The sequence below is a fragment of the Thalia democratica genome, chromosome 9 (assembly GCF_965202585.1).
Source record: "Thalia democratica chromosome 9, ktThaDemo2.hap1.1, whole genome shotgun sequence".
NCBI classification, from domain to species: domain Eukaryota; kingdom Metazoa; phylum Chordata; class Thaliacea; order Salpida; family Salpidae; genus Thalia; species Thalia democratica.
In genome coordinates this window covers 26,994,976-27,067,064 of record NC_139173.1, presented here as the reverse complement: position 1 = coordinate 27,067,064, position 72,089 = coordinate 26,994,976, and the positions used below count along the sequence as shown (strand labels likewise).

The 72,089-nt window shown below is 29.2% G+C and overlaps 2 protein-coding genes across 3 annotated transcripts; one reads left to right on the top strand and one right to left on the bottom strand.

Moving 5' to 3' along the window:
- Positions 1-10,760: 10,760 nt before the first annotated feature.
- On the top strand, positions 10,761-12,903 carry LOC145845137 (carboxypeptidase inhibitor SmCI-like). Its single transcript, XM_082952559.1, has 3 exons — positions 10,761-10,827; positions 11,733-12,293; positions 12,611-12,903. The coding sequence occupies exons 1-3, from the start codon at positions 10,761-10,763 to the stop codon at positions 12,901-12,903; spliced, it is 921 nt and encodes a 306-aa protein (XP_082808685.1).
- A 12,523-nt stretch (positions 12,904-25,426) lies between these two features.
- On the bottom strand, positions 25,427-71,804 carry LOC145843780 (rho GTPase-activating protein 7-like). Of its 2 annotated transcripts, none has more exons than XM_082951005.1 (19): positions 71,026-71,804; positions 67,395-67,847; positions 63,303-63,452; positions 61,905-62,015; positions 61,312-61,339; positions 53,486-53,557; positions 51,435-51,516; positions 44,159-44,216; positions 34,133-34,357; positions 33,527-33,874; positions 32,690-33,217; positions 32,340-32,410; positions 31,554-31,745; positions 30,952-31,310; positions 30,435-30,654; positions 29,104-29,233; positions 28,586-28,837; positions 28,052-28,272; positions 25,427-26,526 (listed from the first exon to the last, which is right to left on the bottom strand). In XM_082951005.1, the coding sequence occupies exons 1-19, from the start codon at positions 71,773-71,775 to the stop codon at positions 26,211-26,213; spliced, it is 4,566 nt and encodes a 1,521-aa protein (XP_082807131.1). In that variant the 5' UTR covers positions 71,776-71,804; the 3' UTR covers positions 25,427-26,210. The 2 variants fall into 2 exon arrangements, with proteins under 2 accessions (XP_082807131.1, XP_082807132.1); XM_082951006.1 differs by having other exon boundaries at positions 31,554-31,742.
- Positions 71,805-72,089: the final 285 nt, after the last annotated feature.

Below are 72,089 nucleotides of genomic sequence, written 5' to 3'. Positions count from 1 at the left end.
GCTTTATTTTTTTATATTTTTACTCAAAATTTACCAGCTTTTTTAACAGTTTTTATCTACAAAAATTGCCAAAATTAGTTAGTTTTCATATCTTTAAAACTTTAAAACTGTATGATTTAACTATAATATTTTTCAAAATATACAAAATCACTTATACAGTGGATGTACTAAGAAATTGATAAAATCTGTACCTAAAAAAGTAAATTTAAAATTTAACTAAATAAAAAATATAATTAAGTTATCAAATAATTTAAAGACATTGTTAAAACTTTCAACTTATGATTTTAATATTTTAAACCAACCTTTTTATTCAAGTATTTGCTTCTTAGTTCATCAACATAGGGATCATCTGACTAAATTATAACAAAAAAATTATCAGATGTTTGTTTGAAATAGTATTTACTTATTTAAAATAAAATTACCGAAGTATAAAAAAATTATAATACTTAACAAACAATTTAATTGGAGTGGGTAGTTTTTAGGTTGGTAGGCCAGATTTAAAACAAAAAAACTTTTTACAGGCAGGACTTGTTTAAAAGATCTAATGTCCAGTGATTTTTATAATTATAATCATAATAAAAAAAAAGGACTAAAATTAAATTTGCAACAAACCAATCATTAAATAAGCTAAAACTTGAGATTAAATCAAACTTAAAGCAAATTTAAATTGTTATTAAAAGGCCAAGTTTAATTTGATTACCACAAGAACTTTTCCATCAAAAATTTACATTGCTAAAAATATGCAACCTTTCTTAGCAAGCTGTACATTGCCAATTCCTAATATACTATAAAAGATATATCAATTTATTTATCGAGTTATCTTAAATACTTATTTCATATTGTGGTTTTAAAATTCTTTTGGATTATGTCATTTTCAAAGACAAAAGTATGACTTTTTTTAATAATCTTTATTTCTTTGACTTTAACATTTTTGCGTTTTAACAACTTGCATTTTTTTTTTAATTTTTCTTTATTTTAGTTTTTAAATAATTTCCAACTTATTATGTGTCCTTGTACTTATTTAACATTCTAAACAAAAGCAAGCAAGATTTTACTAGCTGTAAATTGTATTAGGAAATGAAAACACAAGATACAATTTTGTATCAAAATTAATTTGTACTTTATTTTTGACCAGTATAGCAGAATTTTCAGCATTTGATAACTAATAGATCACATTGATATTTTATATCTTTGATTACTTAACTACATACATGCTTAAGACTTAATGAGCATATGAAAATAATTATAAAATTTTAATTTATGTTGCAGTAATGTATTTTGAGATGTCAATTTATAAGTATAATTTTAGAAAGTTTTTTAAACTGTCACAACCACATCTTGTGTATATATTTATGAACTATTCTAAATATTTATTGCTTTTTATAAGAATTTAATTTAAAGACTTATTAATACTTTATATCCAAAGGATAAATTAGACTTCTTAAATCTAAAACAGCACTTACTTCTAAAAATAACTTTAATATTTTGTTATACCTTGTGTGCTATATAAGTATAAAAGTTTACTATTTTTTAGCTTCATGTTACTAACTTTTTAAAGAAAAAGTCCCAAGTAATTAGGTACTTACTAAAAAAAAAGTCTCAGTATGTGGCAACTATCTTTTTAACTTTTAAGTATATATTTTTTCAAGGTAGGAAACATAAGCTTTAAAACACATTATCATACAAGAGATGGCTAAATTTAAACTATCTTTTAGTAAATTTAATTTAATTTAAAATATTTTCTGAACTTACCTCAGAATCAACAGTTTCATATTGGTGATTTGTTGTACTTTGCAAAACGTTATTATTTTCTTTATCCAAACCAAAACTCACTACTTTACTAGATCCTTTATAGTTCATAATTTCTAAAACAAAACTAAATTATACTATGTTTTTACTATTAAGAAAAAAACTTGTTGGTTGAAAATATATACTTATAGAAATTTCAAGTAGTAGTAAAACTCTTTCTCAGGGTAATTACATCAGGGTGGTAAACTGCAGTCTTGTGCTGCACTCAATTTTTTTATTTCAGTTAGTTAAATATTATTTTATTTGAATAAACTATTTTAATTAGTTAAGTCACTACTTTACTACATCCTTTATAGTTCATAATTTCTAAAACAAAACTAAATTATACTATGTTTTCACTATTAAGAAAAAAACTTGTTGGTTGAAAATATATACTTATAGAAATTTCAAGTAGTAGTAAAACTCTTTCTCAGGGTATTACATCAGGGTGGTAAACTGCAGTGTTGTGCTGCACTCAAATTTTTTATTTCAGTTAGTTTAAATATTATTTTATTTGAATAAACTATTTTAATAAGTTTGTTTTTAAACTTTTTATAGACAGAGTTATTATGTAGAAGTGATTCATTTCTTTTTTTCAACAAAAAAAAGTGTTTTTAAATCATAATAAAATTGCTCTTGCCCTCTGTACTAAATGATATATTTAACTCTTTAACGGAAAAGTTAAAACTAAAACATGTATAATTAGAAGCTTAACATTAGTAATACTGATCTGACAGAATATTTTCAAGATATACCAAAAGTTTATTAAAAAATTAAAATAAGCTATTACTGAAAACAAAAATAGTTTACTGGAAGTTTTGACAATGTCAATTTGCTTTAAACTTTATTAACTTTTTTGTTGGAAAAACATACTAAATTTATTCTAAAAATCAATTAGTAAACAGTACTTTGTTATACAAAATATTTCCTTAATAGCAAAAAATTAGATTATCATAGAGGCTTAAGTCTCAAAAAGTGGAAATAGCACAAAGTAGAATAAAAAAAGGGGTCAAGTGGTTATTTACTTTTTGGTGACTAAAAATCAGTATACATATAGGTGTTATGCATAGTTGATTTAAAGGAATTTACTGTTTTTAAAAGTGATTTTGTTTCTTTTCTCCCTGAAGAATTTCAAGAGTTATGTATGTCTAAATCAGGGTTTCCCTTATTTCAGCTAAGGGAATTAACTAGTAGGACAGCACAAAAGTAAATAGGTAACTAATTAGTTAACAGAATATCTAAAAAAATAAATTTTAAGCACAAAATTTTCAGGTTTTTATTTTATGTAGTTGAAAGAAAGAACAGTTTGATTGTTCACAGCTATGGTCGATGGAACAGTGTAAATAAGACTTTTAGGTCATTTAGCTACACACCACTGCTTGTGAACAATGTTAGTAGTATTTATCAATTGGTAGTAACAAAATAAAAACTTTGAGCTGTTTTATTAACTAATCAACTAAAAAATTAAAAGTTAAAAATATTAAGCAGTTTTTTCAAATCATCTACCGTCAATATTGACTAGAGAAACAAGAGTCTGCAATAGACATTACACTTTCTTCTACCTAAAGTTTCAACCTTTATATCATTTAAATTTTAATTTTCTTGTTGCACTTTATACAGGAGCAATCACAGAGATTTGTTGCAGGCTTAAATTTTAGCATAATCTTTAACAAAATAAAAATACTGGTTGTATTTAAAATTACATAACTTTTAAAATTTGAAACTTCAAAAATAACACATATTTGACATGAAAAAACCTAGCTGTCCAATAAACATAACACTTAGTTTAATATTTTTGTTAACAATATATGTCAAATTCCAGCCTGCTAGCCAACTGTGAAATACCAACAATTCAAATGTACAATAAACTACAGTAGACTACCACACAAATTGAACCCAACCAAAAAGTGTGTACTTAGCACGGGTAGTGCGTACTTTTTGACGACATATTATAACATGAAATTTAGTTGTTTGTTTTCTTTCTTACAACTAGCCACCAAATAAAAACTAGCCACCACTAAAGCCAAATAAACAAGTCTTTTTTTTTTAAATAACATTTAATACATAATTAATCTGCAAATTTTTTTAATAGATTTTAAAATGAATTATTTTTTCTATAAAAAGTTTCTATATAATTAATACATACATTAAATGATGCTCATTATTTTTCTTAACTTTAGTTTTTTGTTGTTGTTGTTGTTGTTTCTTTTTATATGTTTATTTTGACTTTATAAAATTTGTAACTAGTTTTTGTGGTTAACTAGTTTTATAATATGTCACATTAAAATTAGCCTTTCTTTTGCAGATATTCTGAAAGATTTTGAATAAAAAAAAATTAAGAAATTTTAGAAAAATTTAGAGAAATTTAGAAAAATGGATGGAAAGTGTCAGAAAATGACTCTATGGAACAAGTCTTAGGATAAAAGTAAAGTTGCACCACCAAAGCCAACATATGTCTCCCGTGATAATATGAGGGAACTTCTTAGGATTTTCAATGCTGAAGTGAGAATGGATTCTTGATTTTGTCTTTCTGGATAAGTGCGTACTTAAGGCGGGTACGTCTAAAAAAAAAGTGCGTACTTAAGCGGTAGTCTACTGTACTATCAAACACTTGTCAAAAAAAACTGTGGGATTAAGTTTGTTAAATTGATATAGTTTTACCATGAAAAATCAAGACCAGTACATCAAGTTATAAGCTGATTTATCAATTCACTGGTTTTGTGAGCTTAAATGATATTAGCTTCTGAACAACCGCTTTTGAATAAAAATGGGCTTTTTTGATGTGTAACAATTTGTTCAGAAATTTTTAAAGTGAAACATATAATACATATTGTTTCTTGAACGACAAAAAACGCTCAAAAAGTTTGGTCTTAGGACCTGGTGCACGAAATAACCTTTCGGTTATCAAGTCATACACCAGAACAGTTTAACGTCTTGTACAAAGACAATACTTGAAATTTAATTTACAAATACTGTATAAATTATAAAAATAAACCCTAAAACTATTTTTAATTCTCCTCTTATAAAATATCAAGGACAGTTGTAAGTTGTTTAAGGGTAGCTTCAGATTTCCAGTACTGTTTTTGAGTAGCTTGAAAATCATGCAAACAGTTTGAATATTTGCTGAGTCAGCAATATATCTTTAAAGCTTATTTTAATTTTTTTTAATACTTATACCCTTATCCCTACCCTAACCCACCTTACCCAAACATTAAAAATAATAAATCAAAAAATGAAATTTTATTATTAATTAAAAAAAAATAAAAAATTAAAATGGCTGACTTAGCAAATATGCAAATGGTTTGCATGATTTTTAAGCTACTCCAAAAAAGTAGTGGAAATCCGAAGCCACCCGTTGTTTAGTACAATGATAAAGCTTACTGTTGTTTATTGAACGACAAAAGTAAAATCGGTCAAAAAATTCGGTACTGGGACCTGGTGCACGAAAAAACCTTTCGGTTATCGAGTCCTACACCACTCGGATACCTTTTAACGTCTTGTCCAGGACAATAAAGTCAAACGCAGATAATTTAGCAGCTAAAGTAGCTATAAATTTTGAGAAACTAGTCAAGTTATAATAATAGCATGATTTTTTTTTGAATTTATTATAATGAAACTTAATTACGTAATGTACATCGTATCTGATTAGAATTTTAGCTCTTTCTAAAAATTTATTTTAACCATGACGCAGTGTTTTATAGTGTGTTTATTCATGCTCCTTCATTGCCAAAACGAGTTATTTTTGTAAAGCTACTATTACATAAATTCAATTCAGAGACAACGGCCAAAAATATCTCAGAAAACACTAGTGCCTCTGTTAGTATTTTTAATAAGAAGTTATACTTATTGTTAACAGCAATAAACAATATAAAATATAAAAAGTTTGAACTTATTTATAGCTATAGTCTTAAATAGTGTTTAAGTTTTGTTTTGTATTTTATGACATTGTTATTTCTTTTTTGGAATTATACCCAGAGCTTTTAGCTAAATTCTGTTTGTAAAGATAAATTGATTCAAAGTATTTTGTCAGTAACTAAAGTTTTTGAATAAAAAGTTTTGTCTCTATCATCTTTGTTTTGTCAAACTAAACATGCAACCTAACGTTAACAGTAAAAACAAAACTATGGTACACTACACACCTATGTAAGGTTTACAATTATCCTAAAAAACAAGTTGGATTAAACATCAAAAAAGAAGTTTTATTTAGCAAATTAAAATGAAAGAAAGAAATTATAATCTAAAAATTATGTAAATAAAACATTACTATTTTTGAATCTATTAACTATTAATTTATGTAGCATAGGTCGTATTTTGAGGAACTTAAAGAAGTATTAGCATTAATTGTCATGATAAGTAAAAATTTTTCACATTACTATAATTAACGCATTTCTTGAAAAGTACTTTTTTGTAGCTTATCGATATCCTTATTGTGTTCTAGAGTTCAATTATTCTTTATCTTCTGTAAAAACGCTATTTTTATTAGAAGGTGAACTGTAAAAAAATTCTTAATTAAACAAAATAAAAAGTGCCTAACAGAAGTTATGGTTTAAAAAAAAATTTCGGCACAATCAAACAACTTTAAAAAATTAAAAATATTTTGACATCTAAAAAATGTTTACTACAGTAATCAGTAGTTTAACTGAAATTAATAGAAAATTATAGATGAATATTGCTATATACTATATATATATACTTAATGACTTATTAAACACGGTAAAAATATGGCCAAAAAGGACTTAAACATAGTAATGAATTTAAGTTATCGTTCTAAGTAAATACTGTTTACTTTCTATGTTTTTAGTAAGATAAAGAATAACTGTTCAGTATAAAAATCTTAAATAAATAATAGTAATGTTAAAGAAAAGCACAATATTATTATTAGGTCAATCTTACATAATATAAAAAAAAAGCAAATATTTTTGAAATAGTATAAAATTGTGCGTTTTGTAATGTCTCATGCGCATTAAATTAATAAAAATTCTCAAACAAAGACATAATTGTAAAACTTAGAATCTATGTATTTTTCATAGAAAAAGTGATCTCCATCTAATTTGAGCTTTAAATAAAAAAAAACATCTATGGTTATTAATTTACTATAACAAGATAAACCATATACCTTTAACAAGGGTAGCTGTCAAATGTGAACGAGCGTACAAAATTAAACGAGGGCACAAAACTGCACGAAGATACTTTTACACGAAGATACTTTTGCACGATGGGACATTTTTGCACGGGTTGAATTTTTTTTTATAACTTTTTTATTAAATTAAATATTTTATTTTAAATCACTTTTACCCCTTACCCTTAGTCGGTAACTTATCTTATTTGAATAGTGACTTTCTTTTATAATTAATTGTTTATCTTTTTAAATATCACTGCTACCGCTAACCCTTACCCTTGGTCAGTATTTTTTTTTGTTTTTTTATTAATTTATCTCTTTGTTTTTTTTCTGTTTTTATTTTGTATATACACATATATATTTTTACTCTCGTGCAAAAATAACCTTTCAATTAATTGACCCTTGGTGCAAAATTATCATCGTGCAATTTTGTCCTCTCATGCAAATTTTTCTTCGTGCAATTTAGTTACCTCGTGTAATTTAGTCTTCGTGCAATTTCGACCCGTTCCCCTTTAACAGACACAAAAAAAAAGAAAAACTCAAACTTTATGCATTTAAACTTATTTTTAAACAAATTGTTGTTAAAAATTAGCTTAACTTAAAAAATATCAATGTTTTCAAAATTTATTAGTATTTGTTCATTTTTTGCTTAAATTTTTTTTTTTTAATTATTAATAATCTTAGACTATTTGATGTTTAGTTAATGATCTAATTATGGTTTAACTTGTAGTTCAGAATCAAAGTTGAAAAAGTGAATGTTGTTCTGTAATATGTTTGAAGTTAATTATTTGTTTATAAACCGGTCTTTCTGATTTTGAAAGGAGTTGATAAAAACAAAATAGAGAATATAATTTTTACATTATATGAAATTTTGGGACTTAAAATTTTCTATAAAAATGAATAAAAACATGTATAGCTGACAATGTTAATTTTAAGAATTTTAAACTAATGCAATCAACATGTTAATACATTTTTTCTGGTTTCTATCAGGAGGCGTGTCTAGACTTTTTTCAGTTGGGTTCGCACAATTTTTTGTTCAATAACAGAGTATTTTGTGTAGAAGCTTTTAATGATGCGCATTAGATGATAATATGGTTTTAAGCTAGATAACTGTCTAAAATTTCTCAGGTACATGAAAATGTTTAAAATCTAAACAAATAGAAAAAAACTTAAAAACAGAATGCAAAAACAGAATATAGTTTTTTAGCTTTTAGTAAACAAAAACCTAAATAAAACGCTAATCCTGTTTTTATTGACAACGTGAAAATGTTTCTTATACATAATGAAGTTAACATGAATAACAAAATATCATATACATAGAAACTTAAAACAAAGTAGTAATTAAAATTAGTAACTAATTTGTCTTAATAATAGAAAAAAATGTTTAATGATATGTAAAAAAATACTAAGTTAAACAGTTCCAGTTAAAACAATTTAGCTAAAAACTCAATTTAAATCAAAAACCAAGTATATTTTTAAAACAAACTAATAATAGACGTGAACCATTATTTTATCTTTTGATATAAAATAAATAAATTATAAAAGTACGTTTTTTTTATGTTCTAAAAATGAAAACAACATGTGATTTCGTCAAAAGTTTTTAAAGTTAAAAATGAAACCCTTCGAGTTATATAGTCATTCAAATAAATTTTTTAAAGACACTTGATTGGCTAATTTTTAATAACGAGTTTAATTTTTCAAATTGTGTAATTTTCGTAGTTATAATTTTTTTTGTATAGTTTATTGTTTTTACAAAAAAAAATATACCATTACGTAATTTTGACGTAGTTCTTTTAAAGAAATAAATTAAACTTTACTTAAAATAAAAAATGTTAATACGAATTTTTAGCAAAAAAAAAAAAAACAATATTTAATCGCTTTTAATAAACGCTTTTATTTTCTAAATTTATAGGGGGTGCACAGGAAACAAAAAACCAGGCAAAACACGTCCCTGGTTTCTACTAAGTAAACTCAATTTAAAGCAAGTAGTTAAGAACTATAAATATAATTAAAGCTATTTAAGATCACGAAAACTATAATTTTATTAATAAAGCAAGTAACTTTTCTTTTTTATTAAAGTTAAAATAAACATCAAACCCGAGCACTCCATTTCTGCCTAAAAACTTTTAACATAGTAAAATGATTAAAGTTGCCGAACTTTGTTTAACGTTGTCGAAAAACTAAATTCAGAGTTTTAATGTAAGAAATAAGTACATAAAAAGATACAAAAAGTTTATAAAGATTGACTCATTAGATGACATTAAAATAAAGTTTTGTTTTCGATCTACGAAAAATCTTATTTGTTTTTCAAAAAAACAACAAACTATTAGTAAAATAAAACTTAATAAATTCGATATTAAATTTGTCAAAACAAATGCTAAAACTTTTTATTATAGGCTTAATCTGTAAAACATCATTGAGTTTTGTTAACAGTATGCAAAAGTTATAGGTATTTAAAAAATTCCATTTCTGTTTGCTTTATTAGAAAATGTTACTGGTCAAAAAAAAAAATTAAAAACCTGTTTTTTTTTAAAAAGCAACGTTAAATAAATTGTATTTGGAGAGATTGTTGCATTAAGTGCCGGTGGCCGTGAGAGAAATAACCAGTTTTGTTATTAAGATTGAAAACAAAAAGCTTTTAACTAAAAGTTCACGTGCTTTTTGTGTAACAGTACTTATCTGAAACAATTTAAATTTTTTATTTATTTACTTTCAATGATTGCTAACACTTATGTTAGAATCAGGTTTTAAGTTTTCACTATAGTTTATAAGAGTAGTAACTACATTTAGTTTAATCAGAAACTATAATTTAGTATATCAAAAACAATTTTTCGTATTAAAAATGTCATTTAAGTTTTCTTTTATTTTTTTGTTTGTTTCTTTCAGAAACTTTTTTTTTAATTCTTTTATTAAAATTTAAGCTTATTTAAATTTAGAAACAAAGAACTAGTTTTTTACCACAAAATTTGAGAGCTTTAAATGAACATTGCTTTTGTTGCATATCAATTAATTATCCATAATTAATGTAATCTAGCTTTCACTATTCATTAAAACTTTCAATGAACACTTTAAAAAAAACTTGTGTTTATGTTAAGTACTATGTTAAAATGGTTTACGTATAGTATTATAAAATAATGAGTAGATTTAAAACCAGTTTCCTAGTGCACATTGATGTAGCTTATTACTTAAAAAAAAGCACAAAAGTCATTAAAACTGGTAAATTAAAACGCAAGATTGTTTGGTTTAATAGATAAGAGTAGGCTTTTTCGTTTGCTGTTTAAGAAAACGTATTAAATACGTTTGAGTTATTGGGAGTTACATATTCTGATAAAATAATAACAAGTGAGTGACTTTTTCAAGGTTTTATAAAAAGAAAGTTATTTAAAGCTTTTTTCACTAGTAATTTTCGTTTATTGCATATGTGTACTATCGAGATTTAGTTAAGGTATTTAGATAATTCAAGTTGTTTTTATCAAACATCTTAATGCAACGTAACATCGCATGTTTATAAAAAAGAATCTTACTAGTACTACTCTGCACACGAGAAAAAAATCTGTATCAACAGTTTAGTGATTGTTTTTTGACAAAACGTAGACGTTAGTTTAAAAAAAAAAGCTTTTATATATTTTTTTTTGATAGCTTAATTCAACATGATTTAATTAAACTTGAAGAAATTACATTGTAATGTTGGAAAAATTTTGGTACAAGCTGCTTAAGTTTCTTTTTTATATTGTTGTTAATGTTACTAAATGTCTTTGTTTGAGGTTTTTCTTTACGTTTTAAATATACCAAACAAGCAATCTAGCAAACATTTTACACAGAAAATTTATAAATCTAAATCAGTAAAAATCAGATGAAAAGCGGCTTTATTGTATTTTTGGTCTTCTTATCATTGTACTCTTACAGCGACTGTGCTCATGGTAAGTATATTTATTTCTAAAACATTTTCACAATAAGTTCAAATTTAGTGAAACTTCAATACGTAAGTTCGAAAACGATAAGTAATTAAACTGTTATTAAAAGTTAATCGATTTCCTGTTCAAATGCAGTAAGCAGCTTTAACAGTAAATCATGTTCTTATAGACTAACAAGTTTATTTTTTTAATCTTATTTTAAGCAGAAGACACTAGTTTAATCTTAAGGCATGTAAAAAATAAGTTTTGCTTTTAATATGATTTTTTTAAGATAATTTAGATGAATAAAATCCACTTTCTTTGAATTACATCTTTTAAACTAGCTAATTTACTTTTTTATTTTTTTACGAGACTAAAATCGCCCTTTAACTATGTTACTATTAATAGAATAATAATATAAGACGAAAAAAAAAACAGTTGCATTTGATAATAAACAAATGTTAATACTAATATATAGAACTTTTTTCAAATTGTTACGAACATTATAAAACTAGTACTTATATAAAATAATCCTTACTAGATTTTATTTGTTAATTTTAATTAAAAACATAAAACTAAATAAAATAATTATAATTTTTATAATTTTCAACATAAAATTGGTGTCTATACATAAAACGCAAAACAAAATTGCAAGATTTAAGTATTGCTCACTATTGTGTCCAACTATTACTTCTTAGCATTAGGTTGTTTCGGCTTTAAAAACATACATATCAAATAAAAAATTCTAAACAAATTCACTACTTTTATTTGAAGTTTTACGTCTCAACGAGCAAATTCAAACTAAAGTTCCGGCTAAAATTTATGCAGGCTCAAATAAATAAACATAATTTAAACTAGTTTAACTGCTTTTGTAGGATTGTTTCAGCAATTTTTTTTCTTTTTAACAATTTAGTACTTTCACAAATTTACAGCGATCAACTGGGATTGCTTGCTGGAAAGAACCCAAGAAAACTGCAGCCAATCAGAAACGAGATTTTACTACGACCCGGATAAAAACGAGTGCTCGAGTTTCACGTACACCGGTTGCCATGGAAACAAAAACAATTTTTTGAACGAATCAGCTTGCTTAAACACGTGCTTGGTTGATTCAAATTTCAGCATCAGTGACGTCACAACCACTGGTGATAACTCAAACGAGAATGCCACAAGCGACGCTTACGACTACGGAAACGACGACTACGCCAGCGACGACTATTATTACGTAAACGGTACAAGTGACGGATATGACGTAGAAAAACTTGATGAGATAAGAAAGAGAGCTTGCGGACTCCCCTTCAAGCAGAACAAGACTGAATGCAGCGAGCCTCCTCAGGCTCTCTACTACTTCGATGCGGATAGAAATAATTGCACTGTGGTTGAGGCGCACTGCGTTCGAAGCTACAATTTCTACTGGAGTGTCAGCGAGTGTGAAAATATATGTGGTGGTGGAAATGTGGGCAATGCAACTGTTCCTGATGGTACTGTTAACGAAGGTTGGTTTGAATTGCGAAAAAATGTAATAATTAACATAAGAAATATCAAAATTTTAGCGACTACGGGTCGTTGTAGCAAAGCAAGTTTTAAAACTACTCAATGCAGCTACACAAAACTTAAAAAAAAATTTCAAATACTTGCAAAAAGTTTTAGTTTTAAATCTATTTTGTTATAGTGAAGCAGCATTTTTTCGCTGAAAATCTTTATTAAAATTTTGTTTGTAAAATTTCAATAAAGTTGATTAAAAAAAACGACAATGTTTGAGAAACAACTTTTTTAACTTTTTTTCAACATTCACACACTCTTTTTACACCAGAAAAATCAAAAAGCAAAGCGGACTGCAGCCTGCCTCCCGACACCGGAGATTGCAGGGGAAGCCACTCCAGGTACTTCTACAACAAAAAATCCGGAAGTTGCGAGCTGTTCGTGTACGGCGGTTGCGGCGGCAACGCGAACAGGTTTCACAGCAGGGAATTTTGCGAGCAAGCGTGCTACGAAGCGCACAACGTCAAGTACATAGTCATATTGTCTCTGTGCGCGTTCTTGCTCTGCTTCATCGTCGCGTTTGTGGGCTACAAGATGTGCAGACCGAACCGTACTGTGACGTAATAATAGAGTACATAAGGTTCTGATGTCGTCTAAGCTGGCTTGTTGGTTTCCATGGAAGGGTTATAATAATATGAAAATTTTGTACTATTTTTATGTTTTTTTAAAGCTTCTGTGAAACTAAAAGTAATTCTGTACCGACCGACTTTAAATAGCAAATGTTACGAACCTGTTGATTAATCAAATTAAATTAAAAAGATAAGTTCAATCATTAAAAAATATAATATGATAATCACTATAATTTGTAAATAAAACTAAATTAAATTTAAAATAAAGTTATTTTTAAGAAGTTTATCATAAATTATTTTTAATGCTTTGATTTAGTTTAAAAAAAGATATTTTGCTAGCAAAAATTCTCATCACAAAAGTTTCTTAAAAATTCTAATCGATTACAAATAAAGTTTAAAGTCAAACTTTTTATTATATAAATGTATCAAATTTTAAAATTGTTTTCGAATTGCGAATAAACTAGCCAATGTTGTAAATACTAAATTTGTATAGTAAATTGTAAAATTTTAAACTAAACAAGTTTTAAAATTATGTAACTGAATTGTTCACAGTTGAAACAAAAAATGTTTTCTACTACTAAGTAGTTTATTTCTTCTACTATTGACAAAAATTAATTGTTTTATAAGTTTAATTCAAAAAAGCGCATAAAGTTTTACTTAATGCAAAATAAACTTTCTTTGCATACTTATGCTTTTCTTTGAATTATTTTTCAAGTTCCAATTACAAATATCAAGTAGCTGTAAGTATAAATAAGTTGTCAGTTTATAAAAAAATCAAATAATTTTTCGGCATTTTATACTCAAAACTCAAAATTTTCTATACCTTTTGTAATTAAATAAACCACCATAGTTAAATATCTCTACTGTATATACAATATGAAAATATTCGCAAACTAATACAAACGTAAGTTTATATTAATATGAATTTATAATAAAATGACAAGAAGTCATAACTGGAGGCCTAAATAAACACTTACACCGTAAGTTCGTTAAAGTAGTGACTATTTTAAAACGCTTTTATAATTAATAATATTCTTTGTACTTTATAAATTCTATTTTTAAATAAAAATACTTTTCAGTTTATTTTTTGATTTGAGTGATAAAAATAATTAAATGTTAATATATTAAAATCAAGAACAATCATAATACAACGTTCTATTACTTTAAGATAACTTAGTAGCTAACTTAGTTTAGTCTTGAAAAATAACAAAAGTAAAAGTAAAAAGATCACAACTTACTAACAAGCTGTTTTAACTTGTTATTACAAATGTATTTAATATACTGCTATATGAAAATGAAATTTATCGGTTTAAGTTTATTTAACTTTTAAAAAATGGAGATCTTGGATGTTTTCTTCTTATAAAAATTCATTTGGTTTAAACTTGTATACAATTAAGAAATGTTGAACTTTTAGTTTTTATAAAAAGCTATACAGTAAAAGCTATTACTGAAATTTTATTTCTGAAATTTTGATTATTTACAGATTAGAAAATTTATAAAAGTATTAATGTATAAAAAAACAATAAATTTATTTTTAACCATGCTGCCAAACATCTATAATTAGTTAAAAATACTTCAAGGCGTACTATATAATTTTTACATCTAATAAATAAAGAACTTTGCATTTCAAACAATATGTTTAATTTTTAATTCTTGTTAAACTTTCAAAAGATTCTTTACGAGAATAAAAATAGGTAAACATAAGTTAAAAGTTTGGCTAAAAACTATATAAATCTTAAATATATAATGTATACCGATACTATAAAGTATGGGGGGGCGGCGAAATTAATAACGAATATTAGTAATTGAGCCGTATGTAGAAAAATTTAGTCCTTTGCGAGTAGGAGCACTTCAAGGTTGTTTAATTTTCAAATTACCACTCTAAAATTCATTTCGACAACTTGTTAGTTCTATCTTTCTTTTTATTTTCAAAAATTGTACCGAAGACCTCTTTTAGTTTTTGCTCTTCATTTCAAATTACAGAATGTCTAATGTAAGTTTCAAAATTGAATTTAGCGGATCAGATCTAAATGCTCGTAGGCTTCAATTTTCCTTTTCCGGGTCGAGTTTCATTTGAGTTTTGTAATATCAGCAGACCAGTAATTTTCACTCCAGATGCCGGACGTTGCCCACCCGTAATCTAGTTAATAAACGTTATGCAAATAGTTTTAATAATAATTAAAACAAATATAACTTCAGCTTAAATTTTTAAGTAACAAAATTGGTATTCATTTTTAGACTATTTTAATTTTGAACTTTTTTTTTTTAATTTCCATCCTTTTATCACAGTAAACTAAACAAATGCTTTTGGTGTTAATAATTGTTTGAAATTAATTTAAAATATATAGGTAAAAATACACATTTAAGATGTACGTACATGTTTTAGTCAAATTTTTAGTTAACAAATGTTGACACTATACTTTTCTCCGCAAGTAACCCATGTCTTTGCTGGCTTTATCACATTGGGATAAAGCTAGCATTTTCTAATATAGATCCTAGCGAAACAAGTTTACTTGTATCTCTAGAGCTTTTATAGCTCCGTTGAAGTGTATTAACTTGTTTAAACACAGAAACATATGTTAATTTAATAAAGAAAGAGTACTGTGTAAGTTTGTTATTGAAAAACATATTGTTAATTTTGCGAAATTTATTAAGCTTTCTTTTAAATTGGTTTGGTAGACATCTAATAAATATCTTTTACTTAATTCTATATTTTTTAGAAGTTTATAACTAATAAGTTTAAATTTTTAGTTATAAATTAACACTTTTATATAGTATATCTTGTTTATAATAATTCAAACTTAAAGTACTTTAAACTTTTAACTAAAATTCTTACAACAACTTGTTTTCAAATATTTTATGAAATATGATAGTTTGTCCTATCCTAAATGTAGCCAATTTCAAAACCATTTAATTTTTATAATTTATAACAAAAATTTTTAATTTGGTTAAAAAAATTTAAACTGATCAATTTTTTTAACAACCAGTATTTGTTAAGTTTTCAATAACGTTTTTGACCAGTTTAAGTTGTGACCTCTTTTTATTATAAAACGTTTTAAATTTTGTCTTTGTAAAAAAACCAAAGTACTTAAGTATAAATTAATATTATAAGAGTGATAAAAACTGTTTAGTTTGAACTTTTATAAAAGGCTCTAACATTGATTTTTGTCGTTTTAATTTAAATCTATATTAATCTATGTTATATTAATATTAGGACAGTTTGGTAATAAACCTTCAATAAAGATCTTTAAGTAGGGTGGTTTTTAAAATATGGAATAATATATAAAATTTTGGAACTTCATTTATTAAATGCTGAAAATATACTTGTGATAACCTTTTTTTAAACCTGAGAACTTATTTTTACTTACACTGCTTGTACTTTAAACTTATACACATGTAAAAGCAGGCTTATTTTGCAACAAAAAAATTTAGCATACATTAAAATGAAATAAATAAAACTATTTATAAGCTGTACATAGAAACAGTAAACTAATTAAAATAAGTAAAAAGCTAAAAAAACGATTTATGGTCAAACCCTGCCCAATTAACTTACAAATTTTTATACTTTTTTAAGAACAAATAGTTTAGTTAAGGCTATTGAAAACTACCACTTTTAGTCTAAATATTTTTCTAATCATTAATACTTTATATACTTTTACAAGAAAAAGTTTAGGCAAAGTAGTTAACTTTATAAGTAGATGTTCACAAGCATTGATAAAAACTTATGAAAAAAAGAGTTGAAGTTAGCAAATTATTAATTTTAGAATTTTTTTTTTAACTTAAATTAAAAGTTTAAGTTTTTTTCTACGTGTACAGGCTATAAAGAAATGTCGTATTTTATCTAACTTTATTAATAACGGATTTGAGAGCACATCATATCAAAGTTTTACTAGAAACTTTTTTTTCAGCCTTGTTTGGTTTAAATCAAGCTTTTATAAATAGTTTATAAAAATTAAAATACTTAAACTCTGTTCGTACGAGGTCGTACTTCAAATAAAACTTTAAGCAGTAACCTGAAATATTTTAGTTTAATTTTTTGATATTCAGAACATTAGTAGAAAATGGAGCATCAGAACTATATATACTTCATTATTACGTCACACTCCAAGATGATTTCTGCGGTTCGATCTGCACATCTTGCAGCCCACAAACGCGACGACGAAGCACAGCAAAAACGCGCACAAAGACAATATGACCATGTACTTGGAACTGCGTGTTTCCTTGTTAACAGGTGTTTCAGGAACACTTTCTTCTGTTGCGTTGTTTGTTTCGTAGCACGCTAGCTCGCAAAATTCCCTAGTTTGAAACCTGTTCGCGTTGCCGCCGCAACCGCCGTACACGAAAAGCTTGCAATCGCCAGATTCGGTGTTGTAGAAGTACTTTGGCATGCTCGCTCTGCATGGGCCAGAGTCGGAGGGCAAGTTGCAGTTGTAGATGTTTTTTGATTGACTATTGTTTTTGTTTTTTGATTCTGTAATATTTCAATGTTTGAACTTTGTAAATTTACAATATTAATTAAGTAAATATTGAGTCTTAAAGCTAAAATGATTTTTCAAGTAAAGTACTTTTTTTGAAGAAAGCATAAAAATACCAAACTAACAAAAAAAAGAGAAATAAACTCACCGTTTTTAACAGTTGTACCAGGAACATTTTCTTCAGTTCCATTGTTCAGAATTTCCTCCCCACAAGTCAGCTGGCACTCATCTGATTTGAAGAAAACGTTGTAGCTCTGAACGCAGTACGCATCCACCGGCTTGCAAGTTTTTGTGCTCGATTCGAAGTAGTACACTCGCTGCATGACCTGGTTGCATTTTGTACTGTTCTGCCTAAAGGGAAGGCTGCAAGCTCGCTTTCTCCTTTCGTCGACAGTTGTTACGTCATGATCTCTACCGTAATCGTAGTCTGTGTAATTGTTATCTACGTAGTCATCGTCTGTGACGTTATAATCTGGGTAGAAGGGAACGGAGGGCGGGTAGATGTCGAAATCTTGAGTTATCAAGCAAGTGTTCAGGCAATGCGATTCGTTCAAAAAGTTGTTTTTGTTTCCATGGCAACCGGTGTACGTGAAGTTCAAGCACTCGTTTTTATCCGGGTCGTAGTAAAATCTCGTTTCTGATTGGCTGCAGTTTCCTTCGTTTCTTTCCAGCAAGCAATCCCAGTTGATCGCTGTAAAATTTTATATATTTTTTATAAATCATTAATAAAAGTAAACACAAAACAATCCTTTAAAAAATTATTGTTCTATTCTGATACCATTGTTTTTAAAGTTACTCAAAAGTTAATTGCTGTAAAGTTGAAAAGTAAGTACTTGTATGTTGCTGATTAGAAAAACTTATTGCTGAAGTAGCCCTAAAGAGTTATTGTACTAAATTTGAAACTGTTGTTCCTGAATGAAATTAGTTAAACTTTAGTTAGAATACGCTTAAATTTGCTAATTTAGATGTGAAAATGTAATAAAAGTAACTTCAAAAATTATCACAAATCTGCTTAATAATACTTTCCTCTTTAAGGCACCTTAAAATTAAAAAAGATCTTCGATGAAAATAGTTTCAAAGTATTAGAGCTTTGATTTAAAATAAACATGATTTGCTTTTAAACAACTTGCTGCATTGAAACAGCAAGCAATTTAGTTTAAAAAACAGTTTGACTACTTATCGTTGTTTAATTTAGGAACTGAAAGTTCAGTAAAATTTAAACTTATTATATAAATTTATAGTAGCATACTTATCTCACCAGTGTGAACAAGTGCGGTGTAAGAGAAAACTGATAGCAAGATAAAGAATATGTCCGAACTGCCTTTCATTTGATTTGTACTGATTCGAATTTATAAATGTTCTGTGTAAACGATTTGCTATATCATTTGCTTAGTTTACTTAAAAATAGTTAAAAAACTCATGTAAAACGTTAGTTAACTCTTCTGTATGAAAACTTTACTAGCTTTCATGTTCAATATAATCAAAATTAAGGAAAAAGCTAAATATTTACCGAAATTTTAGAATTAATATTTAAAGTTGAGTAGTCTATAATGTGGCTTTTAACAAAACTAGCTAGACTAAATTTTGTTTATAAAATAGAACTTGAACGACATATTTGATGCAAATATACTTTTATGCACTTTTTCCATGTTAAATTACATTTAAATTGTATAAAAAAACATTTATTTATACCCTTTTTAAAAAATTACAACATCGAAAATACTTTTACATTGACATAACAGACGTTTTGTTTTAAGCAAAGTTATAAGCGTCGTCTTTATAGACTTACGTACGATATTAGGTTTAATTATAGTACTAAAACAATTAATACCTTGTTGATTAATTATTAAAATAAAATCATGGTTAAACACATATGTAATAAGTTACGTAAACCTAATAAAAACAGTTTTAAGCAATCTTGTTCTTATACATAAGCAATCTCTTAGCTCTTATCATTTCGCACAACATGTAACTCCCAATAACTCGATTGTATTTGTGACGTTTCGTATTAGTTAAGCTAACGAAGTAGCCTACTTTTTTCGTATAAACTAAGTAATTAGTTTATTAACTTAACCTAATTTAATAACTTATATGCTAATTTTAAAGTCTTTAGTAACCTATACAAATGTATACTAAAAAAAACTCTTCAAAATATCTTTATAATTTTTTAAGTCTATACATAAACTTGTTTTAATAAGAAATTTAACACATATATTTTGTATCTTTTTTATATCTAATGAAAGTTATAACGAACAAAGAAAATTAGATTACATAAAGTATGTATATTTAATCGATATGTAACAAAAACACTCTTAGTTTTAAATTCTCAAATTTTGTGGTAACATATTTTTTTCTTTATTTGTGTAATGTAATTAACATAAGTTAATTTATTTTCAAATATATTAAAAAGAGTTTTTTTAAAGTGCCAAAAATAACTTTAAGCACATTTTTGTTAAGACTTATTTTATGAAAAAAAAATTAAATAGTTTATTCTTTACTCAATCTAAGTACTGCTCTACAATACTAAAGTTGAAACCTCTAATCGAATTTCAGACTAAGCTTCAACATTAACTAAAAGTTACTATAAAAATGTCTACTTAGTAAAAAAATACTAACCCAAATTTTGAACGTTAGACTAAATAATGTAGGATTTAAAATGAAAATCAAAAATTAAATAAAAATCCTAGGTACGACTTACGGGATATCTTAAGCTTACATTAGATCAAATACAAAAAAATTAAGATGGTATTAGTGTTTTGTTGAAATGAATTGAACTATTGAATACTTTTAGTGAATTGAATTGAAGTGCAATATTCCAGCATGCCAAAGACTAAATTTGTTTGAATCTTGGTCGCCGACTAAAAACGTTGCCCACTTCTAAACTAAACTGTATAAATGGCTTGTTTTTAAGTTTACAGATTAGCTGTTAACAAGAAATTTTGTTTAAGTTAGACTAACATGAAGAAATGTTATTTTGACAAAAACACCGGTTAGTATGGTTGTGAGTTATGCTAAAACTAACTAATAAGTGTTGAAAAGTAACTTAGTTCCTAAACTCATTACACAGTAATAGTCTTTTTAGAAAAAACCTTTAATTTTTGCTAATTTAGTGTAAACATTACAACAGTCTCTCTGCACACTTATTGAAAACAACTTAGGTTCATTGTATATTTTAGGTTTTACAATTTAATTATTTACATTTTAAAAATTTACCTAGTTATACAAGGAAATCATCTTACATTGTCATCTTAATTAGTTGAGTTTAATGTTTAAATGAGGTCATATAAAAAATACTTACTGTGCTAAAAGGTATTCCTGAAGAAAGTTTTTGTTTAGCTAATACAAAAAAAAAACCGAAAGTTTTATCTTAGTGCTGTTTTTAAATTTTACAAACATATAACAAAATTTATATTGAGTATGTTTTAAAAATGTACCTAGTATTTAGAAAATATTTTATTTTATTAGAGGTTATCAAAATTCTTTGCAAGTGTTTAAATTGATTTTTCTTTTAGCTTTCTTTGACTTGAGTTATAGCAAAGTCAGTTGTAGGGTTTTAACTTTCGATATTAAAGATAACTTATCTGTTTGATGTTATTAAACACTATAATAATAAAAATTATTGTTCTTAAATTTACCTAAATGGCAATTAGACAAGACTAACTTGTTAACATAAAAATTGAAAAATGACTCTTAAGAAGTATTTTTCACGTAGTTTTACATCTATTATAAATTTAAAAATCAACTCCAAAAAAAACTTTATTATCATCATTTATCAAGAAGGTAGATAAAAAATCTTCAAAACTTTTGGCTATCAATTCAAGATTGGCAGATTTTTATAAGTAGCGGAAAAAGTTTACTTTTCCAGGTCGAATTAAGAAGAAAAAAGTCTTCACTGACCTTTAAAAGTTACCTTGTAATTAAATAATTATTTGAAAAGTAATACCGAGTTCTCAAAATTCAATTAAGAGCACAATTGTAAGTATTTATTAGAAAAAAGATAAACTTAACTAACTTTGAACAGTTTTTTATACAAAAAAAAAATTGCCAAAAACTTCTGCTTATCTTATCTAGGATCTAGTCCGCAGGTAAAAGTTTCCCGACCCCTCATTTAGTGTTTTTGAGTTTTTTTTTTAATAATCATCAAATGACACTGAGATACGAAAAAAAGTCCCATATTTCAAATTAAGGTTCAAATACAAATAGCTGATATTCTTTGTAGATAATTTAACACTAGCAGTAACGAGTTTTATTTGCGCTATTACTTTATTTTATTTGGTATGGACAAAAAGACTTCAAGAAAACGAGCTTAAAAACCAAAAATTTAAAGGCTTGATGGCTAAGCATGTTAAGGACACTTTTGCTCTTACAAAGTTTGTGCCTGTGTCTTTTTAGAAAATTTGAATTTACCTAAGATTACTGCAACTTTGTGAACCGTAAAATACAGTTATTTTTTAATGTTGTTTAAAATGATAATTTTCTTAATACGTCATTCTTATAAAGTAAAAGTTATTGACTATTTTTAATTTTATATTTTGATGTCAGTCTCACTAATTCAAGTATTATTTATTTTGTAGCCTTTTAAACAAACCTAATTAATAAAACTACCATTCTAATATTAAAAGTCAATTTAAAAATATGAGTGGTATCACAAAAACATGGCAAAAATAGAAAACTCAAAATCTAAACTTTTAAAGACTACAACACGAATATTTTGCTAACGATTAGAAAAGTTAGGATAAAACAGAGTTTAAATCGCAAATAAAGTTTTTAGTAATTTATGGAGTTTTAAGGATGAACGTTAAACATTTTACTTGTACATCTTTTCAATACACACTTCAGAAAAGTACAGTTAGAAAATTGATGTCACATTTTTAATAGAATATAACTAAACAAATTTTAATACTTATCAGATTAAGAAATAAAAAAATCAACTGCTTTTGCGTTTTTGGCTTGGTTTTATTTTAACTTTAAAATGCACTAAGAAAGTTCTACATTTAAAATTTATAAATTTATATTTGTGCTTTAAAAGTCATGACTGTTGTATTAGTTGAGTGTAGCTTCAGTTTTTTACTTGAAAATCCATAGTATAACTTAATAAATAAATATTTTTGTGGCCTTATTCTTTCATCACAGCTTAAAATGGTTCCGCTCTAGAGTTGGTCTTTCTAATTACTGATGCTAGTTTAAAAGCAACACCTGCTTTGAAAAGTTGATTAATTACTCGCTGACTAATGCTTTCTATTTCATCTTATCATTTAAAATATTTTACATGTTTCAAATATCTTCAACTGTTGTGTATTGCATGTAGAAGTTTTGAAATATTTCGTAATATAGCCGACAGCATTATTACTAAATATGTTCTATTCAACGAACTTGTTTTTAAGTAATTAAGGTCTTTATTAAAGTCTTTTTGGCTTTGTATAGCTAAATTTAACTTCTTTTAATAGTTTTTAGACAATATATTTTAAAAGATACACAATAATTGCTTGAAGTTTGTCTGAATTTTATAAATAGCTTGCTTTATAAACATGCAAGAAAGGCTACAAACAAAACAAATTTAAATAACGATTTTAAAAACTTCTGTGACATTAGTTGGTGCATATTATATTTCAAATAGTAAAACAACTTCAATTTGAAATAAATTAATGGTAGGTTATATGGAGTATGACTTGGTTAAGTGTTTATAAAGACAAAATTAGCATTTGAATCTTTTAATGATATAAAACTTTGCTTAGTTTCTAAACACTTATTGTAGATATAAACACGTTTTCAAAGTAAACACTAAAATGTTATTAGTTTCTTAAGTTAAAGTACTCGTACAAAAAAATAATTTTAAAACTAAGAAGTTCATTTACAAGTTTTAAATTTGTCTTAATCAAAGGTACTTGAGCTCACCCCTAAATATTGAAGGATTAGGTTTGAAGGACACACTAGTTTTATATTACTGAGATTTTAATAGTTACAGAAGTTATCAGGTCATTTCACTTATCTAAAAAAGCCAATTTTGTGCTTACATTCTACTTGATTTTCAAACAATAAAGAGGCTTTGTAGCTAAACAACATTTATGTGAAAAATAGTTGAATATTTTTTTGAAGTTATTTTTATTTGTTTGTTAAGTAGTTTATCCGCCGATAGTGCAATTATGCACAAAGTAGTGCACAATAGTAAACATAGAAATGTCATTACTTGTATATATAATTTAATTTTTTGATAAAAACTTGAGATAGAAAAAAATAAATTTTTAGTTTCATCAAATTATGTTTTTATGTTAAATCCTAAAAAATAGTGTTATTTTAAAAGCTCTAAAACTACTTAGTTTTAAATATATCAGTTTATCGAAAGAGTTGATACAAACAAAACGATCATAGCTATTATTGATCATATGTAGCTTTTAATTTATCAAGCGTTTAATAACTCACTTTGTTTTTGAATTACTTTCTAATTATAGCACTTAAAAATAAAGTCATGATGCTAAACAGTAAAAAAGTTAAGATAAAAGTATAAAGTTTACACAATAAATAAGCTGAAGTTATTGCAAAAATGTTTTTATCAGCTAGGTATTTTTTCTTGAAGCAGTCAAATGAAATTAGCCTGATGGTATTGATTTTCTAGCTATGTGTCAGACTAAGGCGCCAGTTGAAGCTAAGAAGAGTCTTTTCAAAAGAGGTTATTAAAGTTTAACTCAATGATTTAGAAAAAAACAATTATTGAAAACGCTTAATTATTTTATAGTAATTTTTCACTGATTCTTTACAATGCATTTTTAAAAACAAAATTTTTAAAAGCTTGAAAGAATTCTTAAACTCGTTATTTTTTAAATCACTTTTATTAAAAAAAATTAATAATTGCAGACATTTTAAAAACTTTATATTATTACCTAAATTTATAAGACCAAACTACTTTTCGGTTAAGATAAAAAATAATTATCTTATCACTTTTTAATTTATTCAAAAAGATAATTAGATAACAAAACTTATCTTACTTAGTTTACTACATAAAATCAGCTTTTACAATTTGTTGTGCTCATTAAATAAGTTATGCAAATTAAAACTCTAAATATTTATTTTAGCAAATGTTGATTTTTATTATCTGTTTACTTAAAACTTTTAATTACCTGTAATTATCTCGTGTGTATTGTCAAAAACAAACCACTTAACAAGCTTAATCGCATTTATGTAACAAAAAAACCGTATGTCCTTATCTGTCGTTTGTTGAAGCATATTTAATTTACCTAAAAATAATACCACTTGATAAATAGTTATAAGGTTTTAAACAAGTGTTATTTTTTTTCACAAAGCTTTATAACTATTTTTACACCATACTCACTTAGTTACTAAAAGTAAAAACCTTAACTTGTTTTATCATTGAATATAAATTCGTTCTTGAGAAGTTAGAACATTTAATGTTTATGTAATGTACCTAGAAATAATGTCACAGATTTTTCTAAAACACTTAAATTTTAATGTAAACCTTAACCATATTTTTACACTACTTTACAACTTACTTACTATACTTTTTTGGTTATGAAAAGAAATAACTTAGCTCAAAATTTCGTTGAATATAAACCAGTTCATGCGAAGTAAAAGCATTTAATTAGTGTTTAGATCTCTCCATTCTAGCATGTAGCGAGCACACGAGTTTTAACTTAAACTTGTTATCAAACACCAACCGGGTTCAAACTGGTTTCAAAAAACAGAAAAGAAAAAAAACACCAACTTCAAAAGAGGCTTTTGTGAAGTTTTTTAAGGTATTTTTTTTCGAGGAAAACTTGCAGCAACCGCGACATATCTAAAGGCATTCGCAATATGCATGCTGAAAATTATCTAATTAAATTCTATTTTTGCATGCGGAATGCTTTCATGGAAAACTAAAGGAGTATTTTGCACGGGTTCATATTGAGTATAAATGGAATATGCAATTTTTTTTTTGCTTTGAAGTTTTCTTCAGACAGTATGGTCAAAGGTAATTGTAAAATTGCACAGCAATTTGAGGTAATGCAATTTTTATGGAGTTTTGGGAAAAAATCAGACAAAATGCAAAAGTTTTCACAATTTTTATTCAATGTATATAAATTAAAATATTATGAATGCGCAATAAGCAAGCACGTTGTATATTTGTTGTTGGAGAAAAAAGACTATGTCAGTAGTGACCTCTTAAAACAAAAAGGGACACGTCAAAAACTTGAAATAAATACTAAAGTTTCAAACAAGCAATAAAAACTTTGCTGCTTTTTATAGGGAAGCTACGTTTAAAAGCGTTTAGACAACACTATTAGAAAAAAAGCTAATAAAAAAAAACTAATTCTTTATCGATGCAAAGTCTGCAACTCTTGTATTGACTACTTTTTCATTTTTTTTTCGAAACTAAAAAAAAAGTCTATTTCTAATCAAAAGTTTTTAACTTTAGCAGCAGAAAGTGTTTAAAAGGTGCGGCTAGTGGCAATTCGCCATTAAAAATGAAACAACAAAACGTAAAAAGGACGGCAATAAAATTATTAAAAAAAAGGGAGTAGGCAGTGAACTCAGACAGTAAAGCTTAAAACAACAAAATAAAAAAAAAACTTGAACTGCTGCCGTACAAAAGTACAATGTTCAGATAACGAAAAAAAATGTTTTTAATTTTAAGGCGGTTAAGTGCAGCTGAAAAAACCCAAAAAAAAATTTTAAGCATAAAAATGAAATTGTTCTTTTTATTTTTCGAATCACTTCCACCACTCGACTCGGCTCGTAGCTGTTTCATTATCACGTCACACACAACTCGTGAGTCAAGAACCGTCGACGCTGATCATGACGTTTTGTGACATCACAAAACTTCGCAAAGCCAAAATCATCTGGTTATGACGTCATTAGTGGCGTCGCTGTTGAAGCTCTCCCGGATGCAGAACAGTTGCCTGGCGACGATGTGGCCGTAGGTCTTGTTGTACCACTCGGGGTTGCGCCCCCGGTGGTCGGCCCTGCACACCCTCGTCACGCTGCACGTCGACCTTCCCTCGTGCGTGGAAGCCGACGGCTCTATGACGTAGCGCGACGTCAGGATGGCGCCGGTGACGTGGTTGCTTTCGTCGCGGGGGGAGTTCTTGGGCTTGGCGGAAATCTCGTGGATGCAGGCGCCTCCGCTGGGTGTCGCGTTGTACCGCCAATGCCTGTATTTGAAATTATTGTTTAGTAAAGGTAAAAACATTTTTGTAAAATCTTAAACAAATTTCTGTTAATGAAATTGATAATTTATATGGAACTATGCTAAATGATGTCGATTAAAGTGTAAACATTTACACTTTAAGTGTTTTAAAAATAGCTAAACATACTATATTGAAAGTTTCGTGTTATAACGTTGTATTAAATTGAGTATAAAAAAAGTATTTAGTAAAACATATTGATTTGCAAACTGGTAAATTGAAAACTACAGTGTTTTATAGCGTACTGTTCTTTTAAACTCATTATAAGTTTTGAGTTGTATAAAGAGCTTTTTGACATTAAATGATCTAAGCTTAGTTTTTTTAATTACAAACAAAAATATGAAGAAAACGAGGTTTTAAATTTCTATAAAGTATTAATAAAATGTCAATACTAGTACTCTAAAGTTGAACTAAGAAATGAAATAAGCACGTTTTGTGGTAAACCATTACAGGAAACTTCAAAACTTTCACAAAAAGTTTTAAACACTTCCGCTTTAACCATAAACATTTTTACTTAACGAAAAATAAAAATAGAATTAACATGACTAAAACAAACTTAAAAAAGCTTATTCAAACACAGTGCAAAGTTCAAATATAGTTAATTATAGCAACAACATAAACAACTTTAAGTTATTTTTACAAGCCTCTGTAATTCAACACTGCAACACTACACTAATTTGAAGTTGGTAAACAAATTAAAGCCACAAGAAGCAATTCAAAGCGAGGTTTAAACCGTAAAGAGCAACTTTGACGACAATTTAAGCAAGAAATCATGCTTTATCGCTTGATTTTGAGTTTAAGTGATTTTTTTTTGTTTTTTATTGTACGACTATTGGTATGTATTTATGTTGTTTGCCGTATGACTAACGTCTCATGCAAGTATGCAGACTTTTGAGAGGTAATTTTTTTTTGAAGTCTGTATTTCACTTGTTAATTAGTAAGCAGTTATGTACAGACAAGCAAAAAAGTTATGCAGACTTTAAATTAGCTCATTATATGTAGTTATATCCAAATAAAGCAATTTGTAATACACAATGGTACAGAATTTAAATATGCCTAAAATTACTGTCTAAATATATGAAATTATATATTAAAACTTTGATTAAGTACAAAAGTCTGTTCTTAAAAAATTAAAGTATACTAAAGTGAAACATTTTGAACATACACTCATAACAAAAATAGTATAAGATTTAAATTATCTAACTTTTACAGTCAAAACAAAGCTATTTAAAAAGTCATGTATATTCAAACAAATTTGAAAAGTTAGTTGAAGCACCATAAAAGTATTGAATTTTATATTATATTTTACAGCCAAAAAAGAATAAAATAATTTAAAAACAAACATAAAAAACACAAATATCAATATTCCGACCTTAACATGTTGAACTATCGTATATAAAGAAATACTAATATACATAAAACAAACAATAAATAAATAAGTCATACACAAAACAAGCTAAAACAAATCAACAAAAGTGTTAACAATCCCCACCTGAGCATGTTGAACTGTCGCTTGGGGTGGGGCTTCATCTCGTTGGTGACAATTCTACACAGGTGGGTAGATTCGTCAATGTTCTCCTCAACCTCCCACTCCGTCAAGTCAGAGTCCCACAACTGCCGCTGGAAGAGGATACGCTCCACCGCTTCCGATACGGATGACTGCACACCGTCCACTTTGCACTTCCACACTCTCAACGGGTTGCCATCGTTCAGCTGGTAGAATGATGGTAATTTAACAAAAATAAAAATGTAAAAATAAAGTTTTCAAAACTTTTATGTCCCATTATTTTAAAATTTGTTTTTAAAAGCTTTATTATTCAAGCGGTTGAAAGTAGCTCGTTTAGAATTAATGAAAAAAATACAAAAATTAAAGTTTTGTTTGATTTTTAATTAACCCTAAACTGTATATTTTAATTAGAATGCTTTGAAAAAATTTTCAAATTAATTAATTCTATTTTTTTTTATAATTCACAAAACGTAAGAAATAGTTCAATTATTTTTTATCTTATTTTATTACAACCCTCACCTTCTTGCACATGAGCTCGGATCCCTGCGGGGACAGGGTCAACTGCCACCCGCTGCTCCTCCCGCTCCCCTGCTCCTCCTTCAGGTGCTGCTGCAGCTGGTTGCCGAAGTACACCTGCGCCTCCGTCACGAACTCCCGGTCGTGCCTGATGACGTCACGCTGCGGCGTCATCAGCCCGATCTCGGCGGCTATGACGTCGTCCGTCTGGTGCATGACGGAGATGCGGCACTGCGTCATCGTGTCTTCGGGAAGCTGTTAATTTTTTATGTATGATTTTGCTCTTTTTATTTTTGTAAAATTATATATTCATTTCTTTAAGTTTTGTATTAAAAAAATATTAATCTTTATAATTCGTTTTTGTATTGTTAAAGTTTTATCTTCTTGATTTGAATTTATTAATAAAGAATAATGTTTGAGTGTTGAAGTAAAAAAAAACTGTTACAAAACTTTATACAAACTTAGTTAATGCTTTAGATAGTAAAAATAATCTATGTTTATATCAATATTTTATTAATTACCATGAACAGTTTTTTCACGTTGTCGATCATAAAACACACGCATTTGTTGGTGATGACCGAATCATTTTTCTGGTCGAATTTCATGGCGAAACTGTTGCCGGAAGATTTGCTACCAGAACTTTTCTTCGACCTAATAAAAAAAACTGTTTAAAAAAAATAAGACAAAGTGCGGGTAAGATACAAAAACACAACAAAAATAATCAAAAAAAGAAAAAAAATTGTGTCAGCATTCATAAAGTTCATGCTGACAAAATTAAGTGTGCTTCAAGTTTAAGCTCTCTAATCGATCAATGTGCGCTTACGTATGTTTGTATAATCAATAAAAAATACATGTTTTTATATAAAGTTTAAAAGGATAACACAAAACAATAGGAAATAGGTTACAAGAAAATTTATAAAGCTTTACTATACTACGCATGCATTTAAAGTTCAAGCTGACATCACAATTGAGTTGAAAACTGTTAATCGATCAATCGATGCTCTTACGCACTTTGCATAATCAATTTTAAAAGAAGTGTAAGTTTTTCAAAGATTAACAGGATTATATAGAAAAAATTGAAAGCAACAGGAAGTTATAAATCATTTTTTTGAACCAGGAGTTAAGTGAAAACAAAACTTTGTACGAAGAGGATATATCCACACAAGCTAGAATTTGTAGTCTGACTGTTTTGGGAAAAATATTTTGTATAAAATGGCTTTTAATAAAAACGAAATGTTTTCAACTGTATTTTTTAAAATTTAATAGCTTATATTAAAAAGTGTTTACTTTTACTTTAGTACAATATTAAGAATACAATATTTACTTAGTAAGTTAAAAAAACAAAAATTGAAATTTAAAGTTTTAAAAGATTAGAACTTAACTTTCTCAAAATTCTTTAATGATTAAAAAATTATAAAAACAGAAATTACCGACTTGGAAATATATTTTGATTAAATCATGTAAATCCCGCAATACAAGCGTCTACTTAATATGAAAGAAAAGGAGAAATTTGTATTTGTAAAAACAACAAAAGACTTCAAAAAACTGGCTCATAATGGAAACTTGAAAACCCAAAGAACTTTAAACTTTATTAATCCAATAACTTTTTTACTGCTTGTAAAACAAAAACTGAAGCATAAACACACATTTAACAATAAAAAGTAATTTTTTTTTAACAAATTTAAATTTACTTAGGAGAAACGATTTAAATTTTTAATAAATTTAATCATATTATAAAATTTAACATTTTTAAAAATCTAATTCACTCAAAATAAAATGCATTTTTTATCAAATCAACAATTTCAACCAAACAAATGTATTGATGACGTCATAAACCAACAACTCAACTTACTTGGGAGAAACGGTGCTGGCGGCCACCCTGCTCACCTGCAGGCAGAACAGGGACGGGGCGAAGCACGTGGCCAGGTTCGATGACGTCATCTGGTTGTCGTCGTGACGCAACGACACTTCGGAGAGGAAGCACAGCAGCGTCATCAGCGCCTCCCTGTTCTCGTCGGGGAGGAGCATCAGGGCGGCTTGCAGCGTCTGCAGCCTCAGGTTCTCCGGCACGTCTGGGTAGAAAAAGGAAAAAATATTAAAGTAAATGTAATCAAATGAAAATGTAAAATAAAAACAGATGTTTTTAAAGGTTGTAACTGATTTGAATAAAACTCAATAGTCAAAGCAATTTTGAATTTAATCAAGTTTTAAAAAGTAAAAAAGACTTTTCTAATAAAGCTAAATAGCTTTTGTTACAAGTAGTTTTTGCTTTGTGTGAGGTTTATTAAAAACTGCTCTGTATGTCTAGAAAACTATGCAAATCGTTTTAATGCTTTTGTAAAAGCCAACAAAATTAAAAAAAAACCAACGTTTGAATATTCCGATGAAGGTCTCGTTCATCTTCGACGTCATCAACGAATCGGGTAAGTCCCGGTAGTACTGCTTGACCATGTCTGCCACGTCATAGGGCGTGCAGTCGTCATGCATCGTGAACACGCCAGTTGATTCACACCCCGTCCTAAGCTTCGCTATCCTCGACCTCACTCCCGGTTTTCGGAAAATCCCCTTCAACGAAACGGCGTTCGCTAGCAGGTAGTTTATGGCGTCCCGTATGCACATTGGGAGGGGGTGGCCGGTGTTGCGGACGTTGTTCAAAAGGGGAACCCCGAAAACCGACTTGTCCTTGTAGTCGGGGCTCTTCACCTTGCGGATGAATCGAGGCATGGACCTGTGCAATGAAAAATAATTAAATTGTGACGTCACAACGGGTAAAATAGAATTAATTGTTTGAACAATATTTTAACAAAGTTAATAATGCGTTTTAAGATATAGTTTTTCATTCAAAACTTAGACTTTTTGGATTCTATTATATTGTTGTTTTTAACAAACTGGTTTTTATTTGTCATTATATTTATTATCTTTAATTAAAAAATATAATAAAAATTATTTTTCTCAAGTACAAACAACGTACCAGCTGCCAGTATTCTTGCTGTTGGGCAGCGCGTAGCTTTCCATCAGCGCCGTCAGCTTCAGCATCGACAACCTCCTCAACATCATCAACTGACCCACCGACAACTGGTGGATGTACTCCAGGTTCTCCTGCCTGCCACCTTCCGTTGAACCCTGCTCCGTTCTGAATGACTTCCAAGCGAACTGGGACCTGCTGAAATCATTTAAATGGTTAATAAAGTTCGCCCATCACACACACGGTGAATAATCCCCCCTGGTAGTAATTAGCTGAGTGATCAGCTGTTGTCTTAACGCTCGAAAGATCAAGCTAAACAAACACGGGACCACACGGAACTTTAAAATAAAACATTTTTGCTAATGGCTTCTAAAAGCGTTTAAAAGCAGCAACGCACTTTGCGGTCATTACACGTCGTAAAGTTTAAACGATTTTTTCCTGCATTTCAATCATGCGCTTTTGTTCTAATTGAAAAATCGATTAAAAGCAATTCAAGCACTATACATTGCTGCGTATTTCATTGTTATGGAAGTTTTATAACCGTTTGATTTCGACTGTTTCGTGTGTAGTGTAGTCGGTTGAAAATGAATCATGTGAAATGTTTTCCCTTGCGACGCAAAGCAACCGGTCGTACAGTCATAAAAAAATTTCTATTGCGTCACAGGGCTCGTAAAAGAAAAATTTTATAACCTTGTAAAATACTTGTTTTGGACTTTATGTTTTTTATTTTGTTCACTTCTTGTAAAATCAAACATGTTTATCATAACACAGTGTTAAAAACAAACAACAAACCTGTTTTGTTTTAAGCTTTTGTTTTCTTCCGTCGAGCAAACGTTTTCTTGGACCTTTGAATTGTGATTGTCCTGTTCAGAGTGAAATCAAAATGAAAAAAAACTTAAAAATATGGAAAAACTGTAGTTTCTGTATTGAATAGATTTTTTTGTATTTATCATCTTATAAAAAAAAGTAAGATAAAGTTAAGTTAAAACTTTATATAAATTAGTTCCTCACTCTGCTGATTTTCAGTTACATTAAAATAATTTTGATTAAAGTTAATACTTTCTGTATTTTCCGACACTTTAAATTCTAAACTGAAAACATCATTTAAAATAAACTAAACAAAAAAAAAATCAATCACTTACCTCGCTTATTTTCCTGTAAGACGGAAGCTGCTGCGTCTTGAACGCCTTCTTCGGGAACCTCTTCGCGCCCGCGTCCTCCTCACTCACCCCCAGGTCAACCTCCCAAGACTCGATCATGCTCTGCAGCGAGTTGGACACGTCTACTATCTGGTCGTAGTCCCACAGCACGTCCGACGAAGAATCCGAATCACCGCGGGACTTACCCCTCTTGTGAAAGTCGTCCTGCGCCCTCAAGAGCTTCAGCAGGTCGTCGTGGTTGTCGGTGAGCAGGTTGTCGTAGATGCTCACCGGCCTGGTCAGCTGCTTCTTCCTGTCGTGGACGGCGGCGGCATCGGAGGAGGAGGAGGAAGAGGAAGTTGACTCGTGTCTCGACGAGGACCCCGGTGAGGAGTCGTTGTTGCGTATCGACATGGGGAAAGTACCGGGCACGTGGGTGGAGGGTGTGAGGAAGAGGCTGTCGGAGGAGGCGGTCTTGATGGGCGGCTGGGGCTTGGCGGGCTTGAAGCTTATTTGGTTTTCCAAGGAGTTCTAAAAAAATTAAATTTAGTTAAAAAGTTTTATTGCATTGTGAATGAATAAAACAAAAAGTGTAAAAGACTTAAGTTCCATTCGGTTGCTCAAAAAACTATAAATAATTGATTAACTTTTTACTAAATAAAGTTGGTTTGACATTAAAAGCTAAAACTTCAACTTAAAGATAAAAAACTTTAATAAAATAATAAATTAAGTTCAAAAAATTAACAACTTAAATACATTTTAAAGTAAAGTTTATCTATCTTAAAAAAGGTATTTGAAACATGTTAAATTAATTTTTAGTAATATAAATGTTCAACTCACGTCTCTGCTGAACCCGTTCACGCTGTACGCGCATCCCGAAGAAGACGAGGAAGACACGAGGGAGGGGGAAGAGGACTTTCTCCTCAGCGCGGGCTCCTCGATCGAAACGCACTTCATCTTGGCCATCCGCTCCTTGCCCGATATCAGCACCGGGTCGCCGATCTTCAGCAGGTTCTTCTTCGACGACTCCTTCTTCCTGAAAGATCCTTGCTTGAGCTTGCGCAGGTCCGAGCCGACCTTCTTGAAGAAGCTGCCGTTCTTCTGCACTTTGGCCTTCTTGTCGGGCTTCGGTTTTCTTTGTTTGCTGGGAGAGCCCAACGAGACGGTTTGTTCTTCTGACAGCGAGTTCTGTTAGAAAAATAGTCAAGTTAAAGATTGGGAACAGCAGACTATGTTTTCTTCGAGGCAAACTAAAAATGTATTTTTCTGCATTTTCAACATATTAAACTTCTTCTATTTGAAAGAAAAAATCAAATCAATTTTCATGCTACTTTAGTTTTGTACTTATTGTTGTCGTACTCGGTACAATATACTGTTACATAACTGCTTCTTCCTAGAAAAAATAACGTTCAACTTGTAACTCAATCTCGATCAAGTTCAACTCACCTTCAACTCGACGTCGCTGCCGGGGTTCAAAGGCGACTGTGACGTCACAACCTCGCTGTTCAGCCGCGACCACCTCGCCTTTTTGTCCTTCGTGACGTCATCGCTCGTGACGTCGAGCTTCCACGCTTCGCTGATCGCGCACTCGATCTCGTCGTCGTCCGTGACTTCGTCGCAGTCCGTGACGTTGGTCGATGACGTCATCAGCGACCTCATGCTCGACTGGTTCTGCATAAAAATAAATTGAAAATAAATAATATAAGTTGCTGCTGCAGCCAACGAAAAACAGTTAAAATGAAAACAATGGCAGTTTAAACTTGATTAAAGTTTGTGCTCGATGGAATTTCAACGAGGCCGATGAAAACCCTTGAAAAGAAAACACTTGAAAAGTTTAGAGTGGCTCATCAAATGCTGGTGGTGGTGGATCATTAAAAGTTGGTCGAGAGTTTTAAGTGAAAAGTATTTGTGCTATTTTGTTTGTGCATCAGACGCAAATATTTACTTTTTAATAACATGGTAGCTTCACATGGTAATTTTTTAATCTTCTCCGGTACGGTTTAGCAACTTGTACAAATAGCTAGCAAAGTACAACTCAAATTTACATAATCGAGCAACCGAAAAAATTATTATCAAACTGAAACTTGCAATCGTTAGTGGCATGGCGCACAGTAGCGAAAAAAAACAGTTGTAGCAAACAAAAACAGCTTTGCCGCATTAAATTTTCACGGCCCGCTTAATCTTTGTTCGCGAAAAAGCTAATCCGCCACTTTTTATTTTCTGCCACAACTTCCGCTGCTACAACACAACATTATGCTAATTCAAATCACAACAACTATTCTGTTCTGCCCAATAATCATAAAATTTGTTTATTTTCAAAATTGCCTATCTGTGGTAAAAGGAAGTTGTCGGTCTGAAAGCACTAAAAAAACTGCAAATTTTTCAATTTTTGTTCTTAACGAGCTGGTAATTGATTGAGGCAGCGCGAAGCATCGATGCGTGACTAAACTGCGGGCCTGCTAGCAATCATTCTCACCAACACAATGTTGCGTTTTTAAAACTTAAAAAGTTTCAAGGGCTTCTTAGAGCGAACGATAATCTGGCGGGTAAAAAGTTTGCAAAAACCTTTGAAAAAATTCTAAAAAATTTAAGGGTTTTAAACCTGAACGGCTGAAATGCCGCTGTCGATCGACAGCAGCTCCATTGGCAGATCCAGTTCCTTTTGAGAGATCTCATTGGCTGCCTGGGACTCTGAAACTTCTTCGGGCCCGCAAACGGTCGAGGTGTCCGAGACGACGGTCATCGTCTCGACGCCGTCCGAGCACAGGCTGGCCGTCGACGACGTTAGCGACGCGCTCGAGGGCTGCCTAGTCATTATTACGTCACTTTCGTTATTGATTATGACATCACTGTCACTATCAGGTTTGCTTCCGGTCTGGTTGAGCATGTACACGAACAGAGGGTTGATGGTCCTGTTCTTGCAGTTGTGCTGGTTCTTCTGCCGCCTCCTGACCACCTTGGCGCTGCCGGTCGTGTTTATTATGACGTCACGGAGGTCCTTCAAGCTGGCGCGCATCAGGATCGACAGGCTGCCAGGGTCGCTCTTAACGCTCCGGTGGGCGATCTCCTGCTCGGCCCTGCACAGCTTGCGGGTCGCGCCAGAGTAGGGGAACTCCCCCGCCTTTCGGTGTGCGTCGTCGCAGCTGAACCGGGTCCTGGTGTTGGGGTGGCTGGGAAAGGAGTTGTGATGCTGGGGAAGTACCATGTTTGCTTCCAAGTTGTTGTCAACAAATTTGTCGGAGTTTGTGTTTCAATTTAGTGATATATATGTTTTTGAAACTACGTTTAAACTGTGATGGAAAATAACGGATTAGGAAAAGGTTGCTTTTAATGGTATTTAGTAGTCAAACAGTTAAATATTTTAAACACGGATACAAGAAAAACAGGACAATGCTATCTGATTGAATAATAAAGTTATATTTCTAAAGTTTTACTCACGTGTTACTGAAAAAAAAATACGTTTTATATGTAACCGGTTTAAATTTAATACATAGCATAGTTAAAACAACAAAAACTTTACAACTTAAAAACTATAAAAGACGAATTCTTTTCTCGTTGAAGTTTTTCTAGGCTGCTTGAAAAAAACAAAGCAGTTGGTTTTAACTGCCGCGTTTCTCCATTAACTTATCGCTCACTCAAAACATTATTCATATCTATGTGTAGCATATAAGTGTCATAACCAACATAATATAAACAGTTGAATCTATGTTACATTACAAAAAAAACTGCTTTTCGGCTAAAACCTTTCTGATTTGTTAAAAAAAAACAAAGCAATTATTTCTTAAACTATCGCTTTCACCTTCCATCAACAAAAATCGCCACTCACAAAGCTTCTTTTCTCTGATTAGAGGCACTAACTCGCAACTAATGCCTGCGCTCAAGTGCCAGCATAAACAAGCAATCTTATTGTGTGCTCTCATACAAAATCGCCAGTTCTCACACAGCACTGCGCATGCAGCCTAACAACAAAATGAGCTCCATTCACAATAAGGCGAAGGCAACAAAAGCCAGCATGGTACGGTTCAGTTGATTTTATTACTTTTTCTCTTTTTCGCCATCAGCGCACGTAGCTTTTTCGTTTTTTTTTTTTCGTTCTTCTCTCTCTCTCTCGGCATGGCTATGTATGCAATGGTGGTTGTCAATGAAGATCGGAATGGCTAAGTTAATTTTATGACTAGAAAACTTTTGAGTGTATTCTTTTATAGAAACGGTGTATTGTTTATTCCAAGTTTCAACCTTTGCAAAACTAAAATTAAATATTGTTAAAGTCGGAATTTTCAAATTTAACTTTTACTTTTAATGTTAATAACTTTGGTATAACTATAATACTTTGTGCAAATATCAAGTCCTGATAAAACAAAAGTTTAAGGCAGCATTTTTTAATGTTCAACCTTTTCTTACAAACAACTAAAACCTCTGAAAGGACCTTTAAAAACAACTTCTCAACAAGACAACAATTTTATTGTGAAATCCTCGCTGTAAATTTGACTTACCAACATTCAAACTTACACACATTAAAACTCCCGTCCGTGCCTGCGCGTTTATCGATCGAAAGCAGATAAAGCGCCGATAAAACGCTACATTCCCACATGAGTTAAAGCGCTTTCAGGCAACAGCTTCTTTATTCCTTTAAGACTGTTTAAGTGTCAGTTGCAGCAATAAAAATGCCGTAAAAGCTTGTGACATTCTTCTGTGGACACACAAACAAGCTCGTTGAAAGCTCGCATTGAAAGAGGTGGAAAATCCGGGATAATAGCCGATTGTGAAGGCGAATGTGACACGCCGTAAAACTGAGCTTGAAAATTGCGACGAAAACAAAGCGAGGCGAGATGTGTGTTTTTTGTATTTGTCTTTAAAAGGGGTGCAAGACGCGATGTAGTGGAAGAACACGGAGATGCGACTGAGATAGCAGGTATTTTTTCTAATATAATTTTCTCAACATGCATGCATATGTGTTTTTGGCTGCAGCGTTGTTCATGTTTGAAAACAAAGGAGACAAGCCACGAAATTATGCTGAAATTGTGACGAAACGAAAACAAGAGGTGCAGGTTGATTGTGTGCGAGATATGTAAATTTCTTATTCACTTGGTATTTATTTTACAAAGGGGTGTGAAATGCAGCGCAGATGCGACTGAGATAGCAGCAGCTGATGTTTTTTCTTATGCAATTTTCTTAACATGCGCATATATTTTTGGCGGCAGCCTAGCGCACGTTCGAAAATAAAGGAGTTTGTTTTCACAATCGATAAGCGCGAACTTCTACCGTATGCATCCACACACAAACAAACGGCAGCATTATAAGGTCGGTTACTATAAAGAGACCTGCGAACAATTTTCGTACCGTTTCCTCGCCCCCGGGGCTCCCATGCAGTGCGGCGCAAACTTACAAAAAGGCTTCGCAGTTGCATGCATTGATCTGGCGCATTACGAAAATTTAGCAGAAGAAGTGATGAAAAAGCTGCTTCGTTTGCTTAATCTTTTGCCTCGTTTCGGCTTAATCTTTTGCCTCATTTTTCGATAAACAGAGTGTGTTATATATGCTCGTTATATATCGTTTCATCATATGGTAGGATTGCTTATGACGTCAACGCCATCGTTCACAATGTCACAATCGCCGCCACATCACAAAGAATTGGTTGTGGAGAGAGTGATTTAAAATGCATACATTACAGTCAATTTGTGCTGTTTTCTCGAAAAGTGTATCGATGATTTCGTTTTAATCGGCACAAAAACAAACGTTTACAGCTTTTCGGAGATGTTTAAAAAACAATTTGGAGCTGGTTTGACACGGAATTGAAATGATTATTAGCTTAAGTGGCTTTGTAGTGATCGGCTGACTTTGATTTTCCGTTTCAAAGTGAACTCTTCAACCGTAAGTTTACGCTCAAAGCTCTGACAAAAATCAAGTTCCACTCAGCGCTTACAAAACTAAGCCCACAAACCGTCTTAATTGCTAATCCGTTTTCCTTTTAAACGTGCTTTTTCAACAGTTGTAACTCGTTTCCTTTGTGAATTTTACACCTAGCCATTTTATCTTGTACCAATTAGCCTGTGCTTATTTTCAAAACGCAATTTAGCTTTATTGAAAAATTAGTCGTATGTAAATTACGTTGTACAAATTTGCAAAAACTGATCGCGACTAATTTCTTCCGATTAAGCAGCGCACGTCTTGTCCCCCGTGCCGCAAAATGCGACGCACCGCACGGTTTTGAACTGTGACGTCACATCAGAGAGACCTCAATACGCAACATCAGACGAGCACGCCGACTTTTAAATAATTAAAACATGCCATGTTGCATTATTAGCAGTCTGTCGACGTGTGCTAGAGATATTTTGATGCAGAAAAAATGTGTAACTCAATCGAAGCCAGATGCCTTTGGATTATGATGTTTTACCAAATCCTTTGAAACAATTAAATATGTCTTGCTAGATTTAAGCAGTATGTGGACGTATGCTTCAGCATATGCAGAAAAAATATGCAGTCTTGTTGAAGCCAAATGCCTTTGTGCTTTCAGTTGAAACAAAACGGCATGACGGCCTCGCGCCGAATAAAAACAATAGAGTTTGCAGTGCAAACAGCTTCAGCGCCGTAACTTTGTATGAAACAGCTTTTGTGTAAGATTTTTTTTTAATGGGCAAACGCTGTTTTGAAAAAGCTGTTTGTTTTAAGCGAAACCAAAGAACGGCTGGTCCGTGCAAAAGGCAACAATAAAGTTTTGTTTGAGTTTTATCTGCAGCTTTTTTTAGGTCTACCAGCCATAAAATTTGCTTTATCAAACAATGGAAAATGATTATTTATTCTGAGTACTTGCGGAGAATTTTTCTAAAAATGTACGGCTGAACTTCCTTTTGAAAACACGCAGCGTACAAAGAATTGAGTGTGCTTCAAAAAGCGTTTTTGACAAAAATTCCAACTTTTTTCAGCACAGAAGTCTTTTTGTAGCTCCTCACTAAAATAAAAGCTTTTTGTTCGAAAAGGAATCTGAGAGCGGGAAATTCTCAGAAAGATTAGCGCAAGTTCAAAATCAAGCCGTCACTCCGGATCCTGCCTCGGTTGTTAATTGCGCATTTGACTGATTAGCCAGAGGATTTGTTGTTTTTACTCAGCGCGCGCGCAACCGACCGTGACGGAAAAGGCCAGCAAAAATGTAATCATTTCCTGTCCGTCGCCGACACGCTCCAGCGGCTGCACGTCTGATAAAAAATTGAAGATGCCCCTCTTCATACATTAAGCTTATTTCCACAGGTGGAAGATTTTTACCTTGCATGCAAATGTGACACAAGCTTGATTGTGACGTCACAACTGACCTCACGTCGCCACACGTGACGACACAATCGATTGCCGGGAGACGCGAGAATGAAATGTTTTCAAGCTGCGCGCAGGGGGCAGAAAGTTTGACCAGCTGTGCGCTGCAGCTTGTAGCTCGGCTGGCGTTTTACATAAACAAATTTTCCGTGACACACAATCGCTCTCTTTGCCCTCGAAGGGAAATGTGAAAAATCGAAAAAGCTCGTATTTCTTACGGCTGTCCGAGGCCAGAAATTGAAATTGGTGATCGAGCTGATACTTAGTTTTGGACCACCCAAAATTTTTCGAAGAGCGATCAGAGGCTTGTGTTTTTGTTTTAATTTTGCCGGCTGATGTATTGGCGTTGGCGCCCTTTTATCGCGGCGACGAATTAGCTCGCGCGGATTAAGAGAGCCCTGCTTGAATGTATGTGTAATTTGCGTGTGCCGAAAAAAATTGATGAAATACACTGCACAGAATTACAAGCATGTTGAAATAAAAAACATTAAAACAAGGTAGCCTCAAACGCGAGCCCGCCTTTTTCGCAACGAAACTTTTCGCTGAAACCGAAACTTTGCAGCAGCAACAACAAAATTAAGTGCTTGCTGCCGCCTCACGTTGAGATCTGCTACTTTGTAACCTATTTTTACTTTTCACTGCAAAACAGGCCACCCACACGTAAAAGCGGTGTCACGAGGCGACGATATCCATCTAAGTTGTTTTGATCGAGCACAGTTTGATTTTGTTTCTTTTTTTTTTCGTGATGGTTGTTTTCATGCACGCTTCCGTCCTTGTGTTGTTTTGTGACGTCTCAATGCTGCAATGAGGCCAAATAAGGAGAAAACATTAAAAGTTTAGAAACAAAAGCTGACCGAGAAAAAATTGAGTGAGTGATAGTTGTTACCTCGAAGTATGACTGAGTTGTATCTCTAAAAATATAAGTGCTTTATACTGAAAACTTTTTCTGAAATTAATACATAACAAAATCATGATGCAAAATTTGCAATTTTTTCACAACGATAGCCGAGTTATAATTGGCGAAGTGTTTTGCAACAAATGTTTCAATTGCGAGGCAGCAATTTATCTGCTCGTACATTCATGCAACCCTCAAGGGAAGAATGCTGCCTGTACGTGCATGCGATAACCAATATTAAAATTCGGTTGGTGCGTGGTAAACACCATCATCGTGATGAAAAATGCAAACGGCAGGTCACACCGGTTTGCTGTCCATTCCTTGCAAATATTTCTTAAACATTTTTTAAACATTTTTTCTGAAACTTAATTATTGCCCGCAGAGTGCTTATTGAGGCGACGGCGGTGAAAGTTTCTCACTGAATGTTGACTCAAGTGGACTGCGGTTCTCATAATTACGCGCGTTTGTAGTGGATTCTTACGCGGCTTCGAGTGCCTGTGTGTGGATTGTTTGTTCAACGGACTGTGTATATTCGAAAAATTTGTTTTCTTAACCGAGTCTGAAGTTAATTGCGAAATTTTTTGTCTTGTCTTGTGTGCGGTGATTGAAGTTTCTTTATTAAAGCTGCCTTAACGATTTATAAAAAAAAAACTTTCAGGTTTTTACAAACAAAACATTTACGCTATATATGCCTTGCATTAGCTTTTTTTAATGAAAGTAATTAGTTTAACTTTTTGTAACTGAAACTAAAAACTAAAAAAAAGAAAGCTTAGAAAATTAATAATTTACAGAGAACCTCAACACTAATATTTTCCTCTGAAAAATCTAATAAGAAGTTACAAAAAAAAGCGCATTTATGTAACCAAACCTTCGGTGTTACAAAAATAAAAGGAATATTTATAGAAAAAACCTATCGATTTTGCCATGCACGCGCCTTATGACATCACAGTGCGCCGTCTTCCAAATGCCTTTGAAATATTTTCGAAATCTGCGCGCGTGTCTTTGACTTGCTTTTGACGTCTTTTCATTTTTTTCTGCGAGCTACGTAGGACCGACAGGCTGCTAGGGCATATGGTGACAAAACATTAGATGCTGAGGCAGATGGAATGATAAAGGTTGGTGATGGAACGATTTATCATAACAATGAGCAAGCAAAAAACCGTCTTGGAATTGGATGACAAAAAACTGGCATAAGGAGACAGTAAAAATGAATGAGTATTGAAATAAATAAGTATAAAGACTATTTAGTGTTGAAATATTATATATTACATTTTATTAAAACGAGACAGTAATAATGAATGAATATAGTAAATATAAATGAGTATATATTAAAATAATCTACTAATGAAAAATTTATACTGAGCTTATGCATGAAAAGTTCAGAGACTCCCAAACTTCTCACTCATTTGTTTTTTTTTCATTAAAAAAGTGAACAACGTATACTTTAGAGTTCTTTGCAAGCTATTCTAAGTATTTTTTTTCTACTATTAGTAATCCCAAAGGTTTACTTAAAACTATTTTTGATTTATTAACTTTAGGTCTTCAAACTTATAATGATATTTTTTTTCTTTAGGTATTTTTTCTGTATTAAGCAGTACAAAGAAAAACAAGTTTTTACTGTACAATCAAAACTAGTTTTAATTTTTATTTTAAGATTTTTCTTTTGCACCTGTAGTGCTTATGTCATAGAATATAATTTTACAAAAATAAACTGTTTGCTAATACTCAAATAATTTTCAAGGAAAATATAGAAGATTATATGGCAATTTTACACAAAATGTACTTTAATCAGTTTGTTTCTTTTAATAACCTTTTTAAAGCTTTATTGTTGTTATTCAAACAAGTTTGAAGTTTGAAACATAACCCTGCTTTCTGTTGAAAGCATAATAAGCTTTTTATTTAAATTTAGCAAAGAGGTTAAGTATGTGACAGTTTGGAACAATTTGAGAACAATTTAAGCGAGCTAGATGCTTATCGAAAAAGTTCAAAAGTTAATGACGACCATGGCAAATATTAGACAAAATTACACTAACTTTTATAAATTACAAGCTTTTTTCAAAAGTTTAATTTTACTGTAATTGATTTTAGACTATTTAAAGTTATAACTCAACTGACTTTTATAAACTCTGCAGGTACATAACAAAATATTAAAAGAAAGATTATTTTTTAAATAATCCATCAAATTCGGCGGTCTCGCACGGTAAAATGACCATTAAATTACACTAAATTTACAAAGTGCAAGTCTTCAAAAGCAAATATATCATCTATTAAAATATTGCAATTTTCTAAACTTTCAAATGGAATTTTCGGTGTCACGCGAAAAAAAAAGTTCAAAAAAAAATTAAGTTCAAGAGTTAATCGATCAAGTGATTATACTAATTTATTGTATGCAAGCCATAAGCAGGCAAATATTTCACCTAGAAAAATGAGACTGCACATGTCTATATTTCAAGTAAATTTTCAGTGTCACGCAGAAAAGTTCAAGATAATTCTAAGTTCAAGAAGTGATCGATCAGGCGGTCATGTGGTCTTGCATGAGCGCATTAAAGCTGGCCCAACAGGTGCAGTGAGCGGCTCAGTGAGAAGAACGTGCTTAGAAGGCAAGAAACTGCAAGCTGAGAGGTGAATGTGAGATGATAGGATGAGCGTGAATCAACGTTGAGCCTCGGACTAAACAAACAAGTCGCATTGTGACGCCTCCGAAAGTCTTGGTTTGCTTAGCTGTGTGTTGAGAAATATTTAATATATAAAGTGTATACGGATCATGTGTTTTGATTTTTTTTTTGTGAAAAATTTTGCGGCTGTTTGTTTTAGGTTGAGTTTTTTTTTTCAATGGATGCGCTTCTTAAAACAGGTGTTGAGGGTCTGGGAAAATAGGTGCTTACTTTGGCAGAAAGTGTTATTTAAAACTGTTTGGGTTTAATACAAAAAAATGCTGGAAGGTATGCAATGGCACTTGAACAAAATTTTTCAAAGTTTAACGAATACTTCCTCCGAGTTTCCCATATTTAAAATATTTAACAATTTAAACTTTTCATATTATGCCTTAATAAACACTTTCAAGCTTTACTACAATTAAAAGTTGTCACTTCAAGTCATACATGGGGTCTGGACAACATCAAATATTTCCCTCCAGCTGCTACTATACACACCGGATATGCGCTTCTGATAAGCCACTGTGGACAAACGCAAACAAAAACGCGCGCAATGTGACGTAACAAACACGATGATGCGGCAAAAACGATTGAGGTAATTAAAACAATCGAACCAACCGCAAATATGTTTCTGTCCAGCTTGAGGCTCGCGCATTTGTTCAGCACCGTCAGTCTCCTGTGACGTAATAAATAAAATGTTAAATATAATTAATAAAATTTTGTAGTTTATACTGATTTCTTAAGGTATAAGTTATTAAAAAAAATGGTTTAAAACTTCGAACAAACAAGTCTTTCATTAGCTAACTGCTTAAAAGGTTTCTTGAATAATCAATTAGTTGAGAGCTTTATAGGTTTTGTACTGCAATTTATTACATAATTAATCTTGACAGCAGAACTAAATAATTTAGAAATATTAATTTAATTATTAAGACTTTGAATGAAATTTGAGCGGTAAGTTTTATGACTTTCCAACAGAAGATTAAGTAAATTAAAATTAATTAACTGTTTGAAATCGTTTCAAACGGAAACTAATAAAACAATTTTATTGTTGTTGTTGTTTTTTTATCTGTTTAAAAACTTAAATAAGTGTTTTTAAGATATAACCTTTTCTAACTTAAAAATACAGTTAAACTCTTTTTAAAATATTTTTATAGATTTTTACTTTTATGTTAAACAAAAATATTTTTAAAATAATTTACATAAAAAAACATGTGTAACTAACTTTACAGAAAAATAGAGTTATAAATAAAAAAAGTTGAGTTGTAAAAGGAGTTAATAGTCTAAGAAATAACTTTACACATTAAAAACTTTTAACAATAAAGCTTTTCATTTGTCTAGCTGCTCTAAAGGTTTTATTTTTGGATCAATGAAGTGTTCAAAACTTTATAGCTTTTGTTTTACGATTTGTTTAGAATAAATTTAAACTGCAGGTTTCATTAGTTTACCGCTTCGAATGAAATTTGATCACCAAACTTTATGACTTTCCAACTGAAGATTAAGTAAATTAAAACTAATTTATTGTTTGAAAGCACTTGAACGGAAACTAATAAAATTGTTTTAACAATTTTTTTTTTGTTGATACATTTTGCATTTAACTTACTACTCTATTTCTAGTCAGCTTTTCTACTTTTTAATAAAAGTACTTAATTTACTTTTTGAATTTTTACTTTAATTAACTGTTTCTTTTAGTATAAAGGAAATTATAAAAACTTATAACCTGTTTTGCATTGGTTTATTAACTAACTATTTATTAAAAACAACTACTTTAGAACAAAAAGAAAAATATGCATATACTAAAGTAAGGTAGTTGTTAAAATTAAACAATAAACTGTTAGTTTATACAAGTTAACTTTATACATCATTAGAATTTATTTTCAAAGTTTAACTAGCTAAGTGAAGCTAATTAGTGTAACAAAAAAAAAATTATTATTGAAAACAAAAATAATTGATTTAAACAAGTTGTAAATGGCATGCAATGATAAATAGTGTTTCTAATTATTCAGTTTACTATTTTTAATGTATAAAAAGCATGTTTGAAATTTTTTTAGGTAGTAAAATCATGTAAAAATTGTAAAAAAGTTTAAAACATTATATTGCATACAAGCTGAAACTTCAGTCTACTCTGATAATGTTTCAGAATTTTTATAAATTAGCTTATATCATGTAATTAATTAATGTAAAATAAAGCAGAGTTTAATTAAGTTTGCAAAATGAATTAACTCTTGCATAAATTTGTTTAAAAGTGTTCCAAGTTTATGACATTAAAGCATTTTACAGGTAAAAGTGGTAGCTGCTTTAAAGATTTCACTTTAAAGCTAATTAATTATTTATAATTTATGGATTTTTAGAACCTAATCTTAACTGACAAAGTAAAAATTAAATTAAAAAAAATTGTACTTAATTGTCAAAACTTCAAATGAAAGTTAAGCGGAAATTTTATGACTTTCCAACAGAAGATTAACTAAATTAAACTAATTAATTGTCTGAAAGAGTTTTAAACGGAAATTAATAAAATAGTTTAGTTGATGTTTTGTTATCTTTTAAAATGCTTTGTAATTAATTACATTTTCGAAATAACTTAAAACCTTTTTGAAATTTAGATAATAGTAACCAAACTTTTAGAAAAATTAATAATTTAATTTTTACAATCAAACAAAATAAGTTCATTGAAATTCTTAATAATAAAAGAATAAGAAAATTTGTAACAAAAATTAACATCTACAAAACAAAAACAAATATAAGCATAAGCTAAAAATAATAAACGTACATTCTAGGATTCAACTACAAATGTTTAAATTTTACAATTTTGTACCACAGATGAAGTATTTAATTTAGCTAAATTAGGCAATTAGTTTAAATAAAGCAAATTAGCTAATATCTTAAGTAATAAATTAAAGTAACTGATTGAAATTTTGTTAAATAGGTTTTAAGACGGTATGATAATTTAAGTTTATATTTTACTAAATAGTTGTAAAAATAAGTTTTAAATGAACAACCCTGCACGTTAAATATTTATTAAAGTAATAAAAACATGAAAACATGTTTACAAACATTTACAACATTTTTATTGCCCACAAGTTAGACCTCATGACACATTTATGTTTGTTTTTAAAAGCTCGTATTACTAGCATAATAAAAACCTATAAAAATATTCACAGTCATATGCCAACACAATTTTAACTTTCTTTTATTTTTAAATTTGGAAGTATTACTATTATTCTAAAAATCATGAAAAAATAAAAACAACAAATACACACCATGTGCTTTTGACGTTTACAAAAATCCAAGTATTTACAAATAAACCTTCGTTTGTGTGTACCAAAGAAATACAGCAACTTAAGAGGCATTTTATCAAAATTTATTTACAAAAACTCAGGTCAACTCTTTTGCGTTGATCGTAATTTATAACATTTTATCGAAACAGACCACGATAAGGCCATCAACTGTTTACAAGGGTGTCTTGTTTACCACAAACAAAGTTGATTGGGAGGCCAAGTTAACACTCAAACTCATTTTCTCTTTCCTGTTTAGCACCATGAAGGACTACAAAAGCGGCCACGGCTTGTTATCGAATTGTGACGTCACACCGAAGTTGTGAAGTCGGTTCAAACGAACACGGCGCATCAATATCGCGCGGCGCAGCCCCTTTCATCTTTTGTTTGCGCCTTTTTATTTTTTATTATTTTACGCGTTTTATCATACACACACACACATATATATATATTTATTTTCTTTTGTACACGAGGTGAGAACCCTTTTATTTATAGGCACCGACGATTTCACGGTGCAGGGGGTGTTCGGGATTGGCGGTCGTTTGTATTGTTTTAGGAACATCGCACAAACTTTGACTTTCTTTGCTCTGGGGTGTTTACACGAAAATAAACAAACGATCCCGACTCGATTCGGTTTCGGTGTGATTTTGTTTTGAGTGGTTTTGTTGAGCGACGTTTATATATGTGTCCTCGCTGTTTGGGCTTGTAGACTTTTTACGGTAAAACGAAAGAAGCTCGTATTTAACCTGTTTTTTTTGTTGTTGAAATGGTTTATAACACTCTGGCAATTTTCAAATTGACTGTAACCATTAGAAATTGGATCATTTTCCAAAATAAGACTTTAAATTGGAGACTTTTTGTGTCTTTTTGAACTTCAGTCTATGATTATCACATAATATATCATATAAGTGTAAGTATTTTGTTCAGTATTTAAATTTCTTCAAAATTTAATAGTTTTTATAAACTTAACTTGTAAGTTTTGCCGTTATTTCAAAACATTTTTTTTCTCAGTTAAAGAAAATTTTAAAACAGAATCGTTTTACCATTTTTTCATAAAATTGTGAACTATAATAGACAGTTATGCTTTCAATTATCACCTCAAACCGCTGGGTAAAATTACACCGTGTAAAATGTCATTTGAAACAATTAAAACCATTGTGGAGCTAAACAAGATTATATCACGTAGCTAAAGTATTTATTTTTTAGCATTAACAAGCACAGGCCATTAGAAAGTGCAACATAAACCGCCAATGCTCTTACCAGAAAACAAATGTAAACATTGTAATTCGAAATGCAGTACTGCTGAACTTTCAACACGACTTTCTGTAGCCGCAACCTTAGTGCCTGTAAATGTGTAACCGTATTCTTTACGGTTGACGTACTTCAAAAACTGACGTCAAAAGTCGTGATTAGTCGGTTTTACAATAAACATACAGCACTGTGCAAACATGGTACATTTTATTAATCTTTAATAACCGAACAACATCACTCGTAAAACGTAATGAGCTTTGTGGACGGGTTCAGTGAAAGTTCATTACAGTTGTATAGCTAAGGCTCTGCAGACATAAATCTCGATTTTATGGCTATAAAAAGGCTTAAAACACAAAGTAAGATTTTCGGCCGACCAAACGGCTTTTTGTTTCAACGCACTCACTCTCTTTATTGAAAAATGATCAAAGGAAATTAATTACGGATTATCATTGAAATAAAACTAGTATTTGGTTTACTGTGGGTAAATTAGTCTGTTTTATGTACATAGCTTAATAAATAAAGTTTTACTGCTCAATAAACCTTGTTTTACTTTTTTTTCGATAAATTTAAGCAGTGCAAAAAGTGTTATTGTTTTATATAGAAATGAATTGTAGTATATTACAACAGCATTACGTGAAAATGTTTTACTATGTAACACATGACAATTTCTTACAGCTTATTTTAAAATATTATTCAAGCATCGAAATATGCTTAGAACAAATAAAATTTTAAAATTTAAAAAGTTTCAAGATTAGTTTTAATGGTTATTTGTTGTTTTTAAATTTCATGTTTTTAATTTCTGTAATTTTATAAAACACAATTGAATATATACAAACTAGATTTGATTTTAGTCAGTATGCTGTGTTTGTGTTTATAGATATCATAAATTTTAGTCTTGATATTGAATTATTTAAATGATTACTATTATTAGAATAAAATTTATATAACTTTGTTAAGTTTAAAGACTTTTTTATGAAAAGGTAAGCTTTTACATTTATTAAAGTTTTACTTTGGCTGTTTTTATTTTTACTTTTGTAGTTTTGCCTTTAGATGGGGCATATTCAATTAAATAGTGATTTGAATTTCTTTTATACAAGTATATAAAAAGTTTTAAACTATTATTTAATAAAGAAACTTTTTCTGTTTTTAGCTCGCCAAAGTAAAGAAAAACAAGTGAAGTTAAAATTAAATATTAAGCTAATTCCCACTAATTAAGTTTGAAATAGTTCTGAACTCATTAAAACGTCTTTCATATAATCAACCTTGTCAGTGTGACCAAAAATTTAATAAAAACTTTTCCCAGCACATTCACACAACAAGAAAAATCAATTAAAATCTGAAAAAAATCTACTTTTTAATCAAAAAACCATGGTGTTGTACAACTAAATTTGCGGCTGCCGTTATCAGCGTAATTTGCCAAACATTCTTATTTTTAACGGCGAAAACAAAGATAATCTGCAGTTATTAATTACGGCCGGTTCAGGCGGGTTTCGTGCACAGAGCAGCAGTTTGCAAAGAATTTTCGAAAACATCAAAGTTTGCGAGCGAGGCAGCGGCTGACTTTGAAGTAATGCTACTCATGCTCGCTTATGTACCAGCAGATAAGAATTTGCTCGCTACACAAGTTGCCTGTAAGTTTTGTAGATTACATATCTCCTTTCTGCAAACTTGTGTTTTTCTTTTAAGTGTGCTGCTTATCAGCTTTTACGTTCGGGCTTACAAGAAATTTGTTTGGTTTAATACACACTTTTTTTTGCAACACGGATTTTGGCATTGTAACGCAAATAAAAGTATTTGTATTGGGTTGGTTGTAAGAGCATTTTGGGTAAATAGAAAACTTTTAGGTTAACGTAAGCTTGTTTTGGCTGATCTTCATTCTTTAGTACAGCTTTATTCATACTTGTTTTTATCTATAAACTTAGACTTAGTTATGTAAGTTAACCTTTGAACAATATATTAAGATTGCCGCCATGACTAGCAGTTTTGTGAGGTTTTAGTAAATCTAATTTTAATGCTGAGCATATATTGTAGCTATTCGTAGATCTAAGGAGATTAAAACGGACTAATAGTGTGTCAGCGTGCTACATTGACGTATTCCAATTTAGTACGTAGGTTTTTATAGATTTTAGTAACTGATACTTAATGGAAACCGTTTTGAATTTGACTACTCTTAAGGTGGGAAAAAACAATATTAAACTAGTAAACAAGTTATTTTTAACACACAATTATTTTAGTTGAGTTGTGCAAATCTAAACACTATTTTTTAAATTTGTCTTCAATTATTAAACGCTTAAACCCATTTCCACTTGTTTATTTTAGACATATAAGTGCTTCTCATAACAACTTGCTACCGGACGTGCAGAAATTTCCTCTCATTTTCCACATGGAAAAACACCTATAACACAATGAGTTCGTTGTGTGATAAAAATATGAAAGGCTCGAGATATGTTACACAGCAAACAGACGGTAGTCATTAAATCCAGTGGAACCTTGAACTGAGCGAATTGACTTTGAACTCTCTCGTGAGTGCTTAATGATTAACTGGGAAGGATGTTATTCATTTTCCTATTTTCCCGCCTTTTACTAGAAGTTTTAGCCTACATTTTTACTTTAATCGTAGTAAAAATTGCGTGCAAGCCAATGCCCGGTTTAAACCCAAAAATTTGTTTGTAAATATTTGCCAAGCTAATGACTTTCATTCTGCATTCACTGACTATTGTTTATTGTGCGGTTCCGAAGGTAAACAAACTATTAATTCGAAATTCAAAGTATTCGCTTTCATGCCAGGAAACGTTATAAAAAACTTTATGCTTTTACGATGCGCCTCGTGACTTTGCTGGCTGCAAACGACCAGTCACAATGCGCACTGGTTTTGATGTGAGAGCATGCCAGTTTGATTACGCAGTTGGGCTTGTTTCAGGCATCTCTGTGGGTGAATTACCGTAATTCCAGTGTTGACTGCACACCGCGCGTCGACAGCTTGTTGTGACGTCATAAAAAAGGTTTTGCGCGTTTATCGATCGCCTGTTTTGTTTTTTGCTTTCATGGAAGAAAGTAATATGGTTGTTAGCTATTTGTTTGTTGGAAATATATATTCGTCCGTATAAACGTATAAAGTTAAGAAAACTCTATGTTAATAATTTGTTTTTACAAAACAAATACACAACCAAACTGTTTATTTAACTTGAACTCTAAGTAGTTGTTAAATAACTTGTTTGTTAATTATATACTTAGTAACACTGCTACCACACTATTCTAAAAGTATCTCAATGTAAAAATAGTAAATTATTTGAGTAAATTTAAAACACCAAGTTAAGATTATGCAAATGTAAAGCTAGAAACTAGAAAAAATTCATTAGCAAAGTACAAACCTTTCAATAGCAGCAAGTTGAGTTTGATCGAGGAAGTCATGATCCATGTTTACATCGTTTAAGTTTATCGGAAATTTACCATCTGTCAAAGAATATTGCTTAAAACAATTTATATTACATCACTTTGAAACAACACCCAATAATTTTGGCCTAACTTATATACATATTTTCTAATTCCAACTCAACTTTTGTTTATTTTTGTAAAATAACCTGATTAACCGTTGCACAGTTTCAAAATAATAATACATTATGTTTTCGACAACAACATCAACATTTGCATACATGACATTTTACAATTATTCATTACAGCATTGCAGCTTGGCAATCCGCTCAGCGGTGAAACTTGGTATCTCCTAGAACTTGCAATAAATACTTTTCAAATATGCCAATTCATCACAAAAGCCTGTTAACTTTCGCTTTAAAGATAATCAAGTGAGGCTCTAATTAAAGCGTGAAAAATAAAAATATTCACAGAAAATGAATTGCGGTCGAAAAGTAATAAAGCAAACAAGTGTAGCCAGTTTCAAAAAGTCGCCATTGTTCTTTTGAAGATTATTTTAATCGCTCATTCTTGCAGTTTGCACAGCGAATTAACGCACACTCGACCTCAGAGCAAACATCGTTACTGACACGATGAAAAAATATATAATTATCTTTCAGTTCCTTGGTTCGCCCAAGTTGCTGGTACGTAGTTTTTTTTCTGTTTTAATTGTTGTGTGCACGACATTTCGAAATTAGTTTGGGCTTTTGTGAAGAAAAAAGTTTTGCAAGAGTAATTGATGAAATGATAAAAGTAATTACTTTGTGTTCTTAATATGTTACATGTTACACGAAGGCCAAACTAGATTTAATTTAACAACGTTGCTCTGCAAAAAATGCAAAACATTAATTAAATTTAAAAACATTTATTTCTATCAGTTTTGTAACATCATTAAGTGGTTTATTTTCATACCGCTAACAAGACGTGGTATTATGCTTTTTGTAAAAATGGAGCAAAAGTATACTTGGATTAATAACCTTATTCAGCGAAGTTGTAAAAAAATAATAACTATCTTATTTGTTTTAACTGTGTTATTTCATTAAGTAATTTGTTTTTATTACGCCAATAGTACGCCTCATTTTTGCGTAGCTCGCCAAAAAAGCTACGTTTGCTTTCAGTTGACAGTGACAACAGGTACACAAATAAAAATATTCCAGCAGCAGAATTGAAAGTCAGCGTTCTATGTGACGTCATACAGCGCTTAAAATAACTAAACTTGAACTAACATTGGTGGGCGTGTAAGCGCTGTCGAGTTGTAATAACAAATTCTTTTGTGACAAAAAACTATGAGTGAGTGTGGAAATAATAATTTGTTATATTTTAATCTTTGTGTTGGAAATGCTGCTGTATTTTTAGTTTATGGGTTATTGAATGGCAAAATTTGGATTTAATTTCAGTACTTTAAAGCTAAAAATGTTTAAAATAAACAAACAGGGCTCACCATAAAAGATATAGCTTTAAAAACTAATATTTGTGGAGTTTTTGTGCATGAAATCAAGTTTAAACTTAAACTGATTGTAAAGTTTTTAACTAAAATTAAATTATTTTAAGCTACTTATTTTGAAAAATACTAAACAAAGGGGTTTATTTTAAAAGAGACGGCTTGCTAAACAACTTGATACTAATCACGATTAAACGTCGATCAGCATAAAAGGTCTTAAGTTGCTTAGAAAACAATGTAGTTGGTTGTTTTGCTAAAACAATGTTGTGTGTAAATAAAATATCTGACAAGATTTTATAACTTAAAATCAAAAATTAGTTGAATAAAATTATTTTTATTTACTAGCGCTTGAAAACTACAAGTTTTGCCCATTAAATGTAAAACGCTAACATTTTGTTTAAGAGCTACTAAATCGGCTAAAAGAATTGTAAAAAAAGTCTTAATTTTTTATTACAGCATAAGCGAAAAACATATAGATATAAATTTATCGAAAAAAAAAGTTCTTTTACTTTATACAAAAGTAGTAACAATTACTAAAACTCTATATAAGTATTATTAAATAGTTTTTACCTTCATATAGATGGGCGTACTGTGGAAAACCTGCCGACTTGAGCCACCTGCAGGCCTCGATTGCTTGTTTTTCTATAAAAAAGCAATTAGTTTAAATTGAATTAACAACAAATTAATTTTTTTAATTTTGTGTAAATACAAAGTTATTTATATCAAAAATTGAGCAGTTGAGCTGTTGTGGAAGGTCACAAAGTTTAAACTGTTTACGTCAGGCAAATATTTGTCAGTTTGTTTAGTGGGGAAACAACAAAAACCGCAACATAATAACAACTTGCTTGTTTTCCACAAACATTCGCATATTCTAATTTATTAATTTTATAAACTTAAAAATTAATTAACAACAGTTTAATTACTGTTAATTAACAATTCAAAAATTGTTCGCATTAAAAGTTTATTAATGTTTCATGTAATCTCTTAGCAGTTTGTAACTTGCTTATTTTCAACAAAAACTCATAATTCTAATTCTTAATCTTAAGTTTAACAAATTAAACATTTTAGGACAGTTAGTTAATGTAAAATAACAACTTAAAGGCTGTTTGCATTTAAATTTTGTTGTTTTTCATAAAATTTCTTAGCTGTTTGTAAAATTTTTTAATTTGTTTATTCATTGGTTTATACAACTTTCAACATATTTTAAAACGTGCTATAAAATAAAACATAAAACTTTTCCCATTAATGTTTGAAAGCATAAATTTTTTTTTATTAAAGATAAAGTTGAATAGTCTGACAACTTTTTTTCTATAAAAAGATAAAACTGATGTATTTAATCTTTGACACATATTGTTGATTTATGATGTTATTTTACACTTTAAGAGCTTTAAAATATCTAATCTCAAAAACATTATGTCATTTGAAAACATTTCCTCGTAAAAGCAAAAAGGCAGAGATTAAAATTAAAAAAAAGATAAAATTAAAACTTAAAACAAAACAAAAAAAATAAACATACATTATACAATGTATTAGAAAAAAACTTAAATGTAGACCTGTATTTAAATTTAATATAAAAACAATACCTGTCACTTTCTTTAAAGTTTTAAATTTTTTAAAGCAAGTTTTACAGGAAGCTAAATTACTCAAAGTAGTTCTGAACAATTTTTTGCCTAAAAATAAATCTGCAATACAACAAATTAACGTCATTTCATTGTTAAATAAAAAAATTAACGTCAATGTAATAGTATATTTGTAAACTTTAAAAGCAGAATGTACTATACAATGTTATTTTTTTACTCACGTAGCGAAATTGTTGTTTTGGAAAAAGTTTAAAATACTTTATGTTTTTAATTGACCTTTAATTAGTTCAAGCAGCTGCAAAAATTTATAAATAAGTATTTTTGAAATTTTTAGAACTATTTGTTTTTTGAAATATCTTTAATTTTTTTCTTAAAATATGTAAAAAGTTAAAATATAAGTTTTAATGTTGTAGAGATGGACTACAATTAAGCCAATAACTTTTGTCAAAAATTAGTTGAAAATATTTAATTCATATTTTGTTTCATTTTGGGAGTAGAATAAAAAGCAATTGAATGATCAAAAAATGATAAATGAAAACTTTAAAATGACCCTTTACGTCATCAGCTCAAAATACCCTTGCGTAAGAGTTCATCAAAAACTACGTAACAATTCGCTCGAGCTTCAAAGCCAATATAACAATTTAAAACAAAAATCATTGTTATAAGAACTGAAAATTTTTAAATGCAAATCTCGTGAGAAACTCGGTTCCGACTGTGAAGAATCATTTATAAGAAGATTTATGCAGCTACCCGCAACGATCTAATTTTAAACAATTCCCACGAAAATGAATGCACACTTTTAATGCATCAGGGAGTGATCATTTTTATATAAAAAGTTTTAAATTTTAAAAATGTTAGCTGTTCTTAGAATAAATTTTTAATATTTTTGCATTTTTTGCAATCGTTAAGCATGTGTTTATACTCATTGTACATTTTAAGCTTTAGTTGTATAAGCTAAATTGAATTTTTAAGGAAAAAATAAGGAAGTTTAGCAAATGAGCTTAATGATAGTCAAGGATTGTGAAAGTTAGTAAATAGTTTTATATAACACAAAACGTATAATCTCGTATAATAGTTTTTACTTGTAGTGATAAGTTGTTAGCTATATAAACAGCAATAATACTGGTTTGCATACGCACTCTAACGGTTAAAATGTCTGAATGACATATACTTTAATTTGATATACGCATTTTACTTTTAGTGCGAGTTAAACCTTAACATTTATATAACTATCTGTAACACTTTGAAAAATACAAAATTGTTAGAGTTTTAAGTAGAGCACTTTTGCGAGGTCTAAAATAGTTTTTATTAACAAAACTAACGTATCTAAAAAATTGACTTTCTTTCTTGTTCATAAATTTTTAATAGCTTTTAAAACTGCTAAAGCATAAAAGCGTATTATTTACACTGCTAGCTTACTTTTTTCAATAAATTTTTTTAATCTATAATTTAAATTTTAAACTAATGAACTTACGTAAATGAATGTCTAAATAGAAAGTATTTAGTTGTATAACTATCTCCTAATTACATCGGCGATTAAATGAATTTTTATGCTAAGCTTAAACTCATTCTTTAAAATGAGCAAAAACAAACAACTGTCAGTTTTTTCTTTGAATTTTTAAAAATAATCAATTATTTACCTAAAGCTTATGAGTAAAAGCTTTTAATTATGTATTTACTTCCCTAAAACCGAGCTTAAATTCAAAAAAATTAGCCTGTCATACACATTCAGTTTTGCTACTTAAACCTATTACTTAAGATAGTTAACAAAAAATTATTTTAAAGTGCACACATAAAGTATTACTTAACAACTGTTTGTTAAAAAAATATTTTTGAAATATTTTTTTATGTATTTTATTTATATAGGCTTATGAGAACTTGTGCAAATTTTGTTATCATTGAAACAACTTTTGCCAAGTAAACTTTTTGAGCATGTACTTTTTTAACGTGAAAACTATCACTGTTTATATCAGCCAAAATACAGTACAATAAAGTTAGATAACTACAAAATATGTATTTTGTAACTTTTTTTATGTAGGTTTAATACACACGCACTAAATATAGGTTTAATATAAATAAATTTCATGTGTAACTGTTTTTAAGTGCAGTTATGTTCACTCTGTTTATATATATTGCTTTTAAGTATTCTATAAATCTCAACTAACCTAAAGTTGTGTTTTATCTAACTTAAAGTAAAGAGGGGTATACACATGCTAATTTAACTCAATTAAAGTTCGAACATCATATTTTGGTAACTTTTTGTTTTCTTGCAAAAAATATTTTACAAAACCAAAATTTACTTCTAGCTTATTATCAACCTGATGTTCAAAACTTCCTGACATGTCAATCAAACAAACTCACTGAGGTACCGCACGTGCTTGTCACTCAACTTGGTAAATACCGCCTCCAAAGAGTCCTTGAAGTGACCGCTCAACCGTTTCCTGATGCCAGAGTCCAGCATCTTGTCGTCGTTGCTCGACCCCGACCGGGACCTTATCTTGAAGAAGGAAAAACTGGACCCCGTGGACTTCCTCGCCAAGTGCGCGCGCGTCTTGGGGGAGTAGTTTATGTCGACGGACTTTGGCCTCTGGTTTCTGAACCCGTGCGCATTTCTTTTGGGCTTCGTGAAGGCCAGGCTGTCGTTTAGCGGGACTTTCTTGCGGGTCTTCAGCTCTTCCTGGGTCTTGGACCGGAACACTTTTTTGTGTTTTAGGTTGGTCGGGTGTTTTTTGGGGAGTTCGGGCGTCCTGCTTTTTATCATTGGGTTATGGACTTGTCGGATGGTTTTGGGCAGTTTTACTTCTTGCATTTTTCGAGCTGTATATAGCTTTCCATGGATTTATATATTTTGAATATTGATTTTTTTATCCGATATGTACATACAAGTGTCAAGTATTTTGTTACTTATAAAAACATTAGCCTCTGTTAAAATTAAAAAAAAAAATTAACGTTTTTATTAGAATTTTTAAAAAAGACTAGAGTTTTAGTGAGCGTTCAACGTTTATTTTTCTAATTTAATATTGTTTTGTTGAAAAGTCTTATTTTATTTTTGAAATTTTATTATTTTTTTCCAATTTTTTCTACAAAAAACAACTATGTCTTTATATTTAAAAAATCGTTTAAAAACACAAAAATTGTTGCAAAAAAAACTGTGTACTTCAACTCTGCTAACTGAAAATAAGTTGTTTTGCTGATAACTTTTCAAAACATACTAACTGATTTATACGATTTAAAAGAAATAATAAAAAAACTGTCTACTTTAAATAAGCTAATTATAGCTAAGTTTTTCTTCTGAATACTTTTCAATTGATGTCAACTACTCTAACTGTTTTATAAAAACTATTAAATACAGTTAATTTTAACGCTAATGACACATTATTAATTTGTCATCATAACTTTAAAAATAATTTTTTGTAAGATATTAAATACTTTTTTGTGCATGTTGGTAATCAAAAGATTAAAAATAACTTTGTTTAATTTTAAAGTTTTTTATAACGCTTATAAAAGTATTAAAAAACTGTCTGCTTAAAGTATACTAATTATAGCTAAGTTCTACACTAAACATTTTTTAAATGATGTCAACTAGTCTAAATATTTTATTAAAACATTAAACAATATTAATTTTAAAACTAATGGCACTTTATTAATTTGTCATTACAACTTTTAAAAAAGTTTTTATTTATTAGTGACTAAATATTTTGGTATGCATATAAATAATCTAAGGATTAAAATAGCTTAGTTAAATTTTAAAATGTTTTATAATAAATCTTAGGATTATATTTTATGCTATGCAAAGCTCATTAGCTGTTAGTTATGATTAATTGGTTTATTTTAAATATTTAACAAAAATCTTTATAAATAAATAAATATTTTAACTTACTTACTTTTTAGGACATCAAGCATTAGAAAAGTATTTTAATATTATCATAAAGTACAAATATTCTAATAAGCACAATTTATAATTGCAGAATTATTTTTAAAGTTTAAATGAAACATTTTTAATAATTTTTAACTATACATTACATTAACTTTGTTTTATTTTGAACAGTTTTTCAACTTGAAAAAATTAAGCTACAGTTATTTTAGTTAAATTATTATAGTAAAACTTGATAGTTTAAAAATTAATTAGCAATTTTTTTAAACATTTTAAAACTATTTATATTCTACTTTTAGCAATTAATATAAACTCTTCTCAAGTAATCAGACATTAAACTATTTTGTTAAAACTTACATCTATTTACATCTACTTTAATAAATAAAATACTAAAAATTATCTAACGACTTTGTACCATAAAATTTTAAGAAATTAAAGTGAATCAAAAACATTAATCAAAAATTTTCAACTGAACTTTAGCTTACTTGCTTAAACTAACAAAATGTCTTATAGCTCTGTTTTTTTTTTCAACTGAGTATTTTAAAATAAAGCTACTACAACAATGAAAAAGTACTAAATTTAGTGTAAAATGTTCCAAGCACCGGAAGTGTGTAACGCATACGTAAGCCTACGTCATACAAGTGTAAAATGTTACTTATCTAACTTTTTAAACAAACGATTATTTGCACGTAGTGTACAATAAAGCACTGACTTCTGTAATAACTTAGGGTGTTAGCAGTGTGTAAATATAACTTCAACCACTGATATTTTCTTGAAAAATTTCTAAATATGAACTACATACTTGTTAGTAAGTTCAATATTTTAGATAAGGTTAACAAATGTGTAATTTTATTAGTAATAAAAAAAAATTGATAACTTCTTGTGCACAATGTTTTTCACTAATTTTCTTTGGCATAGAAATAATTGTCTGCTGAAAGTATTTGCTTGATTTCGTATATTTATTCACATGTGTAAAAGTGAAATCTAATCTTTTCGAAAAACGATATTAAAATTCAGCAGTTTAACAGCTTATGAGCTCATATCACTGATTATTTCTTATACTACAAACTGAAAACAAACTACATAAGCTTAAGCTCCATCTACTAACACAACTTTCAATACCTAAGCACCAAAAAACATACAAGTAAGTACAAACTGTTATATACAAATATGCACAACAAATAAATCCCACTTTTTTTCATGCGAATTTCGATTTTAAAAAGCGGACTCCCCGCGTTACGTAAGCATGAGTTATATTCGTCGAAAGCAAATTGGCGTGCGCTCCGGTAATGGGGCCAGACTGCTGCAACAAGTAACAGCAGCAGAAGTGATTAATTTCACTTTCGGATGAGATTTCCGCTTTTTGCTGTGAGCAATTTGAGTGACTTGTTTAGTATTTTAGGGTTTTTTTTATACAATTGATGCTAGGAATGATCATTTATTAAATGATTTCAAAAAGGTTTGAATGTTTATGTTTTTTTATTAGTGCTTTTATATGTTTCTAATAATATGATTTGTTTTTATTAAAATTACTTTATTTCTAACTTATGCTTTAATAATTTTTACGTATTACTTGTTTTTATTTTTTATAGAAGAATTTTTAAAAATTTTTATAGAAGAATTTTTTAAATTTTTACAAAACAATTTTCATCGCTTATAATCGAAGTTATTCGTTTACAGAATTGAGAATGTTGATTAAAACGCACATTCTTTGAACCTAAAGGTAATTATCTCAGAGCGTCTAACAGGTATTTAACATGTTTTAAAAACAAGTTGAAATTCTTTTGAACATTTCTAGCAGTGAATAAGCTTCGAAGTATTTAAGCTACTTTTGTTTAGAATATAGCTTTATTTTCCTAAAAATTTTTACACAATTAGTTTTATTGTAAAATTAACTAAAAATAATATTTATGAATATGATGGAAAAACATTCTCTTATTCTAATCATGTGTGTTGTACTTCTTGTAAAAACAATAAATAAGTTTGATTTTTATCCAAGTATTATCAAATTTTACATATAAACTTAGGGTCGAATTCTTACAATATGTAGTATATGTGTTCTAAAATTAATAGTACAGTAACCTCTCGCTTATTTACGCACATTGTGTCCACAGAAAAACTGCGTAAAGATATGAGAGTTCGTAAAGAAACGAGAGGTACCAAATATACTCACTATAATGGCTGTTTTTTAATATTGCTTCTAGTTTAAAGCAGACTGGGCACTTTTAACTATTTGTTTACTTTATTTATAAATATGAAAACAACAGATAAAACTATACATATGTTTAAAAAAAGGATTTGAATTTCTATAAAATAACAATACGAGTAGAAATAATTTTACTATTTTAATATTAAGTATTTAATATGTGACATTTATATTCTATTCTACTTAGCAAGTTCAGTTTATAAGTAAACACTTCTTGACAATTATAAAATGCTATTTATTAATATATAGGGCAAGACTGCTGTATTATTTCTTTGTGTTTTAAACTCTTATTATTTCATTATACTTTCATTATTATACACAGTCATGGTTATTTTAGAATTTTGATTTAATCTCTTATTGTTAACAAAATTTCTGGTATACTGAGGTATAACTAAATGTTAATCATTTAGTCAAGGAACATAAATTTAGAAAGTCTAAAGATAAAGAGAGATGTGTTAGCATTCAAAAACATATTTTAATTTGAAATATACATTAAACCTAATTTGTGCAATATTTAAAAAAAATAAAACTTTTATTTTCTGAATTTTATAGAATTCTAAAATGCGTAACTAAACGAGAGTGCGTAACGTCACGAGTGCGTAAAGATCCGAGAGGTTACTGTATATCAAAAATAAGTTAAAAGATTTGGCACTATAATTTTAGTACTTCAATTTTTAATCGTAGAAAAGCTAAGCATAAAATATTTAATAATTATGTAATAATTAATTTGACTAACCAGATAGTTTTCGACTCCTGTGCAATTGCTGAAACAAAATTTAGGTTAAAAACAAAGTAAATTTATATTTACTAAAAAGTGTTAAAACTGTTTTAATTTTTAACAACTGTTTTCGCCGTTTTTAACTTTAATAGCTTAATCTTGTTATTAGGGTATTTAAAAAGAGGAAATTGAATTAAAGAATTAAATAATGTACAATAAGCATGATGTCACTTCATTTTATTTGGATAATTTTAGAAATGTTTGCAACCTTATAGTTACAAAAGTAATTTTACAGGTATGGATTATTTAAATACGGCTTTAACAGATTTGTTATCGTAAACAAAAAGAGTTAAAATTAAGATGCGTAAAAATAATAAGTACCATAAGTTCATACTTCTAATTTTACAAAATTTTAATAAAGTTCGTCTCAAACTATTGTAGTTATAGAACAAAGTACCGTCAAAATGATTCAGAAAAAAACTAAAAAAAAAAAGTTTTTTCATATAACTAGACCAAAAATAACTAAACGAAAAGTATTTTTTTGTTCAGTAACCGTTGCACACAGCCCCTTTTTTTGTCTAAAGTATTTTTATGCATGAAAAATCGCTCACTTTCGACAGGAGGACGTTCTTGGGTATTCTGAGGAGTTTCGGGGAACTAAAAGGGGAATTCCCAGCTGATGTTCCTGATGAAATTGAACTGGTCGCAGAGAAAGCTTCTTTCTGAAAATAGATCATGTTTATCAATAAATTACCAATTAGTAAAAAAATGACATGTTACAATTTATATCAGTGGTCTTCACAGCTATCACCCATTTATTTGAGCGGAATTTTGAAACTTACAATAAAAATACGAAACATTTTGAAAATAATTACCGCATTTTTTGGGAGTTATAAGCTTGGGGTGCACAATTTTTTTTTTGAATAATTTAGTTTAATTTACACGGATTTTAAATTTTTTGAACATTATATAGTATCTGGTTTTAAACACGTAAGAACTTTTTGTAACACTGTCTTTTCTTTAGTGAGGTTTTCATGGTGATATTTTGTGGTCAAGTTAACGTAAAAGTTTGTGTTTAAGTTTAAGCACTGAAAATCGTCAGTATTACCAAAACCAAAGTCATTAAAGTTTAAAAAATTTCGTATGCAAATTTTGTAGTTTAGTTTTTTTTTCTTAGTCAGCAACTTGCATACTCAAAAATAACACAACTTTAAACTTTAAAAGGTTTTCTTAAATAAATGTTTTTTAACTATTTTATCATATGGGTTGTGTTCAGAAATATATATTAATTGTTAATTATTTCCAGATCCTTAGGAAATAAAAATAAGCTTAGCAAAAACAATCATTTTTATAATAACTCGTATACTGAACTTTATAAACATGCAGTTTTCTAAAAAAAACTGCTATGTCGATTTAGCATGCAGTTAGTTGAATTCATAAATTTAAAAATGATTATACAAAGATATACTTAACTTAAGAAGTTTTACTCTAGAGTAAATAGTAAATAGTTTACATAAAACAGTTTTGTCCTATATAAATATCTTTAATTAATTTTCAACCAATTTGAAAAACTAAATGGATTGCTTTTTATCAATAACTTAATGTATAAATACAAGCTAGTTTCCAAAAATATTTCAGATGTGCATAATCTTTTAAATAAAATGATTACGGTGTTCATAAAAAATCAAAAGTCAAGTCGATGTAAACATATTTTTATTAAAGATCCTAACGGTTACGTTAACAACAATAAAAAAAATATCATTTATTATCGTATAATGTAAAAAGTTGATAAAACTAGAAGTATTTTAATGTTTACTAAAAGAGTTGCTTTTTTAAACTTAATTAAACTGTGCTAAAGTTTTTGTAGAATGTTTTTAAGCTGAGCTGAAAAAGAACTTTTAAAATTTTACTCTATAAATTTTACGATAACTTAAACTTAAAAAAAACCTTATAGAATATTTTTGTAATGACTATTTTACAAATGACAAATGTAACTTTAGAAAAATTACTTGATCCGAGTTTCTTCTGGATGCCAGTTTTGAGACGAAAGATCTCGCTCTTGCCCTCTTGTGCCTTTTCTCCGAGGAGATCCTCTCAACACCATTGTTGGTGTTCACAAACGCAGAGCTGTCGCCAGAACACTTGTCCATATCCTGGTTCTTTGAAAAAAAGTTGGTAGTTTTTATGAGTTATGAAAAAATCAGCATGAAAGGATTCAGTCTTGTTTCTTTGTAGAGTGTTTTGTGTTTACGTTGTCTTTATATTTAGTTACTTATTTTTTAATAAAAATCTAATTTAAGCTTAATCAAAGCAAAGTAAAGTTGAATACTTAGTAAACTTATTTTTACATTGAGTGCTTTACAAAACGTTTTACCTTTGCAAAAAAAAAAAAAACAATAATTAAATTTCATAACAGTTAAACTCTCCTGACTATTATAATTGTTTTATTAATATTAAGTTCGGCTTTTTCTTAATTACTTTATATTTTATAAATTAATATATTACCAGTATGAGAGCTATTTAAAATTTAAAATACCAAATAATTTGTATTATATAACTGTTTCTTAATTGTTTTTTTGAATTAGGTGGAATAAAAATATTTTTATGCTACAACTAAAAATTTAATACTGCAAACTAAATTTATAGTTTTTATTTTATGCTCACAAAATAAATCAAAATAGGCTAAAATTTTAAACTGTTAAATTAAGCATCTGAAAAAGCTTTCTAATATGAAAAAATATTAAGCTAAAAGTATCTTAATGTTTAATGAAAGAGTTGCTTTTTTAAACTTGAATAAACTGTACTAAAGTTTTTGTAGAATGTTTTTAAGCTGAGCTTTACTTAAGCTGAAAAACAACTTAAAAAAATTTACACCATAAAGTTTATGAAAACTTTGATAAAATAAAAGTTTAATTGTGTAAAATATCATGTTTTTTTTAAACGCCTAGGGTAGCTAAAGTTAATTTTAAGATTAATTTGATTATATAATTAAGACTTGCATTTATCTTGAGCTTAAACTATCGAGCTGTTTGTAACTTTATTAAAAACAGTAAAAAAGAAACGAAACTTAACATAAGATTAAGTGCTTAGAGTATGTGTTTAAGTATTTAGCTTCGTCTAGTAAAAGTATTTTTGTAACATTTGCTAACTAATCGTTATTTATTCTAATCTAATCAAGTTTAAAATAAATGTCCATATGCTAACACTATTTTAACGCATAAAAGTTTTATATAATACATTTTTTTAAAAACCTTTCTTGGTTACATTTTTCTTTATATCAAGTTAAGCATCACTACAGTTTTTTATTTAGAAAAATATTATCAAAAAAATATTACACAAATCTAACCTTAAGTAGTTTTGTAAAATATTAAACAACATTAAACTTTTTTTAACAAAATTTTTACTTTAGTATGCACAACTCTTTAATGTTTTATGCTTAAATGTAATTACTAATGTAACGAAAAAGTTACTTCAGTGCTTACTACACTTATTCTTTCAACAAAAAAACTTTATCAGCCAAACATAAACCTCAACACTTATTTTTTATTTCAAACAAACCAGTTTGCTTTAACATATAAACTAACTGAATAAACATTTTAAAGTTTTTTTTAAACCTTTTTTTACTTATATAAGCAAGCAACTACTTAAATTTATTTTTCAGTCTATTTTTTGCTTTTTAGTAGAAAAAACTATAGCTCACCAGTTAAAAAACGTTATATAAAAGTTTAAATTACATTATTAGCTAGTTATACAATACTCGTATTACAAAAATATGTTAGTAGAGCTTACTTAGTTGTTTTTTTTTTTATCTAAAATGAACGTCATCTAATTATATTTTAAAAGAACATTATTTAATAGTTTAAGTTTCTAACAGTTGTCCTTAAAGTAAAACCATATGTAACTTTTTAAATAGAAAATAAAAAAATTATAAAAAATTTTCTTAGTTTGGAGAAATTTATCAAACTTTAAGTTTTTTATTTTTTTGAATTTTTCAACACACCAAAATAACATTTTATATATTTTAGTAAAAACATTTAGTACTTATAAAAACTAGCTTCACTTATAGGTTTATTTCTGTTTAATTGTATTTATTTAAAGAAACACTTACTTAAAGTTCAAGTGTTTATATAAAAACATATGGCAATGGTCTGGTTATTTTATACTTTGAAACATGTATTTGCTTGTTATTAACTATTTTTTATAAAGTTATAGTTTATAGAAACTATAATTTTTTCATAAAATTGTTACTGTTGTGAAATATTTAGTTTAAAACTTATTAAAACTCTAGGCTTAAGACTTTTTTTTAAGATTAAATATCTATAATTTGAAAGAAAAAACATTATTTAATTTAAACATGCTAATAACTATGCATGTAGATAAATAATTTTAATAAATAAATAAAAATTCTTAAAGTCAAAACATTTTGATTTTGGTAAGCTTTTTGAACATAACCTAAACAAAGTGATAAAAGTTAAATTAACATTACAACAAAGGTAAATAGACTTTTCGCATTCTAACTAAAGTACTAAAACAAAATCATATAAATCCATTAAATAACAGACTTAAAAATACATTTCAAAAACAATACAAACTTTTCAAAAAAAAAAAACTGAAATCTTTTTCCATATGACAGCGTGTATGCAAAAAGGCCGAAAGAAAAAATAAGAAAGAAGACCATCAGATAGCAGAGCACGAAATTATTCATGAACTACCTATTGCTTCCAACAGCTTTAAGGTAACAGCAAACAAAGCAGTGTGATGTTTTCACTTAGAGCTCTTTTGCCGTTTCGTTTAAAACGCATTAGCACTGAAAACAAAACGACTGTTTCAAACTGTAAACACTTTCTGCAAACCAATAATAAATACAAAATACTATGACTATGACGTTTATGTTAAGTGTGATCAAAAAATTAACTCACTTTTTTGAAGAACTTTTCCAAAAAGTTAAAAAAGCTCATTGTCTGTATTGTTTAGTAAGTTTTAATTTCATTAAAGAAAACTTATAGTAACTTATTAAAACCTGTGACTAAATGCAAGTTTAAATAACAACACCCACTGATTTTAAATTGCTATATTTATTTTCTCTTTAAAAGTTTTTTAAAGAGAAAATAAAAGAAAAAGTGTTTTCTAGTTTTTAACACTTTTTGAAATAACAGACTATTTTATAGATTTGTGTATAGTTTTTATACTTTTACTCAGAGGAAGAAAACTTTAAGTACTTTTTAGTTAAATGAAAAGTTTTAGTGTATTCTCATTTTTAAACAGTAAACATAGTATAAATCTTTTTTTTAGCATCTTTGAGTAGTTTTTAGCAACTTTTGTTTGTTCGATTATTTAAACTTTAAAATATTTTAAAATAATTTTATTTTTTTAGTAAAAAAATTTGACAAGTGCTCCACTATTTGTTACTGCTTATTCTAAATCTCTTCAAACTAAAAAAAACCTAACAAAATTTAATTAAAAGTTTACAAGTTTCACAAACAATTAATAGCTCAAAAAAAGAAAATCCCTTTAGTTTTATGTACATAAAAAGCATTTCCTAAATTAGTGAAATGTAGCAGTTTACAATACTAGTTTTAATGCCTCGTGTTATTTTTAAAATTATAGATTACATGCTAAAATATTCTCGTACATCGTATGCATATGTGAGTATCTTTATAATCTAAAATATATTATGTCACAAAAAAAATTACAATGACAACTGTCATAAGCGTACTTTTTAAAGTTAATGTTTTTTTGAAGTGAAGACCCTCATTAAAATATTAAATTAGTTAAAGTAATTTCAGCTAAAAAAGAAATACTACATTTAAAATGTCAAAAATTTAAGCCAACTATTTTCATTTTCGGAAGTTAATGTTTACATTCTTAACAAAAATATTTCAAGTTTTGTTTACACTCAAAAGAATGTAAATGTTATGTTGTTTGTGTTTAAATAGTTTTTGTTACAAAATAAAAACAAAAAGTGTCATGTGAGTGCATTTTTTATCATACCTACTTGAAACAAGCTATATATACTTTTTTGTCGATACCTAAACTTTTTTTTATTAAAAAACAAACTACTTTAAAAAAATTCTCTAAAAAATTTAAAAAATATTTCTTACATTCAAGTTGTCGAATATGTGGTCCAGCGACTTGGACTTTCTGCTCTTGAACTTTTTCGACTTTGCGCTTTCCTCCTGCCCCGACATCTTCACGACTTCCACCCTCCCAACTTCTTCCTCCTCTTCCCCTCCTTCCCCTTCCCCCGCCACGATCGTCTTGGACGAGTCCACGCTGCACTGGCTCGACCTCGCGCTCAGGCTCTTCTCCTCGCGTCCTCCTCTCAAGCTGTCCTCCGTGATCGTCCGATCCAATCCCTCCAAGTCCACCTCCTGGTCGACGTGCACGATCTTGATCTGGGGGAATTTTTTGGGCTTGCGCTTGAAGGTGTCCTGCCGCCGGATGCCCGCCCGGTTCCTTTCCAGTTCGATCTCGTGCTGGTGGGAGAAAATGTCCTTTTCCTCCAACGTGTCCGGGGAGCGGTTGATCTGGTACGATTGCTCTTCTTCTAGTTCCTGTTGGGAGAAAAAGAAGCTGCGTTAGTTTAAGAAGAAAAAATTATTATTGGTTAAAAATGAAATCATGTTTCGGAGTTTTGTGCAATAAGCTTTGTTTATAAGCAAACTAATTTTGATTACGATAAGTTGAATAATATTAGAATCTTCAGATAATAGTTTATAAATTAGAATTTAATTCGTTCTGGTTTTCCAAAAGAAAAAAAAACGTTTATAATTTTTTTTTTGTGTTTTTATAAATAAAACTGGAGTTTGTAGTTTTTTAATGTTTGATAATGACTTAGTTTAACATTTTTCTTTGAAAATTTGGTTACTTTTTAGTAAAATTTGCATATCTTTAACTGAAACTTTTCTAAGTAGGTTATACCTGATGCAGTTGTCTCTAAAGAGTATCAATGTATGGTTGAACACTAATATTCATTTAAAGTTATGAGTTTTAGACATCAAAAGTGAACAAGCTTCCTAAGTAGACAAGCTTTAAATACTTGTTTTTGTATTGTATTTGTAATTTTACAATGTTTTTTTTATGAAATTTTCTAAAATTTAATTCAAATTACAAATGTTATTAGCTTACACAATGAGTAGGTCTTTTCGTGAGAGGTTAACGGAAATTGTGTTGCAATGCTCAAAAACTGTACATTTCTAACTATAGTCGTTAAAGTGCTACTTTCTTAATATTATCTATCAACTTAATATTTTGAGTGTTGTGTCATGAACGTAACTTTACTATTATAACACTAAGGTAGTTTAATTCAAAAACAATGTAAGTTTGTTGTTACCATAAACAGTTGAAAGACAAAACACTGCAACTTACATTTTACTTTTTAATACACATTTTTTGAGAACAAATGACATACGCTTATTACTAAAAATGCTATTTTTGTACACTTTAGTCATAAAATAACAAAATGAAACTATAATTTTTCTGTTATTAAGTAAAAGATTATCTCGGGCGTGTGTTAAAAACTTTAAACTTGAGCAAAAAAAAACTCTAAGCCTAAAATTTTAATCCATCTTGACACCGATACGTGTAGGAAAAATTAAAGTATTTTTAGAAATAGGTCATATAGCTAAAAGCAGTCTATCTTTTTTTTCAACAAGATTTAAAATAACTTTTATTAAAAAAAAAATAATAAATCAACTAGGAAAAACTAAACTTTGGGTTATTGATTAAAATTCTCAACTTAATTGCAACGATAATAAATATACACTTAAAAGATACAAGTGATTTAAATAAGTTCAATAAACGTACAAATATTCACTTTATAACTAAAAATTTTTTTTAAGAAGTTTTTAGTTTGTAGATGTTTTACGACATACATTAAAAATTATTTACGATTAAGCAAAGCACAGAAGATTAAAGTTTAGACAAATTAAAAAATGTATATAAACCTAGCAGAAGATTACAACGCAAAACTTTCACTTAGCCTACGCAAGACAAACAAAACAATGACAAAAATGACAGTATAAACTAAAACTTAGTTTTTGTCTCGTAGAGATAATTTTCTGCTTACATAATTCAGGTATAAATGTCTGGTTAAGTAACGATTCCAAAACACGAATTTTAAACATGTGTTATGTACCCGCCAAAAAACTAACAGCTCCAGATGTTAAAAGGAACAATTTTGGTTGTTAATTAAATGTAGGTCAATAGAAAAATATACATATATGCAAATGATTATTTTTGACCTTAGTGTGCCGAAATTTTAGTAAAACTTTTTTTATTTTTTTGTTTATAATTGTCTTTATATATAAACTTAGTATTAATTTATAAAAAGTTTAAATAAATTTTATAACGGCTTAAAGTATTTGTAAAATCTTTAGAAACTTTGAGTTGCACGTAATAAAACTTTAGCATCTTAAAACTATTCAATAAGTACAGACTGTTTTTAGTAGTTCTTTTTTAGATTTTATTAACGAGATGTTAATGAAAATCCTTTGTCAGTTTTTCCTTAAACGTTATTTAAACATTCAAAATTTAATTAACTTATGTTAAAAAACTTTATTGTGAAGTAAAAATAAATAAACAAAACTATATTTCAGAAAGTGTAAAACAGACACCTTATATTAAATTAAACATACCTTCAGACAGGATTAAATTCAAATAAAAAAATAAGCTCATTGTTGATATACACGAATTTTAAATGAGAGAAACCTTGTAAAAACCTGCTATTACGTAAACATATATGTAAAATATTTCGAACAGCTCTTTTCATTAGTATATGTGAAGTGTGGTAAATTACGAAACAAAACTTTACAATAATAAACTGATTTTCATTTGACCTGGCCTAATTTTTAAACACACCGATGTCGAAAAAATTAAAAAGATGGTTACATAGTATATTTTCAAATAAACCTATCAATAATGTTTAGATAATGCATTAAACATTTCTGTATCATCAATTAATATAAATCATATAAAACATATAATAAATTGTTTATTTTAAAATTGCTTTGCATATAAACTCAAGTGATTCAATCAACAAAAGTTATTAATATTTTTAAGCAGTATAATATTTTTTAAACAATATTTAACTTTGTCAGTATTGATAAAAGGGAAAAATAAATTGTTTAAAAACGTTAAAAAGCTATTTTTGTTAGGCTAAGTTTAAGTAGTATTAAATGAACAAAAAGTTGTAACTATAAACATATATATTAGAAAAAGTAAATTTTTTAGCTGTAGTTTTGCAACTAAACGTCCTTTGATGAAAGCTTTGTTAATAAATTCATCTTTTTAAAGCTCTTAATAAATATTTGTGCCGACTTAGTTTATTTTTCAGAAATTAGTAGTTGATTTTATCTTATTCTTTAAGTAGAACAACAAAAACTCTTAAAATGAATGTCAAATATAAGCAACTCAGTTAATCAACTTTTATAAAAGGAATTTTTATAACCTAACTTAAAACTTTTGCAAAACTTCATAATCTAAAAATCCATTTAACTAAAATACTAAAAATTCAATACAGTATTGTAAGTAAGATATTATAATTTTTTTTACGTGGAAGTATAAACATATAAACAACCCGTGGTACTTTTTAATAGCAACTTGCATTATTACTGTATTTAGCTTTGTAGAAGTTAATGTGTTATACGTTCGCACATAGCTTACTCAAGTTTTGAAATTATTAGTTCATTTTACAGAAATCAAAATCTGTTACGCAAGCTTGTACTAGCTTACCTGCTCACGTAGTTCAAACTTTTCATCTGGTTTTTTTGAGTTAAACATCATAAAGTCGTTTTGAGTTTTTGATTCTGTGCATATCTTATCTAGCATGTCAGACATTAGGCTTATAACAATCTCGTAATTTTCCTCTGCATTCTGATTTTCCTCTTCAACTTCCGCATCAAATTTCTCAAAGTTGTGCTCATTTTCGATTTCGGATTTTTCGAAATCAGTTTTGACTGTTTCGCTTTCCAAGTTTGCAATTTCAGCCGAGCAAACTTCAACTTTTTCATCTGAAACGTTCCGATCTGCATCCTCATCATCGGAAATTAAATTTTTATTTTCTGATTTCTTCTTCTCCCTCTTGCACACCACAGGGCTCGGGATCACCTCCCCCTCCTCCAACTCCTCGATGAACGCCTCGTCGTCGTAGCTGTTCACCGTGACGTCATAATCTTCCCTGACTGTGACGTCATAATCGAATGTGACGTCACAACAGTCGCTCTCCCCTCCGTTTGACGGCCCCCAAGTGTACGGCCTAGCGATGTAGAAACCCCCAGTTGAAAGGGGCTTCCCCTTTTTCCTGCGGCGCTTGCCCCTGCGGAACTTCCAGCCGTCGACGAGCAGCAGCACGTCTGACGTCACAAAGGTAACCTTCGGTTTTGTGACGTCACGATCGGGGGATTCAAGCGAGCAGCTTTTGTTGGAGCGGAGTTTGTAGAAGAGCGGTACGTCGAGAGATTTCGGTCTTCTGGGTTCTTTCATGGTTTTTATTATTTTTTTAATGATTTATCTAAGTTTATTTATTCTATGAAATCCTGTAAAGTTTAAAAGGTTTTTCATGTTGTATAAGAGTACACCTTGTTTTTGTCAAATAAGTTATATTTGCTTATTATTTAATATTGAAGTCATCTGTTATTTTTATTAGTTTTTTAGTTGTGTAAAATACTTTTGTACAGCGCAAAATAAGAAGTAAATAAGTTTTTTTTTGTTCATTATTGTGTCAGTAAAAGAACAATTCAGCCTGATAACTGTTTATGTAAGTTTTTTGTAGTGTTGATTAAAGCTTAGAAATAAAA

What these genes read in the sequence shown, in the direction of transcription:
- LOC145845137 (XM_082952559.1), top strand. Translation starts at nt 10,761, where the DNA reads ATGAAAAGCGGCTTTATTGTATTTTTGGTCTTCTTATCATTGTACTCT. An exon ending in TTACAGCGACTGTGCTCATG is followed by an intron (nt 10,828 to 11,732) that starts GTAAGTATATTT and finishes ACAAATTTACAG; the next exon opens with CGATCAACTGGGATTGCTTG. An exon ending in TGATGGTACTGTTAACGAAG is followed by an intron (nt 12,294 to 12,610) that starts GTTGGTTTGAAT and finishes TTTTTACACCAG; the next exon opens with AAAAATCAAAAAGCAAAGCG.
- LOC145843780 (XM_082951005.1), bottom strand. Translation starts at nt 71,775, where the DNA reads ATGAAAGAACCCAGAAGACCGAAATCTCTCGACGTACCGCTCTTCTAC. An exon ending in GCAGCGACGTCGAGTTGAAG is followed by an intron (nt 33,875 to 34,132) that starts GTGAGTTGAACT and finishes TTTTTCTAACAG; the next exon opens with AACTCGCTGTCAGAAGAACA. An exon ending in GCCAGCACCGTTTCTCCCAA is followed by an intron (nt 29,234 to 30,434) that starts GTAAGTTGAGTT and finishes TTTTTTTATTAG; the next exon opens with GTCGAAGAAAAGTTCTGGTA.